Source organism: Caloenas nicobarica, chromosome Z (genome assembly GCF_036013445.1).
Source record: "Caloenas nicobarica isolate bCalNic1 chromosome Z, bCalNic1.hap1, whole genome shotgun sequence".
NCBI classification, from domain to species: domain Eukaryota; kingdom Metazoa; phylum Chordata; class Aves; order Columbiformes; family Columbidae; genus Caloenas; species Caloenas nicobarica.
The window spans coordinates 109,710,483-109,779,919 of record NC_088284.1 but is presented as its reverse complement, the minus strand read 5'-3'; the positions used below and the strand labels follow the sequence as shown (position 1 = coordinate 109,779,919).

Below are 69,437 nucleotides of genomic sequence, written 5' to 3'. Positions count from 1 at the left end.
ATTATTGCCTAGAGGCTCAGTCTTTTCTTAACTACAGCTGATTTTCATGTTATGGAGCAGATCCTTCTCAAACAGTTGGTCATGGGCCTATTTTGTCAGCCGGAGATCAGGCCACAGAAATTTCAGAAAATGTGAATGCAAGTGGAATTGAATCTACATTTTTTAAAAATTTTATTTTGGATTTAGCTTATTATCTACAGGTTTTGTATGTCCGAGCTGTATTTAGCCACCAAAGCGAGAGACTTTCTTCTCAGGGAGTGAAATATATGTTAACAAATCACAATGAAATGCTCCAGCAGAGCCTCTGAAGGGCTGCTTGTTCATTCTTGGTGCCCAAGACTTTTATTTCCTCTTAACAGGCAGATGTTTTTTCTTTGCAATAGGCATACCATCTTGAAATCAATAGAAATTCAACCAAATAAAACTAAGACAGAGATGAAGAATGGAGGGCCGGATCTTCAGCTGCTGTTAATTAGCTCATTTCATTTACTTTGGTGCAGCTTTTGAGCCAATGGAGGTGGACTCTGGTCTATCTATAATCCCCAGTCTCTACATCTGCCAGTGAATTAGACAGCAATCTTAACTGAAAGGAAAGCCGAATTATTTATGGATCTACTTTGGCATAACACCTCCCATCAGTGTTCCAGAGGCATTTCAGATGTGGACTGAACCCCGGAGAATTGGCTTGGTGTTTGAGGTGCCCACATTAGCCGTGTCTCCGTCCCCCAACGGCTGGAGGTGACTCTGCCCTTGCTGCTGAAAACCTGATGAAGAGTCGGCTCCACTGAATAAATGGCAGCAAAGTATTTGGTAACTTCAGACTTTTATTGGTGATGCAAAAGCTGCTTTTACAAGACTGCTTATGAATCGTGGCTGCACCAACGTGGTGTTGCTGCAAAAGTGCTAAAAAGATGCTTGAAGGTCATTGAGAAGGGAGTTTCATCCTTGCTGTTCACCAGTGATTACTTTTTGCTACAAGACCGTTGGCTAAAATACCCTAATAGTTTCCTGAAGTCAGCGTGAGTGTGTCTTGAACTGGTGAACTGCAAAGCTGTGGTATCCAGCAAGTGGGACGGAACTATAGTTATTCCAATATTCCCGAGGGCACCTGAGTAACAAATGAACATGTTCAGGGCTCTGCTTTGCTAATATGGGTGTAATAATAGATGTTCATTATGAAATTTAAGATCAGAACTTGCTGCCCTTGCTCTTACTGTGGTAATCAAAATAATTATATTTTCCCAGTATCATCATACTTATCTTCCAAAAAGTGAAAGCCGTACATGATGCAGCTCGGTGACTCACCCCAAAGAAAACAATGCTCAATTATCTTTAATAAAAGCTGCATTTTTCAGGAAATGTAAGCCCCAGAGCAGCCATGTTGAGGCAATCTGGTATTTATCAGTGAACAAGGCCCCTCGTGGGGTGCACGGGAAGGTCTGATCCTGACACCGCGTCCGTGGGTGGGTCCCGGGGTGCTCAGCCCCGGCTCGATCCCTGCCTGTGCCCGTGTTCGCTGTGCATTCCAGCGGGAGCACAGACACCTCGAGCTGTGGGGAAACCCTGCTCACTATGGAAAGCCGCAGCCACTTGAAGACCTGTTCAATTTAGGCTAATTATTGGTAACTAATTAGGTAGCAGAGGTACCTTTGAGTTAAAAATGCGTGTGCAGGCCCCGCTGCCAGCAGGGCTGTGACCAGCGAGGTGCCGCTGGCTCGGCTGCCGCGCACTGCAGCTGCGTGGGGGTTCTGTTGGACCTTCCCTGCAGCTGGTTCCAAGGCTGCTGGAGCTCAGGAGCCCTTTGCTCCATCACATGGGAGTTGGTTGGTAGCAGCAATACTTGACCTCTTTTTGCTACAGACAAAGATGTTGTCTCCTGGTCACCAGACGCAGCTGGTTGCTCTTGCTCCTGGCACCTCCCTTCGCTTGGTACCATCCCCTTGGCTGGTGATGAGCTCACTGGGTGAAAAATACAGTAAAAGTGTAGTGGTTCTTGCAGGTGAGGTTCACTGGAAAGAATATGGGACCAGTCTTCAAACAGCAGGTAGTTGTCCCCGAGTATTTCTTGTCTTGTATAAGGGTGTGCAAGTCAAAAGGAAGGTTAACATGGCAGCAGCTGAAACGTTCCCCCAGTGCAAAGAGCCGGACAGGAATGCTTTGTCCCCACTTGCTGCTCTGGCTGGTGTCCAGGCGTGCTGGGCCAGGCTCTGCGTCCTGCTGACCACTTCAGCATGGGCAGCTTCACCCCCTGCTCGGTGCTGGGGCAGTGCTTAGGGACATCTCAGTGTCTTTTTTTTTTTTTTTGTCACTTTTGCTCATCACTATTATGTTTCTGTCATCTCCAAGCAGGCCAAATTTAGCCTTCACTCAGGAATTTTTTGTGTAATCGTTCCTACCTCTTAAGTTAATTGTATGCATTTGATCACGGCTTTGTCTCTAGCCAGAGAAATATCCAGTGCGGCTCTATCAGGTTCTCAAGAATGTTCTTGCAAACTGGCAAGTTTGCATTCTTCTAAAACGTAGTTGTCATGGGTATTTCTACCTTTGCCCAGCAACATGTGTAGAATCATAGAACATCCTGAGCTGGAACGGACCCGTGAGGACCATCGAGTCCAACCCCTGACTCTGCACAGGGCAGCCTAAAAGTTCAACCATATATCTGGGAGCGTTGTCCAAAGACTTAAACACTGACAGGCATGGGGCCATGACCCCTTCCCGGGGGAGCTTGTTCCAGTAACAACAATATTTTATTTAGGGTGTTGATTTTAATGGAAGATTGTAATCCAGGAAACTACTTCAGCAAAGCATTATCTAAGCAAAGCTTTACTTAAGGCTTAGATTTCTTTATTTAACTCTTGTCCCTCTGTAATATGATTTACATGCACAAAAAGAATCTTTTATCAGTTTCGTTTGCAGAGAACTTTTAAACAAACAGCCAAGTTTGCTTTAAAGCCTGGGCCCCCGGGACAGCATCACTGACCCGGCCGCGTTCCTCTCCTGGAGATACGACGCCGTCTCCAGAGAGTCTGGAGCGACAGCGTCACCCCTCATCCTCCAAAGAGCATCTGTGAGTTCTACAGGATCCCTCACTCTCAATGGGGAAGGTGGAAGAGATGTTCTGGGTCTTGTAATTGATCTCTGCTGGGTTCAGGTGTGAATAGATCCTTTTAAACGTGCATTTTGTAGTGCTGTGTGTGCACTACTGGAAATAACAACACAACCTCAACTTATTTTCTTCCCTACTGCTGACTCCGATCTTTTCTTTGTAGCAAAGAGAAGCTTTTGGTTTTGTATTGAGAAACAAACACACTATTAAAATATCTCACAGCATTAGTAATGACTAAAGTTGGGTTTTTTTGTTATCATAAGCAGCAAGTATGTGATGTTCTGTGTTGGTATTAGGCAACTATTCTGTAGGTAAGGTTGCAGCACTCAGGGGTATATAACCTTATTCTTGGGTTTTAGAACCGACAGAAATGATTAGTGCTGACTGAGGACGACTCTTTCATTCAGCTGTTAACATTAACTTTTAATACTGAAAAGCAAATGGGGGCCCGGCAGTCAAAAATGCTGAATAAATTGAATTTTACAGGAGATGCCATGATGAACAACACTATTGTGACCTTGCTGTTTATCGGGCTGGGTTTGCAATACCACAGTGTTTTGAAAAAATCATTTCCATATGAGCATTGGTGTGGGATTTTACTTTGTGAACATATCTTCCTCAGTTTGTCATGGTTTTCACTGCCGTGAAGCTGTGGGTAGGAACCTGTTTTCAATGGTTGCCAGAATGCTCACATACTTAGACCGCGCAGTTAGAGTTGATTTATTTTGTGGACACGAAGTTGCAGTTACAAAGTTTTATTGCATAGTCACCATTGGTAAAGCAAAAGCTCGGTCACGGTGCAGAGCTGAAGTGCCTGTGAGCCCAGGGGCTCTGGTCTGGGCGTGAAACGGAGCCGTCTCTGCCAGCCCGGGACAGGGCCCGGGACACTCCGTGTCACCCTGCTGGGACATCTCGGCTCACACTGAGTGCTGAGGTGCAGGTGGTGATGGATGTTTGATGGAATATTGTGAACGAGGCCAAGACCACCCTTTGCTTTCCCTGCCGAGTCCTTCAGCAGGAGCTCTGCTCATCAGCTGTGATACCACCACAGCATCCGAGCTGGACTGCTGGTGGCCACAGCTGGAGGGCGGCTTTAAATGTTTCTGTGCTTCTGCTTTGCTGTTGTTTCTTGCCAGACCGCACATGCCTTTGGGCACAGATTAGGTGTGAAGAACGGGCTCGTGTTTGGCCGACAAGCCAAAGACTCTGCACAGCCAAGTTGGGTCTCCCACTGTAGGCGTGACCTCCCGTGTGCCCTCGGGGAAATCGTTCAGCCACTCGCTGTGCCTCACTTCACGTTCTGCAAAATGGTGCACAACCTTACCTCTTAGGGGTTTTATAAGTAAAAATATGCCAAATCCAGTGAGTTGTGCAGCTTTTATGGCAGTCCAATGTACTAGACTAGACAAGTCCTGGAACCACGATCAGGCCTCCCCTGGGTCCCTTGGGCGTTTGGCTTCTGCTGCTCAGAGCAGCAGTTCAGAGTCGCTCAGCACAGAGGAAAGGTTCACATTAACAACTGTGCATTTCTCATACGCTCACATGCATCTGTCATCTTTGCTCAGTCTCCCAGCATGATTAAGTCATCCAGGAATGGGCTGAAAGGGCTGGGTTTGTAATTAAAGTGGGAACATGTGGCTGAGTTTGCATTTACCTGTTGCAGAACATGGAGCACAGGGCGTGTGAGACATGAACTGGATGTAAACTTCCAGGAGGAGCTGAGTAGCCACTGTAGCAATACTGGCTGCAGCTGGCTCGCCTGCTCTGGGTGCAGCATTGTTCTCATCTCGGTGACTGTTGTGATCCTGGGTTTGATTACATTTCTTTCACTGTATGTTTCTCTTCCATTCATTTGTAAGAGTGCACAATTTTTTAGTGTATTTAAAGGAGTCCTAGTCATGTTTTTTTCCCTCAGATTCTTTCTCAAGGAATCAAAACTGAAAAGAACAGAGCCTTGATAGCATTTCGGCTCCAGTCTTTGGCAGTTAGTGAGTAAAAATACGGTGTGGAAAGTGTAAGCTCACACTATTTACGTCTGCAGTGGATAGCTGGTAACAATGGATTGCGGTGTTAGGTGTGTTATCTTGGGGTATCAGTTGCCTTCTGCAGCTCAAACGCCGCCACTTGCACATGTCCGACTGCGAAGTTTTCTGGGTGGGTTCTGCCCGCGGATGTGCAGGGAGGTACCTGGTGAGCTGTAACTCCAGCTGGGTGAGCAGCACCCTTTGAGAGTAAAGCTCATGTTAAAAGGGCAGCTGCAGTTTGCTGTGTTGAAAGATGGGCAAAATACAGCACCAAAAAATGTGGAATATATTTAAAGTTGCACAGAGAATCTACAGGAAAGCAAAAGACAGAAACCAAATCTCCCAAGTGCTGGGCCTCAGCTATAATCACAAACTTGTTTTACTCTCATTTACTTGTATTGTCATCAGGAGCTGATTTATTAAAATCCCTAAAGGTCACAGTGCTCCCTATAGTAAGAATGAGACAATGCAACATACTATTGTCTGCCGTATGTGCCATAATCTGATATAATTGTGTGTAAGCACTTATGATTATTTATATACCTAGGAAACTCTTTTTACAGTTTAATTTTGCTTGCTCCAGTTCTACCTTCTCAGTCAAATAACTAAACCTTGATATCCCGCTGGAAACTACCACCTACCCTGAATTTATTCAGAGAATGAGCTGAGCCCGAGGAATGTGGTGGTGCAGACCCCAGGCTGTGTGTCCTGCTCTGAGGAGGAAAAGGGGAAGGAATGGGGGGCTTGTCGCTCCAGAAAAATGGCCTTGGAACTTGGCTGTCCGTGATGTTACTTGACTGCGTGTTCCTTTTACAGTGGTTACTGTTCAAAAGGAGAAACTGCAGCTCGTTTCTGGAGGAGAAACACATGCACGTGTAACACTGGAAAGGTAGAAGCCCGCTATACAGTTCTACCAGTCTGATACTGGCTGCAGTTCTGGAGTTTCCTCCCTGGAGTTGGACTACACTGATCCCCAGGGCAGTCTGATGGCAGTCTGATTCACTTTAAATAAAAAGGAAAGTCAGAGTTTTACAAGGTGTTTAATTACCCCCCACCAAGCACTTTTCTGCCATGGTGCAGAGTGCCCCGAGGCTGTGCTTGGGCTGGGACCGTGGCACAGAGTCCCCAGCCCAGGGACAGGGACATCCCAGCCCAGCCCCTGCCTCTCCGTTCTCGGGTTTTATGTGCAATACTTACACTGCCAGAGTTGCAGTGCTGTGCTGATGCCAGCACCGCTGATTTCCTCGATGTCATTTCTACCCAAGGTTAATAGTATCACACTTTTTTGTTTGAAACTACTACCAACATTCTCAGTGCGCGCTGGGACTCCAATGTCTGAATTACAACATCAACAGCCTCAGCTGCTTTACTGCTGTGGAACGAGCTGTAGTTACCAGAACCCAAATTACTCTCTCTGCTTCTGCCGAAAAGGAAACTCATCTCTCTGTGCTGCCTTTCTTGAAAATTGATCTGCAAGTCAAGTCCTTTCCACATCTCCTTAGAGCCCATTCCTGAAGCTACTGTGGACATAACTGTGCGACCTGGGGGTGCTCACACAACTGCTTTGGTTATTAATTAAAATCAAATGAGATAGGCTGCAGATAGTGAAGACAAACAATGATAATCATCAAGCTGTTTATCTTTCTCTTCAACCATTTATTTCTGTCAATGTTGAGAATTTGGGGTTCAGAGCAGAGACACCTTTGCTGTGCGGTGGTAGAACTCACCGGCATGTTCAGGGCACAGCAAGGTGCTTTGCCTTTTTTTAGCTCCATTTTGGAGACAGGTTTTATATCTCCATGTGCTACTTTGATTGATTTGTCTTTATTGTTTACCTATTGATTTTTTTTAAAGTTTCCACCTTACTACTTTCTGACCATGGAAACCACATATGCTAGACATTTTTGAAGACAGAAAGTTCACTCAGTACAAACACTTCTTCTTGGAAAATGGCTGAGGAAATAGGTTTTACTGTGCACCCTGAAGATCAGCAGACCTGGATCCCCACTGGTCAATGACAGAAGATAATTCCAGCGTCACAGGGCTGAAAAACTCCATCTTCTTTCCCAGAATAGTTAAATTCAATGGCTATGAATAATCAGATGGTATGGGAATTGTGGGATTTCTCAGTGCCTGTGCTAAGACCCTAATTACATTAAAACCAGAGTGAAGGATGAGGGAAGGTGTTTAGAGGAACTAGGCTGAAATGAGGCTGCTATTGACATACTTACTTGAAGAATCTCTGCTGTTTAGATTAACCTCAGTGAGTGATAACCTTAGCTGAGAGATTCATAAAGATATATAAGAACATGTCTGGCACTTTAGACTGTCTGAAAATTCTACCCTGAATTTTTTATTGGTTCTAGCTCCAAAGTAGTGCAAGCCATTTATATAACTCTCTGAACACTCTTGATATGGAGTAGCTATACATCCTATTCCTAAACAACTCTGCATGAAAAATGTTTTTTATTTGACTCTGCAAAGAGGCTAGAGAACCCCACAATGATATGTTGCAGACCCTTGAAAATTAGGTAAAGTGGAAAAAGAAAGGTAACACAACAGTAAATCACAGATTCAAGGGGAGTAATCTGGAATAGTAAATTCAAAATTATTGAATGAACGTTCATTACTATGTGCTGTGAGTGCTGTGCGATTAAAGAACTGGGCCAGATTTCCTGTGGTATACTGGTATAATCACAATGATTTTATCACAGCTATGTCAATAAATGCAATGGGAAACATGGCCCTAGAAATGTTTATGATTAGCATTAGCAAGTCAGAGGAAACAATCGAGTCGTGTGGCTCCCAATGACCCAAAGCTCCTGGCGCGATCAGCCATTGAAGCTGTGACGAGGCTCCGCGGGGCGGCGGGTGTGCGGGAGCCGCACGGGCTGCGCGGTGCCTCGTCCTCCCCGGCGCTCACCGGTCCCCGCTCTGGCACAGCTCTGCCCGCCGGTGCCGGGGCTCAGGCCGCCAGCTGCCCGCGAGGAGACAACAGCCGAGGTGACTCATTCAGAATGGCTCTGCAAATACTGCGGCATCTGGGCAGCGTTCGTGGCAGTCACGGCTTTAACAGACGAGTTTTTGGTCGTAATCTGTGCTTTTCTGTAAGGCTGAAAAGTTGCAACAAGCTATCCAGCACTATTGCAAGTTTTTATATTACATTGGATGATGATAAACCAAAATCTTTTAGGAGATCTGTGCATGTCAGCACGTTTTTGTAGCAATATACCTTCTGTTCCACCAATAATGGAATTTCAGCAACTGGCTTTTATTGACACCAGTAATTCCTGTGTCCATAGGAAGCCAAATTAAAAAGAATATGAGAAGCAATTGTAGACACCTGTAATTAATAAAATGATCGATGTTACAAGGTTGGCCAGGGCGCACATGTTCCTCTCCCATGTTAGTTTCTCAGCCCTGCACAGGCAGTGACTGCTCGGGCACTCAGGTAGTGTGTTTATTAGATCACTTTGGTGAGCGCCATGAAGGGCTGCTCACCAGGAAAACCTACAGCCATTACAAGGAATTTTCAGCCTTACTCACCGCACACTCTTTTGGAAGGATGCAGGCAGGCAAACAGTTATTTTTTCAGTCCAATATTAACTGGAAAAGCTGAAACCAAAGGTGAGAGAATGGATCTCTCAGTCTCAAAAGCAAAGATCTGTGTTTGCTTATGTTTTAACTCCCTGTGGATTGGTCAGTTTATTGTGATAAGTGACTCCTGTTCACCTGATAACCCGAACCTTGTTGTTGAATCACTTTTCCCCCCTGATTTAGAGTTGCTAGTTATTTTTTTTAAGCTCAAGTTGACTCCAGCTGGCATTACGTGCCACTACATGTTATGTTAGAAGTTTGTTTAACTCCACACAGAAATCTGTGGTGACAGATTGATCCTCAAAGAGCTTTCGCCTATTCTCCAGCTCGACACTTTGCCAGCTATTTGGAGACCTGTTTTTCAACAGGGATTGTGGATGCTTCCAGAAGAGTTAGGGTATTTGAAGACAAGGTCCACTATGTGTAGTGTCGAAGTGAAAGGAAAATACACTCTAGATTTTTTTCACATGTTATTTATTGACACTAGATATGACCAATACATCCAGTGGTACAAAATATGGGACTAAACTCTCTTCTTGTTTTCTTCTCAAAACACTTTGTGGCCCGTCTCCCTAAGGGAATTTTCTGCTGCTGTGCAGTTCCAGCTGTGTGAGCTCTGCCTTTCTTAATACGTAGAACACAGTCAAAGGAGAAAAAAGTGGAGGACACTAGCTGATCTGGCAGGTCTGACTGCTTGAAGGAATGGTTCTAATGAAGAGCAGCTCAAGAACTGTAGCTGGATCACAGAAAAGACTTCTGAAACGGGTTGAAAACAGCCTAAGGACATCACCGCTGTGCTCCCTTCAACACCATGTCCCTCTGTGCAAAGAGGCACCGGTGTCACTGCCGGGACATAGCGGGGGTGGAACCAGCTCTTGGCACCGACGGGCGCTGGGCAGCGCTGGGCTCCATCCCTGCTCCTGGTGCTGCCCAACGCACGTGTAAAAGTCGTCCTGCAGCCAGACCTGTGAAGCAAAGATGCTTTGGGTTTTGTTTTGGTTCTTTGTTGGTTTTTTCCCTGGGGAAGTGGCCAGAAGTTAGAGTTTGCGGTACCTGGCTTGTTGTTACCTTGGGCCAGATCCAGTAAAACGTATCAGTGATATGTTGTTTATTAAATGAAGGTTTGCCCTCTGCCAGACTGCAAAATTATCTGTGTGATGTGAGTCATTCTGCCAGAAATAGACCCTAAACGACCAAAAGCTTGTTGCACTGAGTGAGGAATAAAGTTTGGACAGGAAACAGGGTTTTTTTGGCTTCAGCAGGCAGATTGAACCCCTTGTGAAAAGAACTTGCAATTTCAAGTGGAAAGTGGGGAAGGAGGGAAGAATGTACAAATAATGCCAAGAAGCAGACTCATTTCTCTGGCACAAAATCTGAAGAAGTTTTTCCAGCTGACGGTGGGGGACCCAAAAACAATGTGGTGGTCAGAAGTGAGTAAACCGAGCTGTCTTGTCACTCTGATTAGTATGAGTCACTTCAAGTGGATTTTAAGGACTCTATAGTATGTTATAAAATCCCTTCTGGGTGACAAGAGCAAGAACAAAAAGCAGATTCTGAGTTTGTCAGACGCACATATTCATGTTTCACTGGTGAAAACAAACAGAGGGGCAGATCTTTTGAACGCGGGTGTAGGTGTATACAATGAGCTCATGTAGATCCAGGTGCAGCTGTTATGGAAACATTTGATATTGCGAAGTTCCTTGAACTTCAAATGCTGGTGCTTCTAGAAAGTGTGTTATTTAATGTAAGCATAAGTACTAGGCAAGAAAGGGAACTGCTCTTTATAGCTTGGGAAGTCATGTGCTTTCTCAAGGATAAACACAATTAACTATTTCATACACTTTGCACACAGGAAGAGGGGTTTAATGGTGACGTTATCCCTCTACATGAAATTGTGACAACATCGCTCACGTACCCAAAGCCACGCTTGAACTGTCCTCTGCTTACAAATCATAACACCCTCCTGCGGCTGTCCCAGCCACTTCTTTGCAGAACTCATCGGGGGTTTTCCTGCCTTCACACCTCTGAACTGTCTCTCAGCACTGACTCAGGAAAGTGTCAGATGGACGTGATGATGTGATGTGATGTGATGTGAGGTGCTGGCAGGGCCTGCGGGCAGGACAGCGGGGGACAGGTGGTCAGGAGGGACCCCCCGCTGTCCCTGGGGATGACCCTTCCCGCCCTGGGCAGGGACTCAGCTTGTCTATCGCTGGGTTTCAGCGTGTGCACCCGCTGCTCTCCCTGCAAGAAAAGCTGGAGTTCGTGTTCATGGGTGTGTGTCTTGGGTGGGGAAACTACTTTGGTTTGAGCTAAGCAAAATATTAGTACAGTATTAATAAGGAAGACAGGCCTTCCCCTGCACTCCATTCATTTGTTTCAACACTGTAAAGCAGTAATTCATTTTTTTTCACTGTTTTGTCTCCTTTTAGAAATGATTTCCAGCTTTTAGCAGGCTCTAAAGTTGATAAAGAATTAAGGCATAAATGGTCTACCTTTGTAGTGGTGCTAAGTGTTGGGGGCATCAGTGTAGTTTAACGTATTTGTAGGGCAATTAAGTGGCAGACAGTTGGCCAACAAAACTTTGGACCAAACTCTACTATCTGTAGGTGTTTGTCTTGTAAAATGCAGACAAAAAATCTCTTCAGATTTTACAGACTGTGTTTTACACTTCAGTTTCCAGTATTAAAGACAACTTCTCACAAATATTGCCTAAAATTCTTATATTCTTGCCTTCATTGATGAATTTAGATCCTGAAATGTATTGATCATATCTCTTAAGATCCTTTGTGCCGGACTAGCAATAAATTACCCTAGGTCAAGTTCTGTTTATGCAGTGGGCCGCTCTTGCTGAATTACCTTCTTGACTTAATAGCTTCCTTTTGGGTGACATTTCTGCCAGAAAGAAGACAAATTGTCTAAGGTCAGCATGCAGCTCAGCTTGGAGTGTAGGAGGAAATTGTGGTGGATGGGTTGAATTGGGTTGAATTGCAGCGGGTCTGGCGGGCGGCACTGGGGGCATGCCCCCCCGGCACGGGTTTGTGCTGTTGTTTGTCCAATTCGGACTGTTCTTGAGCCTGACGAGTTTAACTGGTGCGGTGACAATGAACTAGACCAGCCCAGCACTGTGTTGGTGCGTTCGGTGGTCCCAGGCTCCTGGTGTTGAACCTGGCCATGTCCACAGTGGTCACGTCTCTCTGAGGTGTGACACGGAGGAATTGTCCCTGCGCCTTCCCTCCCACTCCTTCCCGCAGCCTTCTTGGAAATCGTTGTCTTACTAATAGCTGGGAGCCGAAACCTCGCGGCCGAGCCTGCGCTTGTGATCGCACAGCGGCTGCGATCCTGATGTGTGACACTGGGGACAGGACCTGACGCAGAGCCCGTAGTGCTGCTCTTGGGGAACCTGGTGCTGTTCCGTATATATCTGTATGTATGTTATATAGAACATATTATGTTGTGTAGAACACATATATATGTTAAATAGATAAGGTATTATTTGTTTTGTGTATAACAACATATAAATATGAGTTGATGGGGAACAGTTCTGCAGAAGTTAGTGGCTTCATGTTGTAAGAGAACAACCAGGGCTGCTGGCACTGATCAGAGTGGCGCCCAGACCTGTGCGTTTTGCAGATGTGCTTGAAAAGCTGAGCTACGCCTTGGCTCCGTGCGTGTCTGACAGACCCTGCTCGCTGTGCCTCTGCTGCGTCCCTGCTCCTGCACCCGGCTCTGTTGGGAGTGCGTTTCTGCAGCCCACGCATGTGTCGTGTCTCAAATGATGGAGTTACCCTTTCCCTTTGCAAATTCTTCTATTTATTCTATGTTCTACAAGAGAAAAAATACAAAAGTCTCCTTTTAATTAAGCTCTTTATCCTTTGAAGTTATTTTGGATTTTTTTTCGCATTGGTGATGTAATTTATGTAAATAATCATCTATCTATGAAAGGAGTGTGTCTGTCAAAAGCTAAAATAAAAAACATCCGTCATTTTGAAGTGATTAACATTCTCCAGATGTTTAAATCATCAGATTTCAGGAGTTTCCCTTTGTTGTGATAATGATATAGTATCCAGAACAAGAATGTTTACTTTTTTGTATGGGTCAAACACAGATTTTTCACAATCCTATTAAAGCATGCAGTTTATTGTAATTGTATGTGCAGATGAAAGCATATGCACTTATTATTATTTCCCTTAATTGTAAACTGCTGCTGGTAATTTTACTGTAAAGCTGAAACAAAAGGAGCGTACTTGAAAGGACCACCACTGCCACTTATGCAATCAATTTCCAGACGTCAGGTTGTGCAGAGATGGTTATCGGTGCTGCCAGGGGCTGGTGACACGCTGCCACCCTGCACGCTCCCTGCGCAGGACACGTCGCTGGTGATGAAGAGTGACAGCTCTGAGCTGCGGCCGTCAGCTGTGTTCAGCGTGGGGAATAAAACACGGGTTCCTCTGCAGAGCCACGGACCGTGTGGTGACCGGGAGAGCTCTGCGTAGCCAAGGAAAATGGCCACACACGTACGAAATGGATAATTTCCTTGCCCCGCTGCAGTCCTTGCAGGGCAACACCCTTCAGTTCAGACAACCAGCTCGCGTATGAAAAGTTTGGATCTTGTGTGTCACCGCGCTGGCAAATGCTTCTCAGAGCTGACAAAATGCACCTGGATAAAACTCTGGGCTGCTGGGCGATGGCAACTGGCTGACGTGTTAGATCTTAACAAAACCTCTCCTGAAATACAAGTTTCGAAAAAATTAACTCAAAAAATAATAGATACTTCTACCAGATAAATAACTTTTTTGTTTCACAAGCTTTCATTTGAGCTGAGATGTTAACCAAGCGCTTGTACAAAATGTAACATTTTTCATTTACGGGAAGGTCCTTGTCAGACAGGCAGGTTCACGGTGCGGAAGGTGTCTGCGCTGGCAAGGGCAGGGACGGCTGTGAGTGCGACTGCCTGCGCCCTCTGCCCTCCAGCACTTCCCCAGGGCTCATTTTTGTACCTTCCCCAGCAGCTCCATGCAGACTTTGCTCAGATGGAGCCACAAACCCGCCAGAGCCATCTCTCCCTCATCCACCCACACGTCGCACTGCTCCGGAGCTGCTCTTGGCCGGGTCCGCAGGGGAAGCGCAGCCCAGTGCCGATCCCCGGCGCACGCCAGGGAAACAGACCTTGCCCAGCGGGAGCTCATCCCCTCGCTGGCCTTCGCATCATGGGAAGAGCCAGATCAGTGAGAGCTGCGTTTCATGGAAGAGGAGAAACCAGAATTTCTCTCCATTTCTCTCCAGGGGGCCCCTAAGATACTATACATGATTAAGTCTCTAAAATATTTCTCTATTTTTTTTAATCTGGCTCCTTGGATCTGATCTTGCCTCAGGCAAGATGAAAGAGAAAACTCATTGAAGTAGCTTTGTAAAGGTCTAAGCCATCCTGAACTAAGTTTTCTGCGGCATGCGACCTTTTACAGGGTCATCAATGTACTTGCTTAGAATGGTTAAAATAACTTGTTAAGGACTTTAAGATTTATTTGCAAATAAACCAGCTTATTCCATCAGAGACTCACTCTGCAGCCAAAGAGCTGAAATGCTGCGCCAGATCAGCCAAGGAGCTGAGATGTGAAGGGAGAAAAAATGTACGTATGCGGTCAAACCTTGGGGGGCTGATCCCGGAGTGGCTGGGGACAGGAGAAGGGACACATCATTTTGCATCTTTTTTTGTTCTCCAGTTCTGTTGGCCTGATTGTAATGGATGCACTAGTAGAATTTGTGAAGCTTGTAATAAACGGGCAGAGCTCATTGTTGGTTTCCGAGCCCTGGCCTGTAGCTGGGATGGCAGCAGCTCGGTGCTCCGGCTCTGGCTCTCGGTGCCCGCGCTCCCGGGAGCTGCTCTGCCCGCCCAGCGGCACAAACCCACCAGCACCCGTCAAACTCCTCACTGCTCCCAGGGCTCTCGCATCCTCTCTGGAAACCAGCGCACTTCAGAATATCTATAATCAATTATGCAAATGCTCCTGTTACAGCCGAGGTGAGCCGCTCGGATGGGCAACTGCAACTGGGCACGTTCATGCCAGTACAAGAGAAGTGGGTGGGTGGGTTTGGTTCTTAGCACTGGAATTGACTGGGAATAAACCAGTTCTCACCTGGAGAGTTATGTCAGTGATATCTAGTATAAATGAAGGATAAATTAAAGCCAAAGGCTCTCTACTGTCTTTCTCCTACCTTGATATTTTCACATAACAGTCATGTGCAGTTCACTCTGCACTCTTTTTGCTAATTAAAACCATAAATACAATGCAGCACAGTTTTTCTGACTCTGTACTTGGGGTTTAAGTGTGGTTTGTTAATCGCATGTAATGCACTGGTCAGAAGTGCGCCTTTTTTCACCACTGGTCAATGGTGTACCTGGTGGTCCTCCCCTGAGCTGGTGCTGCTGTGTGTCCCAGGGTTGAGGGCATGGTTTTGCCCTGCTCACCCACCCCTGCCGAGGGTAAACCACACTGCCCACTCATGCCGAGGGTAAACCACGCTGCCCACCCCTGCCGAGGGTAAACCACACTGCCCACTCGTGCCGAGGGTAAACCACGCTGCCCACCCCTGCCGAGGGTAAACCACACTGCCCACTCGTGCCGAGGGTAAACCACACTGCCCACCCATGCCGAGGGTAAACCACACTGCCCACTCGTGCCGAGGGTAAACCACGCTGCCCACCCGTGCCGAGGGTAAACCACGCTGCCCACTTGTGCCAAGGGTAAACCACGCTGCCCACCCGTGCCGAGGGTAAACCATGCTGCCCACCCCTGCCGAGGGTAAACCACACTGCCCACTCGTGCCGAGGGTAAACCACGCTGCCCACCCCTGCCGAGGGTAAACCACACTGCCCACTCATGCCGAGGGTAAACCACGCTGCCCACCCCTGCCGAGGGTAAACCACACTGCCCACTCATGCCGAGGGTAAACCACACTGCCCACCCATGCCGAGGGTAAACCACACTGCCCACTCATGCCGAGGGTAAACCACACTGCCCACCCATGCCGAGGGTAAACCACGCTGCCCACCCGTGCCGAGGGTAAACCACGCTGCCCACCCATGCCGAGGGTAAACCACACTGCCCACTCGTGCCGAGGGTAAACCACGCTGCCCACCCATGCCGAGGGTAAACCACACTGCCCACTCGTGCCGAGGGTAAACCACGCTGCCCACCCATGCCGAGGGTAAACCACGCTGCCCACCCCTGCCGAGGGTAAACCACGCTGCCCACCCATGCCGAGGGTAAACCACACTGCCCACTCGTGCCGAGGGTAAACCACGCTGCCCACCCGTGCCGAGGGTAAACCACGCTGCCCACTTGTGCCAAGGGTAAACCACGCTGCCCACCCGTGCCGAGGGTAAACCACGCTGCCCACTTGTGCCAAGGGTAAACCACGCTGCCCACCCCTGCCGAAGGTAAACCACACTGCCCACCCATGCCGAGGTGCTCGCTGGTGTGACACCCGCTCCCTTGGGGAATATTTCACCAGGTTACAGCAACTCTCCCAGCCACTGTCCTGACACGGCATTCAGGGGAAGGTGCCTGTTGGTGATCTACAAGGACGGGCTGTAAATACAGGTTTAAGAAAGCAAATAATTTCTGTCATTGCATTTTGGCATCACTGTGCATTCCTTCTGAGTCTGACTAACGTGGTTTTTTTTTTTTCTGGGTAATGCTGAAACAGATTCTTCCCTCTTCTAAAGTAATTTCTCTTTGTGAGTCTTCCATTACCTCATTCACATCAGCTTGCTAATTGGGCTGAAATATAAGCCGGTTGTGTAGCTCATTTTGCCCTTGATATACTCAACCCTCCAAAATGACGGCTTTGGAAAACAAATGACTGTGAAACAGAAAGTGAGTTACAAACCTATACTAAAATATCTGTTCTGCTGCATTTGCAGTCTCTGGCATTTGGAAATACTGGTTCTGTTGTTTTTACTCCTCCTGTTTTTACACACAGTAGCAGGTACTACCTTTCTAATGCAGCATTACATTACATTATGTAGCACAATTCTGGCTTCTGCGCTCCCAGGGCCTGTCACACCGTTGCAGTCGTGGATTCGGTGGCATTTCAACGCTAAACCACTAGTTTGAGAGATCTGCCAGTGTGCCACGGAAGTACATTTTATTTGGTTAGCTGACATAGAGTTTCTGCCTGCAAACGTACTCTGAAGGAAAATTCAGCTATTTCAGAGCAGTAGCAATTAAATAAATAAATGTATTTGTTTTAAAGGTGTTTGTGGCTTCCCCCAGCTGGGGATGTGTGTTTCTGAGCCCGAAGTGCCCGTATGTTCTGCGTGCCGGTGTCTGCGCGGGGCTGCCCAGGCAGGCTGTGCTGCCGGTTCAGAGCGGGCCCTGCCCTGGGATGATGTGGGACACGCTGCTCTGGGGACCCGCTGCTCTGGGGGGGACCCGCTGCTCTGTGGGGGACCCACTGCTCCAGGGACGTGCTGCTCTGGGAGACCCGCTGCTCCGGGGACACGCTGCTCCAGGGACCTGCTGCTCTAGGGGGGCACGCTGCTCTGGGAGACGCGCTGCTCTGGGGACACCCGCTGCTCTGGGAGACACGCTGCTCTGGGGACACCCGCAGCTCCAGGGACCTGCTGCTCTGGGGACGCACTGCTCTGGGAGACCTGCTGCTCTGGGGACACCCGCTGCTCCAGGGACCTGCTGCTCTGGGGACGTGCTGCTCTGGGGACGCACTGCTCTGGGAGACACGCTGCTCTGGGGACACCCGCTGCTCCAGGGACCTGCTGCTCTGGGGACGTGCTGCTCTGGGGGAGCTTGTCCCTGCCCCAGGCCCCACGCTGTGCTGCACACCTCCAGAGCAGAGGTGGCAGGAGACGTGAAATGGGATGTACCAGCAAAACAAGCAGTTTCTGGAAGGAGAAGGTATAAATTCAAGTTCTTGGCTTGGATCTGGTTCTCAGGCAAACAGAATTCTAAACTGCAGCAGCGAGATACCTGTCAGTCCTTTCGGTTGCCTTCGGTCATTTGAGCAAGTCACTTCATCCCTATTTCTCATGTAACTGCAGGTTTGTTATGTGGCCTGGAGTCCAGATGACACCCTTCTCCCACATCCAAAGGCCACAAAGAAAAAAAAAAAAAAGGAGAGAAAAAATTTTTGAAAAAGGAAAGAAAAAGGGCAAGGAAGGAAAGAAGGGTCAGGAGGAGAAAAGACAAACACAAATGCAGTTCACTTAGAAATATCTCTGCTTTTGATGGAGGCTAAAAGGTGGCAGCTGTGCCAAAGTAGTGGACCCTAAATCGCTGAGCAAAAAAGCCCAGGGAAAGCTCTGATTGCTCCTGGTACAGCAGTGAATGTGCGCCCTCAGCCACAAATCAAGCAAGCTTAAAAAAAAAAAAAAAGACTCAATCAAGGCAATAATGGCCTCCACTTCACAATCAGACAAGTGCTTCTACTTCAGAAATCCTGCCATTTATGGCTGATTGCTAACCCTGGCCTCATTTCTAATCTAAAGGGCGAGTAATAATTTGGAAAAGGAATTATAACAACTTCCCAACCATTTGGTAAATCGTTATTATTTTAAAGGGGTGTTGGGAGGCTGTTGCTGTTTGTCAGGTGTTTTTTTCCCGCTGCTGCTCTGCCACTTCCACCACCCTGGCTCTCACTGCTGTCATGCCAGAAGGACAGTCATGTACAGTGAACATATAAAAGAAAGAAAATCCCAAAGCGGTGCTCAGGTGGTGGGGCTGCGGTGGGTTAAACTCCTGCGCAGGCACACAGGAGATGTGGGGGCTCTTCCCTGGGTGAGCGGCGGTTCCCCATGGAGGGGTTCCCCATGGAGAGGGGCTCCCCATGGAGAGGGGCTCCCCATAGAGGGGCCACTGCACACCCTCTGAGTCCAGGGGCTGTCCAGCCTGCTGGAGCTGACGCTTTTCTGGTGTCACCCCACCTGTACTGCCTTCTTGCAGGCAGCGTGGTGAGAGACAATATCCATCACTTAACTGATCAGTTATCTTGATGGGAAATGCAAGTTATATCAGTCTAGAACCCTGAGACCTTAATTGCATTTATTGCACTTGTTTTCCTGTTTCAAGCTTGCCGAACTGCATATGTAAATATGTCGATATTTATGTAAATATTTCTTTAACCGTCTTCTGCAAGTCTGCTGTGATTTTCACATATGCATTTTCTAGGGAGAAAACACTGAATCAGAGCATTCAGTCGGTGAACCCAGGGAGTGGCACCATGCGCAGGGTTTGTCTGGTGCCTCTGTTCTAAATGACAAAGCGTTTAAAAACAGATGCAATGTGACGCAGAGAAAAAAAAAACAAGAGGGGGACCAGTGCACAGCTTCACCTGGGTTAGCTAATCCTGTTGAAACGGTGATTGTGTTTTGATAAGAGCAGGTATTTGTGATCAAAATACTCCTAATTTAGTGAACTGAGGACAAAACGGGATGCCATCATTTCCCTCAGGAGTGTGATATGTTTTATGAACGAGACAATCGGTATGTTTTGGAGGATGGCAATATTTCATTCACTAACTTGAGAGATAAACGCAGCAACAGCTTTCATGCAGCATGATGTGCCTTATCTCTGGTTTGTGTTGTGAAGATATCTGTTGGCACAGTTATTTAAGTCTGTATTTTAAATATGATTTGGAGAGAGAGTGACTCAAAAATTTTCTGTGATCCAGTGAAATCTGAACTACTTATTGCAAGACAGAAAGTATAATGTTTCAATCAAAATAACAGCTTGGAATGTGTTTTATTAAATGGAGTTCATTTAATATTGCCCCAGAGTACTGTGGATTTGCAAGCACATTCTTGAATTTTAAATTTCATATCTAGGTAATAGGAGTGAGGGGAAAGCCGTCATTTGTAACATTGCACACTTCGGGCAGGTTCTGATCCCACGCCGTCCCCGTGTGTATCTTCCAGGAGGGGCAGGTCCCTGGGTCTGGTCTGTCATTCCGAGCTGAAGATGGTGCAGGGAAAACACATATTAATAGATCCTGCACAGAACGCTACGTAAAATTCTGCTGTATTTTACTTTCTCATCATTGCTCTATTTCTGCAATATTTCTGACGTGTGTTTTCAGTGGGAGAAAACAAAACCGGGTTCAGTCTCAGTGCAATCGAAGAAAATTCTATCTAAATGATGCTGCTGGGGGATGCAAAATAATGGAAAAAAGTAGATTACATGCATTAACTCTGGGCGCATTTCACTTGTAAATATTCCTTGATTTTTGTTAGCAATGTTATGCAAAAAAAAAAAAAAAAAAGGCAGATTATAAAAGAGCAATATTGTCAGCTTAATATTGATACGGAATTGATCACAGAAGGCGAAAACTTCTTAGAAAGCAATGGCATCCATTTACATCTCTATTAGTGGAAAATCGCAGTAATTCCAAGGAAAACAGGTTTTTCCAGTCCAGTTCTTCAGTATTTCAGAAGTTTCAATGGCTCCTACCGCCAGAACGCAGCAAATCACAAGAACCCATTTTTCTCTTCCGAGGGTGAGTGAGCGAGTCGGGCTGCGAGAATCGCGCTATCTGCGATAGCTGCTGTGCCGGCGATAGTCTCTGTGTCTGCGATAGCTGCTGTGCCGGCGATAGGCTCTGTGTCTGCGATAGCTGCTGTGCCGGCGATCGTCCCCGTCCCTGCCGGGAGCGTTTGCAGCCCCGCGGACGGGCCGGTGTCCCCGGCGGGTCGGTGGCTCCGCGGGCCGGGCTGGAAAGGCGGGACATGACGACATCAAACCCCCTCCGTGGGGAATGACCCCAGCGGATTTCAGTGGGATATACTGAATGCAGAACGTGCGGGTTTATGCAGATGTCAGTGAGTTACAGATGCCGGCAGCCTCAGCTGGAAGTTCCAGGATCACTAATGAAACTCTTTATTGCAGAACCGGGTTACGGACATTTCTAGTATCAAAATCACAAGCACCGTCAGCCCGATACTTCGCATTTTCTGAGGCTGCCGGCGCATTTCACGTACTGCGGACAAATGTGTTATTGCTGAAATTCCTAATTCACCAACACCGCAGCCCTGCCCGCTGGTGTCGCTGCGTTCTCTGCGGGGGGCTCAGCCGGGGGGCTCGGCCGGGGCGCTCAGCCCAGGGGAGCGACGGGGCCGGGGTCAAGGCGGGGGACGGGGAAGGGACGGGGAGGGAAGGGGCCCTCCGCGGGCACAGGCGGGGGGGGTCCCGCAGGGTCTCTCTGGGGGGGATCCCGCAGGGTGTCTCCGGGGGTCCCGCAGGGTCTCTCTGGGGGGGATCCCGCAGGGTGTCTCCGGGGGGTCCCGCAGGGTGTCTCCGGGGGGTCCCGCAGGTCCCTGCTCGGGGGGCTCTGCAGCCAGCCGCGCTCGCACGTTCCGCCCCCCCGGGCCGTGTTCCCGCCGCCGGCGCGGTCCGTGCCCCTGTACTGCAACAAAAACCCCAAAATAAACCGCCAGAAAGTGTTGAAAACTTAGGAGTGACTGAAGGAACAGAACAAACACCTGTGAACCTGCACTGTACACATTATTGCATTTCCTATATAATGTTAAAATACTGTAAAATTGTACTTAAAAGGTGCTTATTTAGAGAAATGAAAAATCCCGTTCTTTTACACTTATAAACTGTCACACGCTGTCAGCTCAGGTTGTTTCTGACCCCTTTCGCCACCTGAAAACCCTGCAGGAGAGGCTGGTTTCAGTTCCGCCGCCCCGGCCGCACCGCACCCGTCCCTGCAGTGCGGGGATGCGGAGCAGAAATGACCAACAGGTTCGGTCCTGGGGGGCTGCCGGCCTGGCTGCCAGCGGGCAGGGGGACCGCCCAGGAAAACAGAGCAGAACCAACGCACGGGTTCGGTCCTGGGGGGCTGCCGGCCTGGCTGCCAGCGGGCAGGGGACCGCACAGGTAAACAGAGCAGAACCAACGCACGGGTTCGGTCCTGGGGGTCTGCCGGCCTGGCTGCCAGCGGGCAGGGGGACCGCCCAGGAAAACAGAGCAGAACCAACGCACGGATTCGGTCCTGGGGGGCTGCCGGCCTGGCTGCCAGCGGGCAGGGGACCGCACAGGTAAACAGAGCAGAACCAACGCACGGATTCGGTCCTGGGGGGCTGCCGGCCTGGCTGCCAGCGGGCAGGGGGACCGCACAGGAAAACAGGCAGATTGTCGGCTTTTAGGAGCCTTCTTCAAAAAAATCTAGTTACAGTAACTGTAAAACTTGATTACAGGGTTATTTGAGGAAAGGAATTATGTCCTTTTTGATAAAAATTCTGTTGGTTTTGAGAAAAACATTTCTCTTTTCAGAAAGAGAAAATGAAAACAGAATAAGGTTTGTTTGTGGGTTTTTGTTTGTTTTTGTTTTGGGGGTTTTTTCCCTGGTTTTTGTTTGTGTGGGGTTTTTTTCCCCCATACAAAATTGACCAAAGTATTGTATCTGTTCAGTTACCACAGACAAACTGCACCAGAGAGCAGAATAAAAGCTTATGTAAATTTCTCCACGGAATTCAGATATTGTTCTCTGTTTTTTAAAAAGAGCCGAAAATACTCTGATCTTGATGTCCGGGTATAATAGTTACCTGCTGTTCTCACGCCAGAGCTGGCAGGTTTAATACAGTAATTCTTACAGGCTTTACTTTCTCTTGGTGTAAAGAAATTAAGCAGGCAGCAAGGAAAACTTAGGCATGTGATTATCTATTTTTTAAAAATACTCAAATTGCCTTTCAAAGCTTCATTTAAGAAATGCACAGTGTGCTGCACTGGTGTTATTTTCAACTGTTGGTAGATCAGAAGTTAAGCATTCTCCTTAATATCACATGATGTAAAATCAAATTGCCAAGATATCGTAAAGTAATTGTGTATTTTCGGTAAACAAATTACCAAAGACCTTCTAAAACTCCAGTGCATGATATATTTAATAGTATAAAGTTATTTTTTAAAATCGAGACTAAATTTTATACAATTGCATGCTGTTAAACGCACACTCAGGCAAATTCAAGTAAAGCATTAAAAGGAGTGGTGGCTGGGAACCAGTACCCAACCTGTCCTGAGAGTTTCACCCGGTGTGAAAACAGCGATTCCCGCTGCAGGCTGATGCTGTGACTGTGCGGTTCTTGTCAACCAAGTCAAGTACCTACATCTCAGAGGAAGAAGCCTTTTCGAGCAAATACTTGTGCTTGTGACACTTGTGATTTCCACGTAAAGAATTGTCTTGGTGCACCAGCCCGGTGACTCCCAGGCTGAAGCGCCTCTGGGTGCCAGTTTGAGCACAACTGGCTGAGGTTTGGCTCTGATCCGGGGATTGCAAAGTGATTTTCTGGTATGGATGCTGAATGTTATGGGTGAAAAAGATGATCAGTTACCAGAGTGAATGAATACATCTGTCTCTGCAGAAACAGCTGACCGCAAAGTGAATGAACCTGCGATTTTAAATGTTCCAATATTCTAATATAGCAAAAGCAAATATGAAAATTGGGCTGAAAATATGCTTTCATCAATTAAGTGGCTAAGCACACATACTAATGGTAAAGATTTGCCAATTTTAGGACTCTAGTTGCTTATCAGTAATTTCTTCTTGCGCAAGGAACCCCAGAACCACCTTTCCAAAGGCTGCTGCCTCCTGTTGCCCGCAGCTGAACAGTGCAGTTGAAGTGTAACGGGATTCGTTATAGGAGCTGGAAATAAAACACGGCTGGACACAGTTCATCTCAAAGGAACTTGTGAAACTTGGGTGAGGCTGGGAGAAGCACGGTGAGGAAGACAAGCACATCCCGGTGAGGCTGCGGGAACAAGAAACAACCTCAGCATCACCCTCTGAAACCTTGTGGGGGGTAAAAAATCAGGAAAACCTTGTAAAAACTGTTCAGTATTTTAAGCATTGAAGTAACATGTTTCCCTAATCTTTCACTGTGAATCATGCCACTGTTTATTTTTCTTGTTGTAGGGTCTTGGGTGGGGTTTTTTTGTTGTTTTGTGGTTTTTTGTTTGCTTTTTAACTGTACGATGCCCCTAATAGTCTTCAATAATTGGAGTTGACAGATATAAAGTAACAAGTTGGCAATAGTTAGGATAACCTCTCTAGGTCAAGACTGTCAAAAAGTCTTCCTGAATTTGGCATCATTTTTAGGAGGAACATGGGATCGTATCACACATCAGTTCCTGACAAACTGTATTACTAAGAATGTAAATCCTGTACATGCTGTTACATATTGTAAAGGTTTGAGCCATTATTGTAGGTTTTGGATTGAATTAAAAAAAAAAAAAAAAAGAAAAAGAAAAAAGAAGCTTCCCAAAAAATGCCATAGTTGCACTGAGCACCAGGAAAGGGCCTCCCCGTCCACAGCCCCCAGCTCTGCCTGTGAACGCACACCGGGGGCTTGGTTTATCCCCAAACCGGCACCACCTCACGCAGGCACACTCGCAGCTGTGGGAGCTCAGGAGTTACTGACCTTCTCCGAACGCTGGGACAGGCCGCCTCCGTCTGAGAACACGGACCGTGGGCCGTGGCTGCAGCCTGATCCGGTTCTTTGCATCTCTGCATTTCCAGCGCTGAATTTTATCTTCCTACCTGTGGTACAAGATCACAGCACCACGAGGTGTGTGGAACCTGCTGATGGTCGTTAACCACCGCTGCTAATGGACCAGAGCCAGGCCTTGTTAGGACTGCCCTAAATGCAGAAGACAGTTCAGATTGTTCGCCTTTTAAAAGCAGCAACTGAGCCTCCGCAGGCAGGAGCCACCTGCGGGCAGTGAGGGGGGACCCGCGGGACGCGGGACGGTGGCAGGGATGGGGACAGCCACCGAAGGCTTCGCCGGCGTGTCTGGCCTGCGAGATCCCCTGCCCCTGCACGCTGAAGCAGAAGTTGCTGTTGTCGATAGATTTGGGGCTTCGCCTCAGTTCACAGAAATGTGGCTGTGCCTTGGGGTGGAGACCAGGGTCTGAGGAATCCTGTGGTTGTGAAGGGCTGAGGCCACCCCACAGCGTGACTCACGGCGTGTGGCAGAGGCCTCAGCCCTGTCCCCAAGGAGCTGCTGTCACCACAGCTGCCAGGGGGACCCTGGGCGCTCCCGCCACCACGCCTGCAGCTGCCCGGGCCACGGGACCCCGTCCTGGCCCCGCTGCGGCCCCGCGCCATAGGAGGGACAGGGCAGAGCTGCCGGCCCTGCCACGCTGGGTTGTGCGGGCAGCCCAGGGCAGCAGCTTCCCCCGGCACTGCCGCCACCTCCTCGCGAGCGCAGACCCGCGCCGGCCTCTCGCCCGTGCCACAACCAGGTGCTGAGACCCTTCAAGCCACCAGAAACAGGATGACAGCAACACCCCAGACTGTTCAGGCTGTAAGTCAGTAACACAAACAAACAACACAAAAGGCTCAGTTTATTTTTTTTGGCATGCCTGCTACTGAAAACACAGCTTAACATGTCTTTCAGAATCTATTTAAAGCCCCCAATTACTTTTCCCTTTGGCTGCCACCTAGTACGTCAAATTTTTACAGTGGAATTAAAACGTCCCCAAGATATAGGCTTATGTAATGGAAACAATGACCCGTGTGAACTGGAGTTACTGTTCCAAATAAACCATTTCCTTCAGTCAGGGTCTTGTGTGGTGTGAGCCATCACTCAGCCCTACAGGGAAGGGCTCAGAATTCATTGTTGCTAAGGTTTACAAATCCACCATTTTTCTAAAAAATACACGAGTACGGAGTGACTTTTCCCATGGTACAACACAGGAATGCACAAACCATTGCAGTTCTACATTCTTTATTGCGTGCCAGTGGTCCTTGGCCTGGTAGAACAAACGCTGCTGCAGAGCTGGGCTGAGCTGCCCGGCACGGGGACCAGCACGGGTGCTGCCCACACTGAACCGAGCAAGAGCCAGCGGAAAGGTGCAAATAATGCACAGAACATGGGGACACAGCGGGGCCGGAGGTGACACAGCAAAGCGCAGCAAAGCGGCACCAGCTGCGTGCCTGGGGGATCGCGGCCGCTCCAGGCTGGAGATGCACAGAGCAGGACGAGCTGCTGCTTCTCTGTCCAGCCTCACACCAGACACTGCTCCGCAGCTGACTCTGTGGCTTTGTGTTGTTTGAAAAGGCCATCAATACTGCTGCACACTGCTTTGTGGAGTTCCTACAGGGATTAAAAACCTCCAAGGATAACAACCCAGCTTTTAGTTTCTCTGCTCTGCAAAATATCAGAGGGCCTAAACCCAGCATTTGGAAGTGAAATGCTGCCATGGAGAACATGGCCGAAGGCTGCAGCAAACCAGTTATTTCTGTGGTAACTGACAGAGTAAAAGATTGTCAATTCAACAGTGCTGTTAAAAAAAAATCCAAAAACATTCTAAGGTTTTGTTCTCTGTGCTTCTGTGCCATTAAACATGTTCACAGTTCTGTTCAATTACCTTTTTTTCTGGTAAGGGTCCATGAGAGTGTTACTACTTAGAGCAGTATTTATATCTCTTACGAAGAGCATTACAATTATTATTCAGTTTGCAATTTGCTTTCAAATGCCTTAGTCTGCTATCATGATTTCAGCAAAAATATCCAGACTGCTTTCTGTACCATCCTGGGGCTCCGGTTCTGGATTGTGATCCTCTGGAGAGGTGCGCACACCTTGCTCTTGGATGGTCTTTCTCTTTCTTCTGTGAACGTACACAGAGCGATTCTTCCCCGTCTCCTGGGAGGACGAGCTGTTTGCACTGACAGCAGCGTCCAAAGCTGACTCTAAGCGTTCATAGAACCTACAAAGAAACAATTGTGTAGTTATTATTTTTGTAGGTGTGCTCAGGATCTGAAAAACTACTCTGAGAAACTACTGCTTTTGTAATACAATCAAAAGGTGTTAAGAGAAGAAAATTGTTGCTAATATTGAAACGTTTTAGCCACTTCAGGAAGAAAAATGAGAAATACCGGCACGCGTCCTTGTGGATGCCATGCCACTTCTCTCTGTAATGCTCATGTTAGAAAGCAATTAGGGGATGTACTCACATGCCATTAAGACTCTGTTAATCTTACAGAAACCATAAAATGGTATCAGGTTAAATGTCTGCTGAAATATGGCATTAATGATCAGATGAACTGCTACTATTAGCAGTTACTGTTAACAACGAGAAAGACTTTGGAAAGAAATGGGTCTCAGTACATGTCGGTGTCTCTGATCCTCTTGGGCTCCTCAGTGCAGTCTGTTCCTCAGCTGGAGACGCACGTAAACACCCACCACCTCCAGAAACCATCAGGTTTGGACACTACACAGAGCATTTAGTGAGGTAAAGTCTGTGCTGCAACCTGAATACTTCTGAAATGGTTACTGTGTTAGAATAACAAATGCTGCTATAACATCATTAGAAAAAGAAACCCTACTCAGTAACAAAGACAGTTTGCAAACTCATGTTGTTTACAGGCTTTTGCTTAAATAGTTCATAGTCCGCAGACCTCAAAAAGTAATTGAAATTGTGTTTGTACTTCAGACTTTGGAGGGGTTGTCTGTTTCTTTTTTTTTTTTTTTTTTTCATTTTAACCTAACCTCTTTGGATTTAGATGTCATGAACAGGATTGGTGTAATCTAACAAACCTGTTAATCCTCTTGATGTTTTCTTCCATCTTCTGATTAGCTACGTGTATCAGAAATTCAATATATTCTTCAGAGACCATCAACTTCCCCTTGTGGCACAACGGAACTTCTAAGCAATGACTGCTCCGGACAGCCTGCAAACACACACAGAATGATTTATCTACAGTAAAGATTTTTGGTTTATGAAGGTTATTTAAATAATATGGGAATTCACTACAGGAAAAAACAAACACTTATCCACACAATCGGTTAGTTTGCTGTCAGGTAAAGCAGAAAGATATTTCTTTGCTACAGCATGCCCTGTGATAGCTATCGATCATAGTACAATTCAGATCTTGGCTTTAAAAAAAAACGAGGTTAAGAGTAACGATATGATCTTGTTACGTTCCTTACAGGTAAGCAGAAAAGTTCTTACCATCATGATTTTTCCTCCTCTGCCAACTGTAATACCAGAGTTCCTGAACCCAGAATCGATGGCCACCGAATGCTGCAGAACAAATAAATGCCTTAAACGGGTCTTACACACTTTTACAGCAAGAAATAATTATGGATAGATTGCAATACAGCTTATCATCTCAGTCTTGCAAAAAACGTATTCGAAGCCATCTCCCCAAATTAATGCAATAACAGTTACAGTGTTAAAATGACCAAACCCACGCAGTATCACAAACGGTGGCTGGTTTTCAAAGCACCACAGTCACTCTCTGTTGTCGGATCCCAGCCCGTGGGGTCAGACGGGACATTAAGATCCCTCTGGGCACGGTGTGTTTTATCTGCAGAGCTGGCAGACAGGCAGCACTTCGATAGCCAGCAGTGCTATAAAAGCAGCTCATCAAGTCTCCCGCGTTAACCAAGGAACAACGACACCAGGCGTCACTCTCTGAGTTGCTCTGGAAGCAGGAGGTGAAGGAGGGGAAGGTGCTTTCACCGCTTACTCAGGAGCCAATACTTTTACTGTTCCAGCAAGGAACAGAACAGCAACGTGACGTGGTTACTGATGTACATTTACCAGAAGCTGAGCATCTTGCAGCTCTTGACATAGCACATGAAGAACAAACGGTTCAAACTTGAGCACAACGTCACCAGTGGCTTTCTCAAGTGCTGTCATCTGGAAAATACATCAAAACGTTTACATTAAGACTGCTAGTGTGCACTGTTACCACAAAAAAAAAAAAGAGAAAAATAAAATAATAGCTAGTCAGTGTGTGAAACAAGCATCAAAAGTGCAGCAAATGAGTTCCAAGCAATCAGGTTTGTTCTGCTGCTTTTGATTTTTTTCATTGCTCATAATACTTAGAAATTCTGTTGATTTCCATGATTCTTTTTGCTAAACTGATTTGGTTTGATAGAAATTCCTTGCAAGATGGACTTTGAAAACCTGAAAAAGTGCACTCCCCTGTTTACTTCTTTGTGCATTCAAACGAATCGATACAGTCAATGCGGCACGGAACAGGACTGCTGTGCTGCCAGCACAACAAACCTCAGAATTTTTTTTCCCCCTAAACTGTTCTTTAAAATCAAAGACATCTGGTTTATGAAGTACATTCCTCAACTCCAGAAAACTTCCTGAGGTTCCGCAGATTAAATTCATGGCCTAACATACTCGATCACATTTTAATCCCAGTTTAAGTAGTAACGCATAGCCTACTGTATGAGAGTTATAAAGATAAGAAATTCAGAGGTTGAAATTAGAGGCATAAACCCACAAGACAAGAAAAAATAAAGTAACTTCATAATTATAAAATTCAAGAAATGACCTTCAGAGCCCTTAGTTCTGCCAGCAGACTGAGATGACAGCGGCAAGCCTTCCTGCGCTTGCAGAGTGCAGGCAGCCAATGTTCTGCATGGCTGTTACCATTTATCTGCTTTTCTAGGCTATTTTTACACAGGAAATCTTAAGGGCCGATATTACTCTCTTCCATGCAGAACGGTCCCTTCGAAGCAGTTATATTACTTACTTCATTGCATGATTATTTAATCATAAGCACTATTTGCCCCCCCTTGTTTGCCTTCACTTGCTTAATTCACAGCACTAAAACATTTGCTATGTTAACTTGAGAAATTTCAGCTGTTTTCCCAGACTTTGTTGTTTTGTCTAGCCCTTCTCATCTTCCCTGTAAAATGAAAATATTCAAGCAAATCTTCAGGAAATAATCAAATTCATATGCTTTTTATAGATACGATGGCATAAAAGGAAACTGCTGAAGCAACGGTCTCTACTTTAAACACTGAAAAGTATTTAGATGTATTTATGCAGCATCTCCTCCGTAAATGTTCTTATTTAAGTTGAAAGCGGGTCTTTCTGAATGGCTTCGCTTGTAATTTGTGCGCCAGATTTTAAAACATGCCCAAGTAACCACAGCTGTGCCAGGGCTGATGAGGAACAGGAACGACGGACGTTGCAGAACGCAGCGCTGTGCAGCCGGACCTCAGCTCACGGGTCTGGCGTTTGCATGGGAGAATTGTAAATAAATCACAAAACAAATACCCTACGTTCGTATTGCTGAGGTTGATGTGCACACTGAAGTCAAATGATCTGACAGCTGAAAAGCACAACACACAGCATATAATGTCCTGACTTCCCTTCTCCTTTCCTAAATACCGCACTAGCAAAGCTTTATCATAGAGTATAACAGTCTAAAAAGTAATCAAAGACATTTTTCTTACATTTGCAATTCATGCATTAAAAAAATGCAGTCTACCTATAAAGGGAACAGGAAAAATCAAACAATTTCCTCTCATAAGTCAGGAACAACCTACTGTGTCCTGCTCAGCCTGAAACTTGCTGATGGAAATTTCCACAAGCTCTGCTTTGCTAGAACACATACTAATGAAGGCGAATAGTTTGGAGATTTTTTTTGGTGCATGTCTGTGAATGTCTGCATAGGGTAAAATGAAATATGGACTGAATGAGAGAATTTTGACCTTGTAACTGCTGCTGGGGACAAAGCAGAGAGATGCGCACACAGAGCAGACTGTTTTGAAAGCATACACCCCCCATTATTGTTTTATTTAATTTCAGGGGACTTTCAGATACTAAATTAAAAAATGCAGTAGAAGAGACTCACTGTTACAGTAGTTCCAGGTGTAAATGAAAGGCTGTTAGCACGGCAAGCTGGGCTCAAGGCACTTTTAAACTCAAAACAGTGTTTTTAACTCAAGACAGTTGTAAGCAAAGGGCTTTGAGAAAAATAAGAATCACTGTATCTTAGATTTTCAGAAATTGTTCTCTGAAAGACAGTCTTCTGCTGCAGAAGCAATAGAAATTCCTGATTTCTTGCTACAAAATTTCTTGCTAATCCAGACAGTAAGAAATTACCCAAGTTTCACATTAGCTGCGTTTGCAACTATACAGGGAACTTGCTATTAAGCTTAAAAGCGTTCTCTTCAAAGGAGGTCTTAAGAATTTACTAAGTAGAACATGTAGAGAAATTTTGAAATTAGAGTGTCAATGCATCTCAGTAGCAGAATAAAAACCCCCACAGGTCTTTCTGTGTTCCACGAGGTGCTTCCCACGGCACGGGGCACGCGGCACCGAACGAGCGCGCGCCTCACCACGTCGCCCTTGTCACAGGTCCCGTGTGTCACCAGGAGCCACGCGCAGCTCCGCTTCTGGATCCCGGGGCCCTGGGAACGGGAGAAGCGGTTAGAGCGGCACCGCGGCCGCGGGCCCGGCCCTGCACCAGAGCACGTTTTGGAACGTCCGCAGACACGTTTCCAGCACGGCGGCTCGGGCCCGGCTGACCCCCGTCACAGCGCACGCACGGCCGGGCCCGCCGTCCCGGGCCGCACTCACCGCCGCGCCGCCCTGCGCCAGCACGACGCGGCCCGCGCAGGAGCTGGTGGTGCAGAACCGGGCCCGCCCGTTCAGCAGCCGCACCACGGGGGCGGCTCGCTCGTCCAGGCCGCCCCTCCGGCTGCCGTCCGGCCGCGCCAGCCGCTGCGCCTTGTGCCGCCCGAACGCCGCCATCGCCGGCCGCGGGAACCCGACGGGAGCCGCCGCGGACAAACCTCCGCACGCCAAGGCCGAGGGCGGAGCGCACGGCGCCCGCCGCCGCGCCCGCCCCCGCCGGCCCCGCCCCGCCGCTCGGCCGGGGCCGCCGTCCGGGGCGGGAGCCGCGCAGGTGCGCGGGGCTTCCCCGCGGGCGCCGGGACCCGGTCCCGGCCCGGGCAGCGGGACGGGCCGCTGCGGAGCGGCGAGGCGGGGCTGGCGGCGGGGCCGCGCTGGCCGTGCCGGCCGCCCCCGGGGTGCGGGGCTGCGCTCCGCGGGCCGAGCGCTTCGGGCCCGCCGGGCCAGCGGGGGCGCGGGGCCTGCAGCGGCGGCTGCGGGCCTGGCGGGGCGGGGCCGGAGCGGGCCGGAGGGGCGGGGCCGGACCGGAGGGGCGGGGCCGGACCGGAGGGGCGGGGCCGGGGCCGTTCCCGCCGGCGCTGCGGGCGCTGTTTCCGGGCGGTGTTTCCGGCCGGCCCGCCGTGTCTCCCGCCACCGGGCCCAGCTGAGCCGCGACCGCGTGTCCCTGCGGAGCAGGCGGTGAGTGCCCCGGGAGGCGGCCGGGCCCGGCCCGTCTCGCCCGGCCGTGCCTGCTGGCGGCGGGCTCCGCTCACCGGCCGCTGCTCTGAGGCGGGAGGCCCGGAGCAGTCGGGGCCGCTGTGCCGGGGCTGCCCCGCCCGCCCTGCCCGCCCTCCCCGGGCTGCCGGGGCTCGCAGCCCCCGGCCGTGCCCTTCCGACCCCTCCCCGCCTGCCCTGCGCCCGGCCCGGCCGCTGTCCCGGGGCTCGCCCCGGAGCAGGGCACCTCGCATCGCCTCCGCCTCCCCATGTCACCAGAATGTTACAGCAAATTGTCGATGTTTATCCCCAAAGTACCGTACGTTGAGGCGTGGAAATGACCTTACAACCTTTGAGATTGTAAAGAAGGTGCGTATTTACAGCGCTGGACGCACGGGGGAATAATTTCCACCTAAGACGTGTGCAAATTGCCAGTGGCTGTGAGCTTGGTTAAATGCTGTAAAGTGTTACGTATTCACGAAAGTTCTAGGAATGCCTATAAATATTGATAACCTGTCCCCGAGAAGGCGGTTCTTATTACAGTGAGTTCTGGGAAGTTATTTCCCTGGTCTCCACCTCTGGCCCCTCCTGGTTGTGCCAGCGCAGTGACCGTGAACCGGGGTCTTCTCGCTGTACACGTTCACCTCTGGCCTGCTGTGCCCAGCTGGGTAGAACTGGCGTATCTCCTGCCCTGTGCCCAAGGTTCTGTTATCTAGTTCACCCAGGGATGCACCCAAGATTTTGTCTCTCTGCAAGACCTGTGAAGTCGTCAGTGAACTTTTGTTTCTCTTACAAGAAGTTACACAAGGCTAAGCAAAGCTAGGCAATTGTAATGTGGGTTAAGGGTTTGCTCTCTAAGTGTTAGCTCCTTAAGTGTTAGTTCTTAATACTTAGTTCTGTAAGTATTAATTAGTTAAGTGTTAATTAGTTAATTCCCTGTATCAACATTTCCACATATGTGATAGCAGTGCAGTGCTCACAGGAGCTGCTGTAGAAATACTGCTGCGGAGAAATTATTTGCATGTGATTCTCTCAATACGCATAAAGGCCTGCAGATGGTGGGGCTAATTTTCTGCCTTTTGCAAGATCTGGGCAAAACCAAACAGACACCCCCCCACCCCCCCAAACAAACAAACCAATAAAACAAACAATCTCAAAATTTCAGTCAGGAATGAGGTTCTATTTAGTCAGTTGCTTGACAGGTTGTTGTTTGATTTCTTTAGTTTGGATAGGCAAAATAAATTTTGAAGGCAATACAATATTATCGTTTTTGGTTTTTCCCCCAGATATTCGGATCGCTATGGCAGCCACAAGAAATGTGATGAGAGCCATCAGAGTTTTTGAATTTGGTGGCCCTGAAGTGCTTAAACTCCAGTCGGATGTTGTAATTCCCAATCCAAAGGAAAATCAGGTATATATGGGTTCTGTGAACTGAAATACTAATATTCAATGATAATAGGTACACTCGGAGCAGAATTAAGAATACAAACCAAAACTTTTCATCTTGAATATGTAGTTTATGATCAGTGCGTTCATACTGCCTGAGACATCACATTTAACAAATATGGGGTTTTTGCTTTATCTGGGCTATATATTCCATTTAAAGGATTTTCTGAAAATAGCTTCAGTTCAACGCTGAATTTTTGCTGACTCTGTTTTAAGAATTTAGTTACAATGCCGTGATAGTGTGCTGTGAGTTCAGGTTCTAAATATTTGAAGTTGTTACTTAAGAAGCATCTTTTGTTGTAGGTGTTAATTAAGGTCCACGCCTGCGGGGTGAATCCTGTGGAGACATACATTCGCTCTGGGAGCTACGCTAGAAAACCGGCCTTGCCCTACACCCCGGGCTCAGACGTGGCTGGTGTCGTGGAGGGCGTCGGGGAGCACGTCGCTGCCTTCAGGGTATTTATACATCGGGTTTGATTCACTGGTGTTTGTTGGCTCCTCGTTGTGTGATTGCCGCGCTCCTGTTCCTGGTGTTATTGCTCAGAATTACGTTATCTGTTTGGGGGGACGCGCAGCGAGATCAGGTTTCCAGGCTGAACGGCAGCAAAGTCTTTGCCGCTGTTGGCCCCCGAGAGTTACGGGTCTCAGAAGAGGCGCTTCAGCTCGTCTGTGTTAAAGCAGTGGTGCCAGGTGCACAGAAGTTGTGGTTTGGAACTGGTTTTATGGCATTGCAGAAATACTGGCAGTGGATGCTCCCTGCTTGAGGTGATGGTTTCACTCAGAACTGAAAAATTGGCTGTAAAGTTTTTTTGGGAAATGGAAATAGCTTTTATACTACTGACTTATAAAATCCCATAAATTACAAATTTGTTGGTAAAACTGTTCAAATACTGTATTACTCCAGTGTAGTAATTTTACTTAGATTTTCTCAGGGGGAAGGTCTTGGGACAGGAGAAGGCAATTGTCAGTTTGCTGAAGGATATCTGTGAAATTAATTTAGTTTTTAAATCTGTTCTTCCTTTCAAGTCATTATACTGTTGTTTTTAGACAAACATAGAAATGGTAGTTACAATTGTGTTGGAAATGCCTGACTTGGAATTTTTGTAACTGTTGTGGGACAAATGAGCACCCAGTGAATGGAATTCGTTAGTGCTCAGGTTCATTAAGGTTAATATTAATGAGACAGTAGGTTTGTGTGTTACACCAGAGAGCAGGGGTTATAATTATGAGACTTAAATCTAAATATATGAAATTGTGTGGTTTGTGTTGCATTGATTGCATGTATTAGCATTTATAAAAATCTTCTCTGTGACAAATATAACTGGTTATTTTTAATAGGAGAGCTGTTAGAAATAGCCTAAACTCCCTTGGACTGGTCCTTAATGTATATTAATGAAAAACTAAGGGAGATGATGAATTTCTGTACTGTCTTTCCCTTGTTTCTAGAAAGGTGACAGGGTTTTTACCACGGGCACGGTCTCTGGAGGATATGCAGAGTACGCCCTTGCTGCCGCTGACACAGTCTTTCCTTTGTCGGATAAACTGGACTTCAGGCAGGGAGCGGCGATTGGAATACCTTACTGCACTGCGTACCGCGCCCTGTTCCAAAAGTAAGGTGCCCAATCTAAGTTTGTGCATTTTGCTTTTGAATATTCAAAATATTGAGGCCCGTATTTTCATTGTCCTGTAAAATGGGGGGAGCTCAATGAGTGGGAAATGTTGAAAACACTTCAGTTAAATTTGTTATGCTGGTGGAATTGTCGGGTAATTGTTACCTAGAAGTCAGTGGCTGTGTTTTCCTGTTAAGTGTTTCTTCTGGAAGGAAAGCCTGGAATGGCTGCTTTGATAAAAATCTTGTGATAAAATGTGTAGCTCTCAGTACTCACTGGTGTTTTAGTGAGCGAAGGCGCACAGGCACAGCTGTAACTCGTGATGCGTTCGGTTTGGAGCCGCCTGTTCCCTGTGCCCGCGGGACGGTGAACCCGCAGCCTGGGCGGGAGAGACGGGGCCGCAACGGCCAGAGCCGCCGTGGTGTGTTTCGGGATCTGTAACGGGTGCAGATCTTGAGCTGAGGTTCATACCGGACTGTGACTTGCTGCTGGCTGCGTGCTGACATAATCGCATATTACTTAAATTCATAAATGATATGGTTTGTTTTGCCGCCTCGTTTTCCCAAAGAGGCTGATTATACCTGTTTAGCCATAACATAAATTGGAAACAATAGTGTGTGAAAGACGAAATTTGATGTCAGTATCTGCAGTCTGATGCTAGATGATGAGGTTCTGCAATCATGACGCCAATATTTTGTGTTTTTCCGTGCAGAGGACGTGCCAAGGCAGGGGAGCGTGTGCTGGTGCACGGTGCGAGTGGGGGAGTAAGTATTGGAGAAGACAAGTGATAGAAATGCTGCTTTCTCTCCCTGCATCTGCTTTTGTCCATGATGTGATTTATAGTCACATTTATATCAATTAGTGGATTAACAAAATCAGGTTTTTATTTCTGACGCCTTAGGATAGTTTTTTCTTAGAGCAAACCCTGTTATTCCAAATAACTATGAAACTGCACGAGTGATTGCGTAAGGCCGCTAACACAGCGTCACATAATAAACGCATTTCTGCCGTCGATATTGGCCCAGCAGCTGTATAACTGGCCTTCCTGAGAGAAGACTAATAGCAGAAAGCTGGAATTTACAAATATGCACAAGTTGTTCTCAGCTCTCTATCTTTAAGATCCAAATTACTTATTATGACCTAAAAAAAAAAAAAAATTCCATGCCAACTTTTAAAATGGATAAAGTTCCAAGTTGCTGGTAGAATATATAACATTTCAAATACTACTAAGGAAAGAGTAAAAAGACTCTATTTTTTTCCCTCAGGTGGGAATAGCAGTATGTCAGATTGCCAGAGCCTGTGGTTTGAAGGTTCTGGGCACAGCAGGAACTGAGGAGGGGATGAACATGATCCTGAGAAATGGCGCTCACCAAGCATTTAATCACAGAGAAGCCAATTACATTGATAAAATTAAGGTAAGCATGTATCAGGGCTAAGTGACGCAGTGTGTATTTTTCTTGCTAACAAAATGTGAATAGTTTTTTGCAGAAGTTTTTAAAGCAGGTTTCTGTAGGAGCAGTAGTGTCCTGCCTGTTCATCCCCACCCAGCGTTTCCAGGCTGGCAGAGCTGAGATTTCCTCACAGGCAGCGGCGTTTACAAACTCTCGTGTTCCAGCAAATTGCGATATGGCAGCATATCACAATTCAGCACATCAGAATATGCTAGAATTAAGTTTCTTAGCTGTCAGCCTTAGTACAAAGGCTGCATTTTAAGATCTAACCAGTAAGCTGTAAAAGGTATGTTATCTGTAGCATACGAACCAGGTCGTACCCAGGTGGTGATGTGAATCACGTGTTGTGTCCTGTTAGGAATGCACCGGGATGGAAGGAGTGGATATAATCATAGAAATGCTCTCCAACGTCAACCTTGCTGCCGACCTGCAGCTGCTGGCCCGTGCAGGAAGGGTCATGGTGAGGATTTTTGTCACTGGCTTTAATCTGTGCATTTAGAACGCAGTTCTACAGTTCTGACTGGAACTGTCTTTGTGACAGGTTGTGGGCAGTCGAGGTCCTGTTGAGATAAACCCAAGAGACACCATGAGCAAAGAGTTGAGCATCATTGGGGTTAGTCTGTTTCTTGCAACTGAGGTGAGAAGCATTTTTATTTTACAGAATGTTTTGTCGGCTTATTCCAACACCTCTCTACTTCCAGTTACAAGTGTTTGTAGGGATGAAAGCGTAATTTAATTGTAAACAACTTGTTTATTCATTCCTTTATGTTTTGATTTAATCTCAGGACATCATAAAATGTATTTGGGTTGTGAAATTCGGTTTAACACTTGCTTAAATAGTCAATAGTTTTCTAAAATGCAAAGGCCTTGTGGTAAATGCTGTCTTTATTACGTGCAGGAGGAGAGGCAGGAATGTGCAGCAGCGCTCCTCGATGGCATAGCAGCGGGCTGGCTGAAACCCAGCGTGGGCTCCGAGTATCCGCTGGAGAGGGTCGCTGAGGCTCACGAAGACATTATTAACAGCAGCGGTGCCCGAGGAAAGATGGTGCTCCTTCCATAGAGTCTTTTTCCGTTGATTTTGTAGCTGCTCTAACTGCACCTTCGCTTATGTGATTCATTGAATGTATGTCATAAAACATACTTTTGATCAGGTTTGACAGTAACAGCAAATTCTAGCGTACATTAATTACATTAAGTGATTAACAACATTTTCTTTTTGTAATAAGCAGAGTTGTGTATAATTTTTGTAGCTTTTTTGGCTGATGTGGAAATAATAAATTTCCTCTGGCGTGGCCTTGGGAGCAGGAGGAGCTGATATCTAAGATCAAATTTGGTATTGTGCTCTACGTGGAGCTGTGTTGAGGCCACTGTATGTCGTGCAAAATGAAGTTCGCTTGGTAAGCAAATACACAAATGTAAAAAACTAACCATGTGCATTAACTAGGGATCTGTAAAGTCTTTAGTTGCAAAATTTGTCCTATTCATCTTTTGTCGCTTTATTTACTTGGAATAAAAGCTTTTACTGCCAAAGTAGTTGACTTTCCAGCTCAAAAGATGGCCAGAGAATCTCAGATGAAGCTGCTGGGCAGCAGAGACAGTTTCGTCTCGCTGTGCCTGGCCCGGTGTCTGAGCTGGCGTGTCCCGGTTAAGCCAGAGGGCCCGTAACTCTGAGTGCTGGTGTTTGCTGCTTCGCAGCCCCTCATGTTGGCAGAAGCAGCTGCTGCTGTGATGCTAAATGGCCGGGTAGTGAGGATTTCAGTTCTTCCTGGGACCTTCATTACGTGTAAAGTCACCCGGATCCCTGGCTGGAATGAGAAGAGGCTGCGCTGCTGCCGTGGGTGCAGAGAATTCGTTAGTTCGTTCATTAATGTGTGTGCATCGTTGACTTGTTCCAGATACAATCCAAATAAGACAATTTCTTTGATGCATTGACTTTTTACACCCAAAATACTGTTTGCTATTACAGGCACTTCTGTTTAATGATATAATTCTCTAATGAGCAGAGAAGTCATCACTTGCAGAAAAGTTTTCTCAACTTCAAGGACGAGGTTTTCTATTCCTTTGCAGAAAAGTGAGTCCTTACTAAACAAACTTTTTAGAAGTATTTTTGGCTGTGTAGGTTACTTGCTTTTTAACATTTGGTCTGGATTCATGTGGAGCCCAACTATCGTAAACCAGCATGTGTTCTCTGAGTCCGTGTGCAGTTTCCTCAGGTGGTAACTTCATCTCCCATTTTCGAAGTTGTGATGTTTTTCTGAACAGGCATTCATTTCTACTGATGTTTTGCTTAATCTAAACTAAGAAAATAATCGGTAAAATCTTTTGAGATGTCTGGATTTCTCCTCTGTGTTTGTGACCCCTTGTTAAAATACTAAGGTAAGAGAGGGTCCCGCAGTCTGTCTCTTTATAAACCTCTTGATCAGATCTTAACATTTTGTTTTAGTGTTTAATTGACCATGATTGTTCTGCGTGTGGTTGGGAGAAATCAAATCCTGACACTCTTGTCAAATCCTGACAAGAGGATGAGGATCAGAAAGTTGTTTGTTTGTGAGGAACTTGTCCTGATTTAATCGGGGGTTTCCGAGGCTGCGGTTCCCACTGGTGTCCGCGTGGTGCTGCCGTGGGCGGCAGGAGGGGCGCGGTCGGGCAGGTTTGGGGGTCAGCGCGTGCAGCTGTGCACACACCGCGCTCTGGGAGCTGCTGCTATACGTGATGCTGAAACGGGAAAGCAGCTGCTATTTGTTAATCTCATTGTGCCCCAAATAAACACTGCCTACGCCTTCTAGTAATTAAAAGCACTCCCTGTCTGTTGTAATTGTCTGGTCCCCTGTGTGTTCCTGGCTTCTTCGTGTGCTACGATGTGATACAATAAATTCATGAGGCTTTGATTACAGGGTTGGGAAGGTAAAAAATCAAGAGGATATTGATGTTCTTGATAATTGTTTCCTTTACAAAAGACAATTCAATATCAAGTGCAGGTAGATCATGCCCAGCAGAGCTGGGGCAGTGGAAGTCCTTCAGCGTTTCGGCACAAGTGCCTCGGAACGGGCAGGCCGCCCCCGCCGCCCCCGCCACCCCCGCCACCCCTGCCGCCTGCGGGTCTGTGCTGTGCGCCCCTGTGCTGCGGCCCTGGCAGCTCTACCTGGGTGTTCGTGCTGCGGCTGGAACTCGGGTGGAGGAAAAAATGGGAGCATGGAGGGGTAATTATGTCTCCTTTATCTGAGTAAATCTGCAGACCACTGAAACGCAAACTGTGGAGCTTCCCTGGGCTGGTACTGAAAGAAATGAGGGTGGATATTTGAAAGGGTTGCGTGTCCTCTCACCTGCTGCTGTATTTTTAAGTTCATAAGTCTATGTGGTATCAAAGTGCCTTCTCCATACATTTTTCCTCCCCCCCCCCTTTTTTCCTTCCCCCCTTTTTTTCCTTCCCCCCCCCTCTTTTTTCCTTCCCCCCCGTTTGTTTTCATTTTTCCCCCCTTTTATCCCCTTTCTCGCTTTAATTTTCCCTTTACTTCTCCCGTGTTCCCGTTCCGCGTCCCGCCTCCAGGGGGCGGTGCCGAGCGTGCCCCCGCGCGACCCCGGCGCCGCCGCCCATTGGCGGGGGCCCGGCCGCCCCGCCCCCCGTCTCCTAGCAACGCCGGACGCGCGGGCCGCGGCAGGTCCAGCCGCTCGCCGCCGCCATGAGCGGCCCGCCGGGGTGAGTGCGGCGCGGCCGCCGGGCTGCTCCCGGGTCACCGCAGCCCCGCGGCGGCCGCGCTGCGCGGCTCGTAGCGGCTCTCGGCACTCTCGGTACTCTCGGTACTCTCGGTTCTGTGAGGGCGGCGGCAGGGAGCGGAGTGCCGCGGGCAGCCGGGGGCTGCCGTTGGCGGTTCGGGTGTCCGGCCGCGGGGAGCGGTTCCCGGCCGGGCCGAACCGGGCGCGGGGGTCACCGGCCGCGGCCGCCGGTTGCGGGCACCGCCCGTTGCTGTTGTCCGACCTCAGAGCTGCGGGTCTGAGCGTCAGAGCAGCCGAAGCTGCCGCAGGTGACGAGAGCTGCGGATCCCCGGACAAACCGCGCGGCGCGGCTGCGGGCGCGGCTCCGGGCGCGGCTGCGGGAGCTGCTTTGGGCGCGGCTGCGGGCGCGGCTGCGGGCGCGGCTGCGGGAGCTGCTTTGGGCGCGGCTGCGGGCGCGGCTGCGGGCGCGGCTGCGGGAGCTGCTTTGGGCGCGGCTCCGGGCGCGGCTCCGGGCGCTCGCGGCCAGCAGGGCACAGCTGCGGCTCTGGGCTCCGTTGCCCTGCCCGGGTGTGTGCCAGGCTGCAACCGGTAGCATGATTTGATTACGGAAAAACCTCTGAGAAAGGACTGGAGATGAAAATCTCTTTTATGAAGCGATGTATAGAACTCCAGACAAAATACTTAGAACCGTATTATTGGGAGATTGTTTCACTCTGGTTACCATGTAAGGCAGTTTTGGGCTCTGGATGGTTTTGGGAAGCAATTGTGCCATGACTGATGGCATTCACTTCACAGATATTTCAAGGTATTTCTCCAATCCGCATCTGCCGCAGAAAACACTGACAGTTACAGAGCTGTGACTTGCACAGAATTTGCCGAAAGGATGGGGACAGGCCAGAAAAATGGACTTTTGAACATACCATGACATGATCATAGCGAACATTTTGTGTAGTACTGTTTCAGACCGATGCTTTTCCCTTGCTGAGTGCTTTTCTAACATGCGTTTTTGTCAGTTCCACACTTGTATCTGTTGTAGAGGATTTAGAGGTGACATTTGGATATAGCTCTCAAGTACTTAAATCTCTGGAAGAAAACTTCTCAGACATGAACTTCCACTGTTTTGTTGTAAAGTGTGCAGGAGCAGCGGAATAAACGAGAGCAGCGCTCTGCTTTGCTGGAGCTTGTTTCTGGCAGTCCTCAATCAGGGAATTCATGGCATTTCCCCAACAACTTGCTGTTAGGGAAACCCCCCAGAACTTGGAGTTTATATGGTCTGTGAAATATTAGATGGAAGGAAGCAAATGAGAAGGACTTGGATTGAGTTTCTCCTCTGGCTCCGAGTGCGATTGCCAGGTGATACCATAAGTCAATACTCAGCACAATTGATGTAATCTGGTGGTTTCAAATGAACACGCAGACAGTGGATTGAAGAAGTAATGTTCAACAGTTGCTATGGTACCAGTGTTTACAGGGGGAGCTAAATTGTTTGTTTAAAGTTTAATTTATTGTTGGTAGGCTACCTGTGAGATTATTGTGAAAGCCCAGATAAAATTCCTGTAAATCTATGATCCCTTTGGTTTTTTGAATTTTTTTAAATTGTTTGTTGTTTCCTTGCGGATGCTTTAGTGCATGGTAGCTCAGCCTACCCATAGACATTTATCTTGAACTGTCCTGTTGAAAGATACGTAATAGAGGTACAATGACATTTAAACTGAAAGCCAAAGGAAACAAAAGACATCAATCTCTGGTTGTGTAATTAAAACATATCCTGCTGAGAGAGCCTGAAGCTAAGGCTGAACACATTATGCAACATGAACCCGAGTGTATACATTTTACAACTGTGGAGGGATTTAGAGCATTAAAAACTTAAACCTGTTGTCACTTTATTTGTCCTGTTTTCCAGGGGATGAATTAAGATACGGTTGTGCTAAGGACTATTCAAAAATACATCTGCTGATTATGGATGTTTCAGTGTTTGTGTTCAGCTCTCCTATCCTGGGCACGGGGGCAGGACCGGGGCTGCTCGCGGGGGCTGCGGCTCCGGGGGTTGGTCTCATGGTTTTTCATCAGGAGATAGAAGAGACATGCGTTCTGTTCGCTTTGGGTTGTTCAATGTGCATGTTACAGAGAATTGACCTGGGAATGGGAGAAGACTTCAGACACTGTGTGTCCCCCCGGTCCCTCCCGTGCTGGGTCTGGGGGCTCGTCCCTGTCCCACACAGAGGGCGCGGGATGTGCTGCACAAACCCTTTGCTGTCCTGCAGACTACACTGGGGGTTACTGAGCTTGAGCAGATCCCGTGCATGGAGTAGATCTGATGATTTTTGGTAAAATGTCATGTATCGAGAGGAGGTGAAAAAAGAATTATTCTCATCAATGCAAGCTGCATGTCAGACAAACTGCTGCCATATGGTGACAGCCAGCAAAACTGTACTACAGTGACATATGCTTTCTAGCCTAGAAATACCACAGAAGTAATGAATCTTGCCCTGTACAAGTTTTGTGCAATTGAATTTATGAATATGTTTGTGGGACAAGCACTCTTGGCTGCTTATTTAAAGAAATATTCTAGAATCACTGTTGCGTTCAAATAATTGGTCCCCGAAACAGACAGGACAGTTCCTAATCTTGCTGTCATGGGTTAGTTTTCCTGAGTGGTTTGTGCATCCTGTTGATGTAAAGGCCAAGCGGAGAACCGTTTTTTGAGACAGGCTTTTTTGTATTGTCGAAAAATACACTTAAGTCTTCCCTCCTGTTTTGAACCATTTTCTCCATTGGGATTCAGCCACCTGTCTGTTAAAACATTGCCGTTCATGCTGAGCTGCTGTGTCCTACGTAGTCACCTGGTTCTGGTACAGATCTTTGGAGGCAATAAGATGTTACCTTTACGTAATCTAATGGGCGTTTATCTGACAAAACGCTGGGCATGATTCATCAAGACAGCGTTTTGTGCAGCAAACTGTTGTGTAGGTCTTTATAACTTAAGCTGTAATAATTTTCATCTGTATTGATTTTCTTTCAGACTTCTTGCAGCCTACAATAGCCTTACAGACAAGCACCTGACTGGATATTTCAGCAATGCCCGGATAAGACGACACCTTCAGAGATCAGGACTGGTGAGATTCACAAGTTTCCTTTTCTGAAAAAAAAAAGAAAATAATTCTTTGTCTCTTTTGATATTGCAAAAGTCCAGCCACTGATGGTTTTGTTGTTTATTTATTAGAGGTACATGTTGTCATTGGTAAGAATCCCACCAGCTGGCCCAACAGAAACGTGTTGAATCTCTTAGGTTTTTTAAACTGTGAAATCTAAGCATCTTTCACTTTACTAGCTGTTTAAATAGCTTCAGTGTTACTTTTCAAATGCGTTTAATGGAAAACGGAAGGATTCGGTAAAGGTGAACGTGCTGCATGTTTTTAAAATACTGACACACTCGTAGGTGTGACTGTTCAGCAGAGGCAGATGCAGGTGTTACAGGTAGGACGGCAAGTATTTAAGTCTCTCCACTGACCTGGGCAATGGCCCATGGAGAGCAAGGCTGAGCCCTCGGCTGCAGCGAACGGGAGCTGCCCCCCTGCCCCCCTGCCCGCCTGCCCCCCTGCCCGCCTGCCCGCCTGCCCGCCTGCCCGCCTGCCCGCCTGCCCCCCTGCTCTCCTGCCCCCCTGCCCCTCGCTGGGCTGCTGAGGTCAAAGAAACCACGATTCTGTGCTGGGAAGGCGAGTCGCAGCACCGCGGCAGGAGCAGGGGCAGGAGCTAACTGGAAGAGAGAGTAGGCATGCTGGGAAATTGCACTCTGTGTAAAAACATACTTTATTCTGTCTTTTAATGTACATTATATCTATTTATGGCAGATCTCAAGGACTGGAAGAATAGTATCTGAGAAGGAATACCGTCTAAATGCTTTGAGGAGGGATCACCAAAGATATGTACAGGAGTGCCTGGCTCGGGCCATATTCCATAAGGTCCTTGACATGGAGGTAGGTGCTTACTGGTGATGCGTGAGCCTCATTAGAATGTAATTAAACCGCACCGTTGTTAGAATGTACATTAAACCACACTGTCGTTAGGACATACATTAAACCACATGGTTGTTACAACATTGTCCCGGCTCACTCGCTGCACTTTGGCAGTCATCAGATATGGGATCATGTTCACAGGGCTGGTTTGCTTAAAAAAATTCTAATCAAAACATAATAGTTTGAACACGGTTATGCATCTTATCTGGGTACAAAATTTGTGTGCATTCCTGTTACATATCAAGAACGGAGCTGGTCCCTCCAGCTTTACAGATGCTCAGTTGTTCCTTCACCAGGGTTAATGCACACAGGTGTGATGTAAATGGGTTGAATCAATGGTAGTTTCATAATATGCTCAATGAGGGGAGTGACCAGGGAGCAGGCACGTGATAAGCAGAACAGAAGCAAGTATTCTAACATTCACTGACATCTCATAATGTCCATTAATGAGATTTTTCTTTCTCTTCCATTGATAGTGTCATCATCAGCTGGAAATAAAAAGGAAACTTGAAAATGCTGCGAGGAAGGAGAGGGTACAGAGACTGAAGGTGAGGCCTGAGTACTGCTGGGTACTGATGGGACACGGCAGTTTTGCCCCGTGTTAAATAACAGGTGTGAGTCAGGCCAGAGATTCACTGAGCCAAGTGTCCTGTCTCCGATGTCTATGGAAAAAGTACAAGAAACAGGCAAATAGAGCATGATCCTGCCCCACATTACATCTTCTTTCTCCATCCAGCATTTCAGGAACTTCCATTAATGTATCTGCTGTCTGATCATTCTGTTTGATGCTCCTTTGTTCTCGCTATGAAAAAAGTTAATAACTGTTCTCCTTTTCCAAGGCGTTTGGTTTTACATACCTTTTTCATGTTCCTTCTAAGTTTTCCAAGACGAAGACCCTCAGTATACTGAATCTTTCATACATGAGCCATTCCAGGCTTCTCATTACTGTTGCCATTTTTTTACCTTTTCCACTTCCACTATCCTGTTTTGAAATGAGGAACCAGAACTGGATGAATAATTCAAGATACATGTTGCAGTTCTGGTAATTCTAGACATTCTCTGCTTGGACTGCTGCTGAGCACTGAGCTCACACGTTCAGTCGCTTGCCTCTCCATGTGATATTTAGCAGAACCAGCATGTCAGTAATGAAAAGAGCTTTCAGACAGCTGTAGTTGTTCGAGTCATGGCAATCCCACAGAAGTCAGTGGTTCTTCTCGCCGTGAAGTCACTTGGACCAAAACTGCTTCCTTCAGCGAGAAGCATAAGGGAGATGCTAGCAGATATGTGAGCTGTGTCTTTGCCGTGATGCCACACTGGGACACGGGACCTGGCTGGAACCAGTGGTGTAATTTAATTCTCACCTCAGACATTCAGTGAATTCAGCTGAGTATCTAATCTAAAGGGAAAGGAGAGAGAGCTGGACAAGGGAGGGTGAGAAACAGCTGGGTGGCAGCCCACGGTGGGGCTTTTGGGAAGAAAAGGTGGGAAGGGGCAGCAGTCGGAGCAAGGGAGTGGCAGATGCTCTCAAATTTGAAAAAGAAAGATCTTCAATCAAAGCGAGAACTGGGAGATACACGGAAACAGGCAGATGGAGAGGGCTGCAGGGAGATGAATCAGCAATGGGAGCAAGTCTTTTCCCTCGTTCCTCTCTCATTCCTCCCTTGGTTTCCTTCCCTTCCCCAGCCAGGTGTTCCATCGGGTCTAAGCGATTTGGTCGTCCAATGAAGGACAGATGGAAAGCAAGCTCAAACATTGCTGTGAAGAGTATTTAGAACCTCACAGACATACATTTCTATTCCTTTAGGCGGAACAATCCAGAAGAGGGGTGGAAGGTTTGAGCCCTATGTACTCCCCACATCCACCACTTGGTCCAAGAAATCATTCTGGGCTCCATCCTCTAGTGGCTGGAGAAGCAGCTGGTTGCTCGCAACTGGTGAGTTCCAGCAGCGTGTCCCTGCGCTGTGCAGTGAGCACAGGGCTGAGCCTGCAGCTGTGCCATCAGTGCTGTGCAGCTGTGCCGTGGGGTGACCCTGCAGCTGTGCCATCAGTGCTGTGCAGCTGTGCCATCAGTGCTGTGCGCTGTGCCGTGGGGTGACCCTGCAGCTGTGCGATCAGTGCTGTGCAGCTGTGCCGCAGGATGAGCCTGCAGCTGTGCCATCAGTGCTGTGCAGCTGTGCCATCAGTGCTGTGCAGCTGTGCCGTGGGTTGACCCTGCAGCTGTGCCATCAGTGCTGTGCAGCTGTGCCATCAGTGCTGTGCAGCTGTGCCGTGGGTTGACCCTGCAGCTGTGCCATCAGTGCTGTGCAGCTGTGCCATCAGTGCTGTGCAGCTGTGCCATCAGTGCTGTGCGCTGTGCCGTGGGGTGACCCTGCAGCTGTGCCATCAGTGCTGTGCAGCTGTGCCATCAGTGCTGTGCAGCTGTGCCGTGGGTTGACCCTGCAGCTGTGCCATCAGTGCTGTGCAGCTGTGCCATCAGTGCTGTGCAGCTGTGCCATCAGTGCTGTGCAGCTGTGCCGCAGGGTGAGCCTGCAGCTGTGCCATCAGTGCTGTGCAGCTGTGCCATCAGTGCTGTGCAGCTGTGCCGTGGGGTGACCCTGCAGCTGTGCCATCAGTGCTGTGCAGCTGTGCCGCAGGGTGAGCCTGCAGCTGTGCCATCAGTGCTGTGCAGCTGTGCCATCAGTGCTGTGCAGCTGTGCCATCAGTGCTGTGCAGCTGTGCCGCAGGGTGAGCCTGCAGCTGTGCCATCAGTGCTGTGCAGCTGTGCCATCAGTGCTGTGCAGCTGTGCCATCAGTGCTGTGCAGCTGTGCCGTGGGGTGACCCTGCAGCTGTGCCATCAGTGCTGTGCAGCTGTGCCATCAGTGCTGTGCGCTGTGCCGCAGGGTGAGCCTGCAGCTGTGCGATCAGTGCTGTGCAGCTGTGCCATCAGTGCTGTGCAGCTGTGCCGTGGGTTGACCCTGCAGCTGTGCCATCAGTGCTGTGCAGCTGTGCCATCAGTGCTGTGCAGCTGTGCCGTGGGTTGACCCTGCAGCTGTGCCATCAGTGCTGTGCAGCTGTGCCATCAGTGCTGTGCAGCTGTGCCATCAGTGCTGTGCGCTGTGCCGTGGGGTGACCCTGCAGCTGTGCCATCAGTGCTGTGCAGCTGTGCCATCAGTGCTGTGCAGCTGTGCCGTGGGTTGACCCTGCAGCTGTGCCATCAGTGCTGTGCAGCTGTGCCATCAGTGCTGTGCAGCTGTGCCATCAGTGCTGTGCAGCTGTGCCGCAGGGTGAGCCTGCAGCTGTGCCATCAGTGCTGTGCAGCTGTGCCATCAGTGCTGTGCAGCTGTGCCGTGGGGTGACCCTGCAGCTGTGCCATCAGTGCTGTGCAGCTGTGCCGCAGGGTGAGCCTGCAGCTGTGCCATCAGTGCTGTGCAGCTGTGCCATCAGTGCTGTGCAGCTGTGCCATCAGTGCTGTGCAGCTGTGCCGCAGGGTGAGCCTGCAGCTGTGCCATCAGTGCTGTGCAGCTGTGCCATCAGTGCTGTGCAGCTGTGCCATCAGTGCTGTGCAGCTGTGCCGTGGGGTGACCCTGCAGCTGTGCCATCAGTGCTGTGCAGCTGTGCCGCAGGGTGAGCCTGCAGCTGTGCCATCAGTGCTGTGCAGCTGTGCCATCAGTGCTGTGCAGCTGTGCCGTGGGGTGACCCTGCAGCTGTGCCATCAGTGCTGTGCAGCTGTGCCGCAGGGTGAGCCTGCAGCTGTGCCATCAGTGCTGTGCAGCTGTGCCATCAGTGCTGTGCAGCTGTGCCGTGGGGTGACCCTGCAGCTGTGCCATCAGTGCTGTGCAGCTGTGCCATCAGTGCTGTGCACTGTGCCGCAGGATGAGCCTGCAGCTGTGCCATCAGTGCTGTGCAGCTGTGCCATCAGTGCCGTGCAGCTGTGCCATCAGTGCTGTGCAGCTGTGCCGCAGGGTGAGCCTGCAGCTGTGCCATCAGTGCTGTGCAGCTGTGCCATCAGTGCTGTGCGCTGTGCCGCAGGATGAGCCTGCAGCTGTGCCATCAGTGCTGTGCAGCTGTGCCATCAGTGCCGTGCAGCTGTGCCATCAGTGCTGTGCAGCTGTGCCGCAGGGTGAGCCTGCAGCTCTGCCATCAGTGCTGTGCAGCTGTGCCATCAGTGCTGTGCGCTGTGCCGCAGGATGAGCCTGCAGCTGTGCCATCAGTGCTGTGCAGCTGTGCCATCAGTGCCGTGCAGCTGTGCCATCAGTGCTGTGCAGCTGTGCCGCAGGGTGAGCCTGCAGCTCTGCCATCAGTGCTGTGCAGCTGTGCCATCAGTGCTGTGCGCTGTGCCGCAGGGTGAGCCTGCAGCTCTGCCATCTGCTTCGATCGGCCCTTTTTCATTGGCCTGATGACCCAAGGTTAGGCCAGGATCAGTACACTAAGTATTGTCAGTGAACACTGTGGCTGTAGGCAGTTTGCAGGTGATGTAAAATCCTGCGAGCAATGCAGATCTCTTAGAAAACCCAGCAGAAGGGGTGCAGGAGGACTGAAGCTCGTTCCAGACAGCCGTGCTTTGGAGCTCTGGCTCAGAAGCCTCTTACTCTCTGTTAACAGGCAGAGGGGGAATGTTAACATACTCCTGAAATATAATGATACTAAAGTGTAAGGTCAAAAGTCAAATATGTAGTCCAGTTTTTACTGGTTCTGCATTCCAGTGATCACAGCTGGTGCAGACTGAAGAGAGGCTTTCAGTGCTGAACGACTTTTCCTCTCCACCCCGTACAGAGGCCGCCGGGGCGCGCAGCCGGTTGCTGCGCTGGACACCCCCCTCCCCAGCACCGAGCCAGGGAGCCGGCCTGTTCTAAGGTGGTGAGTTCACCCGGTTAAACAGCTTTTAACATCTTAATGTGGTGTTCTGAAGAGTATACAAGGAAAAGATGAAATGAAAATGTCAGAAAAATGCCGAGTATTGAATAAAAATAGGCATGCCTTTGTCGTGCTTCCTCTCAGTGTCCGTGTGCTGGAGTCACCAAAGCACAGGCACTGCCACAGTTTCTGTGAGTTCATGATGTTTATAGAATATCCTGAGTTGGAAGGGACCCACAAGGATCATCATTTACTTCAAGGCTGCCCTGAAGAGACAGTAGCAAAACCTAGATTTATGCCCAGGAGTTATTTTGGATGCTCAGTCAAAGATGCCGAAAGGGTTCTGCCTTTCCAGAGGCAGAGCAGAAAATTTCGTTTCCTGAAGGTACCTGAGAATCACTCATCACTTCCAAATACCTTGATCAGTGCTATTTTTTTTTCTCTGTGATGCTGCTCTGCACTGGAAACTATACCCTGAGGTTTTGTATCTGTTTGCTTTTCCGTTTCTAGGTTTCCTGGCGCCCCAACACGGCTCCGGCGAACACGCAGCGCCCGGCTCGCCTGCAGCCCCTGCGCTGCGCCGCGCCAAAGCCGCCCGGCTCCAAACAGAGGGGCCACACGCTCCACCACCACCAGCTGTTTGCCACTGGGGTGAGCCCATGCTTCAGGGGCAGCTTTATGATATTACTTTAGTACTGTAGTTCCCAGAACTGTATACTGCAGGCAACCAAATGGTTATCAGCTTTTATTTAAACTCTCCTTTTTAACTTTCCCTTAATTACTAAGGCATTTGCTTGCTGGTCTAATGCCCGGTTCTTGATCACAGCCAGGAGAAAATGTTGTGACATCTCTTTTGTAGTATAAAATTTTTCTCCATGCAAAATTTTCTGCCTCTATGTAGATTTTCTGTTATGTAGAAAGGGAGGCAGCCACTCGATTAACACCAATTACTTGGGAATACTTTCACACAGTCTTACGAGTTTTCATCTTCGTCTACAGCTACAAAGTAGCAAAAACCTAATTTTTTACCATTCTTCCTACTAAGTCACGCTAATGGGTTCAGAGAACAAGAGCTTATTGGAGTAGCCAAAATGATCTTGATACGTATGCAGTTATGTTCAGGTGAGATTCGGACTTGTCTTCTGTTGTAGAAAGACATCGTGTGGTTGGTTTTGTGTTAGGAGTTGATGGGGCTGGAGGGTTTTGGGAGGGGACTGTGACCTGCCCGCCGTGACTGGCACACGCTGCGTGCAAAGCTGCCTTCGGCTCTGCTTCTGCTCTGTGCTGGGATGGTCACCACCTCCAAGAATCTGCTGGCACTATCCACGGCTATTCAAAATACCAGTGATTTAAATGGTTTCTTTAATGTTCACTACTGACAAAACAGCTAAATCAGTCAGAGGTTCTGAAGACACGATGCAGAGCTCAGATGCAGAGCATGCAATGCGTGCAGAATTTATTCTCTAGAGACGTCTTGCTTCTCAGGGCCCTGGTCCTCTGTTTGCATTTCGTCCTGGAGGACTAACCCTCCACTGCAAATGGGGAAGCAGCATTTTGAACCACATCTTGGACACATGGCGCCAAATGGCGTTAGTGTTGGAGGGTCCGGCTGCTTTGGGGTTTGCTGGCAGCGGAGGGCGCGCACTGCGCCGCGGGGACGTGCCGTGTTCCGTCTGCTTGTCATCAGCACTCTGCATGGGTCACAATGTTGTGCGTGTCTACGAGAGGGACATTTTCGAACCATCTGCCTGTTGCTTTGCAGATCAAGAAAGGGTTTTAGCACAGAAATGTTCCCATCAACAAAATTGCAAGCACGAAGCTAAGGGACTTGTAGAAGTGTGTGTGTTACTAAATGTAAAGAGCAGTCAAACCATAGTTCAATGTGCTCAGTAGCTATTTTTACATAACCTATTTAACCTGATTAAAATGCTTTTGCAGGGGGAGAGGAGTGGGTTAAGGCTTATGAATTCGGTGGAATACGTGACTGGTGTTTCTCCATATCAACTCCCCGTTGTTAACAATTACATGATCCCAGTGCCACCTCCCCCCCCGCAAAAAGGAGACAAGAGTGGAAATGCGGGGAGAACTGGGGTGCTCAGAGCGAGACAGGTGCGCCCCATCACGGCACCAAACTTGGAGCAACTGTTAGCGAAGGTAAGTTATCTCTGCCTGCCTCTGTTTGTGTAGAGCTGTGTTACCTTCCTCAGCGCTGTATTTGCCTAATGCTAAAAGATGTGTGTACCTACTTTGCATAAAAATTCACTGAATTTTGGAAAGAAAATTTATAACTAATAAAATATATAACTCCCACCCCCCTCTCTATATACTAAAACATTTTTGGGGAAAAAAGGTGTTTGAACAGAAAACCCCATAGGAACTCTCACTGACGGCTTTCAGTCGTAGTCAATCCGATGCTGCGTCTGACCGTATCTAGTCCCAGAACTTCAGAGGGGTATGTGAAATGAGTGGATCTGGTACACTGGATCTGCAGCCAGTTGTAACTCCTGTAAAGCAAATTGTAGGAACCCAGGATTGGGAGGGACGATGTGGGTCATTAAACATGGTGCCTGCAATTTGGGGCAATTCAATGCATTGGATTTTTAGTTCAAAATACTTTCCTGCCCTTCTGCATGTTACAAAACACTTTCCAATTTAAGCAGTTCAAGGCCTGTCTCGAAAGGCTGGAAGCCTCAAGTGTATGTCACACATATATGATCTTTGTGTTCACATTCTGTTGGAGTTTGAAGCTGAATACATTTTTTTGTGTATTTCCTGCCGCAGAATTCTGGAGGATTCCCTAAGTCCTCGTTACGCAGCAATGCGTTAGTTACCATGGGTTTTTTAGGAAAAAGTGTGCGTTTGTCTTACGATGATGCTGATTACAGAGATGAAATCAAAGTCTACCAGCAGCATTGTGGAGGAGAAAACCTTTGTGTCTACAAAGGCAAGCTCTTGGAAGGAGGTAAGGATAAAGAGTCAGAGTTCATATCAATTCTGGAAACAGCTTTTTTTTCTTCGCTAAAATGTTGATGTGATATCAAAATGATTTCAGCTGAGCTCAGTCAAGGTATGTACATCCAGGGATTTTTATACCATCTGCCTCCACACTAAATCTGGATCTACTGATTCATGATTGAAAAGGAGGTTACAATTACTTTTGCAAGTTATAGTAGAAAGCATTTAGGGAACTGATTTAACAAAATGCTGTAGCTTAGGTTAGTTTTGTACAGAGATGTATGGTTAATAAAGTAGTTGTAGCACTAAACTGTCCTTAAATAGGGATTATCTGTTTCTGACTTGCTGGAGTACATCAGCGTGTGTTGCTTATTATTCCAGGAGGGAAAGTACATAGTGGGAGCCCAATTCGCATCTCTTTTACGTGAGTGTGATTCAGTCACACTGGTAAAAGGTGAATTGTGCTCTGGGAGATCGGGAAGAGGAAATGGCTGGGAGATTTTCACTTATGAGGAAGAGCGATCCCACAGATTACGCCCTCATTCCAGCTCCCAGGACCCGCTGCGTTTGCTGGATGTGGGAGGTGGTGCAGAGATGCGGGCGCTGCTGCCCGTCCCTGAGGCTGAGGGTGCCCACGGATCTGCTCAGGGCGTTTGCCGCAGCCGCGTCCCGGTGCCGCAGGACGTGTCCTTGTCCTTTGTGTGCTCCTGTTCTCCCGAACCCCGTTGTCACCTCCTGGGAGCTGCTGGGGCACAGCGTGGCTTCCTCCGTGCTGGTGTGTGCCCGGTGTCTGCTGGAAGGGCGCTGTGGGTTGTAACGGGAGCACACGCCAGCCCCCGGCACGGAGCTGGTAGCAGCCTCGGTGCACTGGCTGCCGAGCAGCGCCCTTGCAGAGCGGCCTGAAACGGCTCCAGAAACAGCATCTTTCAGCCGCCCAGAGCCACTGGAGCTGCAGCTGTGCTGCTCGGGGCCGGCTGAGCCCCGCAGGCTGCGCGGGTGTCACCGCGGGAGCAGGGGCGCGCTGCTGCACCACCCTGTGCAGACGCAGCGGGAGCGCCGGCCGGCCCAGGCGTGATGCTCTGAGCGGCGAGCGGCACAGATAGCTGTTTTGGCACAGGAGCTCTGGTAGCAGTGAGCAGCCAAGCCGACGGTGTATTCACTTGTCACAGGTGTGTCCAGCTTGGAACTCCAGGGTCAGAAAGGGACAGGGCTGTTGTGTGGGGAAGGTAGAGTTTTACCAACTAATTAATACACCTGAGAACCAAAGTGCCTGAGCTCGGAGGGCTGGGTGCTTTGGTGGTGGTGCGGATAGATGCCACAATTGCAACAGGCTGGCAGGAAAGCCTGACCCTCTCTTTTGAACCCTTTCTGTGGTTGCAGAGACCTTTCAGTTCGTCTCCAGGAGGCACCACGGTTTCCCGTTCAGCCTCACCTTCTTTCTCAATGGGATGCAAGTGGACAGGCTGAGCTGCTGCTGTGAGTACAAACACCAGAAGCGCTCCAGGACGAGAGGCAGACGTGGCTACTTCAGGTTCCTCAGTGTGGAGGGAGCGTCTCCTTGCTACAGGTATGAGACAAATACACTTTGCTCACAAGGACCCAGCAGCCCAGTTTTTAGAGTTTATAACTCGTTTCCTCTTTTTCAATCTCTCTGGCACCACACAGCTCTGTAGAACCCTCTCTGTTTCTCAGCACCCCTGGAAATGCGCAGAATCGAGCTTGTCCCTCAGGGTCCCAGTGGAGGACGCCACGGGTGCCACTGCTCGCCGCTGGTGGGAGTGACGGTGACATCAATACCGAGTGCGGATGAGTTACCCAGAGTTCTCAGGGTTTTCTTTGTGAGAACAAGATAATTTATTTTTAAGCAGCTCTGCCTCTGAGGTGGGATTGTGCTGAAACAGCCCTGGCTGCAGTCAGCGTGCAATGTTAGCCGTGCCTCAGGCAACAAATTGTGCAGAAGAGTCCTGCGTTCCGGCAAAATTTGATGCTGTGAGCAACAGCTGTTGTTTTCCCAAGCAGCTTTAATTTTGATAAAATCTTCCATTTGTGTGATTGTTAAATCATGCCAGACAAGTAAACTTCTGCACATACAAATAATTTAAAAACTTTTTTGTTCTTTTTGTAAGTTTTTAAAAGACCAGCAAGCAGTTGGAAGATGAGAACCTCCATACACTCTATTTTTTAGATAAAGACCAAATTCTATGGAAAAAACATTATTGTACCATATTTTTTCTACTCCGATCTAACATTGAACATGATTTATGTAAATGTATTACTTGGTATGTTCAAAGTAGTGAAAAGCATCGGAATTCAGAATGGTTATATTGGTGGTAGAACTTAGAAAATGCCCAAATCTCAGCTTTTGTGTGATTTCTAGAAAGATATGAAGTGAATTTTCTGATTTAATATAGCCTCCAGAAATGGAGGTGACTAAAGCCCGTCTCCATGAACCAGATTCTCCCTGGAAATTACGACTATTTTCAGGTCTCCTTCAGGTCAAGTGCCATTGTCTTTGTTTCCTGGTCTGAGTGTGACACCACATCCACACGTTAAATACCCGCTCTGATTCCCAGTGAAGGTCCCAGCTGATTTTCTGGCGGATTGAGGCTTTGTTTCACACAGAGGTGATGCTGCAGGGGTTTCTGCACTGGTGCTGTTGTCCTTGCACAGAGAGATTTCTGCTGGCCTAGGTCCTGCATTTCTGCACAGCAGGAGTGCTTCAATGTCTCAAAGGTCCCTGAAAAAAATACCACAAACAAATAATTAAAAGATAGGACTCTTCAGAAATTGCCACATTTACATATTTTGCCTGCAAAACTGCAGGATTTCTAGACTGAATGTCAGTAGGATGTTCCACAGCTGGGTTGTGAGGGGAATTGCAATCAAGCCTTATGTTAAAAAAAGCAGTTTTGGTGGAGGAAAAGTTTTTAAGACATAGTTGTCTGTGAAGAAAATATGGTTTCCTGGAGAAATGGGTTTTTAGTGATTAGCTAAAGGGAAAGTTTCAGTTTCATCCTCTGCTTGCAGATTTGAATCGAAGTACAACACGCAGCACAAAGTCCTGGCCCTCCCGCGGGGTGCAGGGTGGCTCTTTGGGTCTGCAGCTCATGTCAACCCGGAGCAGGACTCGTGCTCTCCCACCCGAGCATCCTAACCCTAATGTAGAGGCTGTCACTCTATTTTGTATGAGACGAGCAGTCCCAACAAGTCATTCCAAATGCTTTGCTTTCCAACTGTTTGGGTTTCTGTTAGGTGGGAAAAGCAGACCAGAAACTGAAAATAATTCTATTTCAATCTCCCTCTTCCCCCGCAGTTATTTAGACCCAGCAGACAAATTAAAAAAAAAAAAAGTCTGCCCACAAACCCTGAGTTATCGCTTCGCTGGGTGTTACAGCAGGATCTGGATCAAGCACATCTCTGACCTGGAGCTCGTCTGCCTTTCTCCATTGTTGTATCTTCGCAGATCATGCTTGGTGTAGCTTGAAATTAGTGGACACTTACGATAATTTTGATTTTAATCTGTTTATACCTTTAAGCGCAGACAGTGTTACTCTCCTCCAAGGAGGAGCTGCACCTGTGCTTGTGCAGCACTGGAGGCTTTAGGGCACTTCTCCAGGGGAGTCACTATCAGTGAGCTCGTGGTGTGGGTGGCAATGCAGAGGCAGACAGGTACCTGGTGTTACTGCTGATAACGAGCTGCGTAGCTCGCCGTGTCTGCTGCCCTTCCGCTGTTTGCAGAAAGAAAAATGTGATACTTTCCAGTTCTCCTTGGTTTTTTATAGGTGCATTATTGCAACGAGTCTGGACAAAAAACCATCCCCTCCCAAGGGAGAGATGCAGGACCATGAGGAAATGCACGCGAGTTCCTGGGGAGATGGAGCCTGCAGTGAGCCAAGTAAAACCAGTGCTGAGCAGAATCCAGGCAAAGTTCAAGTGCTAGTCATCTTACCAGGTCATGAAGCAAGTGTGGAAACTATTGAGGATGAAATGGAGACTGGACAGGAGTACAGAAAAGAAGAAAAGAAAAAACTATCTGATTGTGAGAGTGAAGATATTCAGGAACACACTGGTAAAAATGGTACAGTATTCCAAAACACAAGCAAGGCATGAAAATTGGGAGAGGGTGATTCTGGAGAAGATTTGGGATTGTGTGCCTCCAGCTTCCCCTGGAGCATCCTCTCGTGGGACACCTTGTGTGAGAAATGTGGTGATGCCTGTGTCGGGCAGTAACATTAGCGGGGCTCCTTTCAGCCAGGCAACAGGATGAGAGGGTTTTGCAAGAGCCAAGAAAGCGAGTAAGGAAGGTCTGAGGGGCAGAAACAGGAGCCTGAGGTGGGTGGGAAAGCTGGAGGGAAGTGGGGCATGGAGGGACAATGGCGATGAAGGAGAATGGCAGCAGGTGGAGGACAAGCAGAGCAGGAGGAAATGGGGCTGGGTGTGGGGGGACAGCGGGTCCGGGGTGAGCTGCTGAGGGACACAGGACGTGGGCACGAGGTGAGCGGAGGGACCGGGTGGCCGTAGGGGCAGGAGCGGGAAGAGCCTCCTGCTGCAAGGAGCGTGGCACAGGGACAGCCTGCCAAGGGTCAGTGGGGGTGCAGAGGGGACGGAACGTGCAAGCGCACAGGACAGCAAAATGTCAGCAAGATTTGGCACGAGGTGAGTGATTTTGGTATTTCGTGCTGTCGCTGGTGGGAGTGCGATGCTTTGTTCACCCAGGGCTCTTCCCGGTCCCTTCTGCACCCGCTGCCCCGGGCACCGCTCACCTGACACCTGCCCGGACTCCAGCACCGCGCTGGCTGGGCGCTCCAGCTCCACCAGCTCGCCTCTTATCGTCTCTGCCCGACTCCACTGGGGTCTCGTCCCTTCCCTGTCCCCAACGCTCCTGTTGCGGCTGCCTGACCTTCCCCTGTGCTGGGGTCCCATCTCCCGTCTGTTGGCAGAGATTTAAAAAGAACGACCGGAGAGAGGCTGCCCTTGCTGAAAGTGTGCCCAAGGGTGTTCCTTGTGGCAGGCAAAGATAGTATTTGTGGTATAAAATGAGGTGTGGCAGCTCCACCTGCATGCTCAGAACGTGCCACCCGGCCGGTCCCCGTTGCCGTCGGGCCACAGTGGGGCAGGGACAGCAGCGCAGCCTGTGCTCTCACTCCTCCTTATAAAGCCTTTCTCAGAGTTAGTCAAATTTAGAGAGAGATTTTAATTCCTACTTTCTATTCCTATCTTTACTTTCATAATTCTGCAGTGCTAGTGCTCAGCTTCCTTGTTAGTCCCTGAGGATGTGTTTGTTATTAATTAAGCCTCTTTCCTTCCAGAGGGAGGGCACCTTTCTGACAGGTACCTGAGGAGCCTCACTTCCAACAATGCAGTTGGAATCTCAATTGAGTTTTAATACAGAAAACTAATCTCCTGCTTCCCTTAATTTTCATTGTCTGGGTAATTGTTTATTTGCCTAATTGGTTCTGCATCAGATACTTTTCATTTCTGTCCTTGGCATTCTGTCACTCGAGTCCTTCAGCAGCAGTGATGGAAAGAGAAAGAGGTGAGCAATGCGGTGAGGACGGTGGAGCCGGTGGGCAGGATGCCCGGCGTGTCGGCAGAGACAGCTCTGCTTCGGGCTTGGGTTCGGTGCCTCTGCTGTGCAGTGAGCTGGGGGCTGCTCGGAATCACTGCGTTTTAAACGGGAGTCACTCACATCACCGTGCGTGCTGGCGCCTGGGTTTCAAATACTGCAGCCGTGGCTGGAACAGGAAGGAGTCTTTGATGCATATGCATGAGACACACTTTACCTGTAGAGCTGAGCAAAGTTACCTATCAAATGTTACCACTCGTCAGGCTCGTGGCCTGGGCTGGAATCCAGACCCTGTTGATGTAAACATGGTAATTCTGTGTAAGCTTCGTTTGTGCCAGGATTGCACCTGGGACCCCGACGGGCATATCAAACAGTGTGGTAACAGAATGCTCCTCTGCAGCGCCCTTTGGCTGGAGTTAATTAATTCATTTAGTTTGTAAGCCACTTCTTTGCTAATTAGTCATGTCAATCCACATTTATCTTACTTTATGCTACAATATATTACCTTTCTCCAGCTTTCTCTATTGCTTGTATTTCTTTTTCATTGCAATGTTTTTCTCCTGTAATGGGACTGTCTTGCATTTTATTTCTGAATTTGCCCAGCTCTTCATTTTTCTAGTCCTTTCAGTGGCTAATGATTTTGTTTGCTTTGTTTTCGATGTATTAATCATACTTGATGTATCATTCAATAGCTTTATGGCATGTTTGCTACTCTGTCTATGGAGAACATGATGCTTTTTCATGATAATGTGCTCTTATGATTCCTATCTGCAGTCTTAGATTCTCTCATGGCTTTAAAAAGACTCAGCAAATGAAAAGACAAAAGGAGATTAATGAAGTTAAACTCTGTCTGCTTAAAAAGAACTTTATTAGTTGTGAATTCCATTTCCTGTCTCACACTATGATTCTTTTATTTTAGAGTATGATGAAGATTTTGAAGCAGATGAAGAAGTTAATGAAGAGGGACAGACTGGTGATCAAATTAATAGAATGTCAAAGTCATCCTCAGATGATAAAAACCATAATTTAGACTATGAAAAGGAGAGTACAAACTCATCACAGAAGGCACGACAGGCCTATGACAGTGAGAGAGATGAAAGTGATGGATATTCTGACAGTGACTCAGAGGATGACAAACCAGGTGAGTTTTCTCATAATGAGGCTTAGAGAAATTGACCTGATGCATGTTTTGCATTTTGTGCGTGTCCAGTATGTATGTCGAGTCTGCATAGGAAAAAATGTACAATTTCTACTGAATTGGTAAAAGATAGAACAGCTATTTTATCTGTTCTTGTTAATTCTGCCACTGCAATACAGCCAAACCACTGGCAGTGTAAGCGTGTGCCAGCTCACAGCAGACACTGCTGGACTGGTCAGTTGTCATTGGAGACGGAGCCGGTTGGGAAATGAGCTGTAAATCCCGGGGCAGATCCGCAGCTCGTGTCCCTGGTCACCACGTCCCGGGAGCTGCGAGCTGGCAGGACGGGCGCCTTCGTCTGACACTCGCCAGTGAACCAGCACTGGACAAGTGCTGTGTTTAACAAGTGCTCTGACCCTGAGCTGGGTCCCCTCGCCTGTCCCTGCCCGTCCCGGCCCCGTGTGCTCTGCCCGCTGCTCGGGGGTCCCGGTTCCGCTCTGCCGGGAGCCGGGAACAGGCTCAGTGAGACAGTCTGCAGGTCTTGATCCAAATGTAGGTGCAAAGTGTGCAGTGAAGTGTCCAAGACCATTGCTGTTATTACTTCAGACAGATTAAACTGTTCTGGAATAAATTTTTGTAGAATAAATAGCGGTTTCCGTCATTCGGATTTTTGGATCATCACTTTTGATGTCTAGTGTTTGAACTATTGGCCTTCGTGCAGTCCAAGCTGTGCATCTTCATCAATAATCCCACAGAAAACTTGCAGGCAATTTCTCATTTCTTAGACAAACAAGAGAATTCCATCCATGTGGTAAATAAGCCAAGAGTCAACTGCCTCTTCCTTCTGGCACAGGGTTTTATTTCTCTCTAACATTTCTCCTTTACAGCTTTGTTAGGTCCTGAGCTGACTTATGTGTCTCTTGCTTGTCATAATGTACCAGGATTTCTCCATTTATTGCTGTTTTAAAATGAATTACTTTATCTTCCTTACATTTGACAGTCCTATTGCGAAAACTTTCTCAAGTTAAATGGAAACATTGTTTTCACGTTTGTATTTCTAGGTGAATTAAACAAAGGTAATACAGCTGTTTGTGAAAAGGTTGCAGCTGCAAGAAAGATCCAGTCTTTTTATAGGAAGTATAAAATCCAACAGAAATTCAAATCAGGTTTGAAACATCCTTGCTCATAAAATCATTGCAATGATCAAAAATAATCTTAATTTTTGTTTTCTTGTGATAATCAGAAATAGCTCATGATTCATGAATAATCCATAGACTTAATCATTCTTTTCTGCTTGCTAGTGTATGGCATTATGAATTTTTTGTGCCTTTGGTCAGCTGCTTTCAGGCTGTGTCAGGGTGCACTGGTGTGTGGGGACAGAGCGGTGACCCGGGCCAGAGGGTGACCCGGGCCAGAGCGGTGACCCGGAACAGAGGGTGACCCGGGCCAGAGCGGTGACCCGGGCCAGAGCAGTGACCCGGGCCAGACGGTGACCCGAGACAGATGGTGGACCCGGACCAGAGGGTGACCCGGGAAGAAGGGTGACCCGGGACAGAGGGTGACCTGGGCCAGAGCAGTGACCCAGGACAGAGCGAGACCTGGGCCAGCAGGTGACCTGGGACGAAGGGTGACCCGGGACAGAGTAGTGACCCGGGCTAGAGGGTGACCCGGGACAGAACGGCGACCCGGGACAGAGGGCGACCCGGGCCAGAGGGTGACCTGGGACAGAGGGTGACCCGGGACAGAGGGTGACCCGGGACAGAGGGTGACCCGGGCCAGAGCGGTGACCCGGGACAGAGGGTGACCCGGGCCAGAGCGGTGACCCGGACCAGAGGGTGACCCGGGCCAGAGCGGTGACCCGGGCCAGAGCGGTGACCCGGGCCAGACAGTGACCCGGGCCAGAGCGGTGACCCAGGCCAGAGCAGTGACCCGGGCCAGAGGGCGACCTGGGCCAGAGGGTGACCCGGGCCAGAGGGTGACCCGGGCCAGAGCGGTGACCCGGGCCAGAGGGTGACCCGGGCCAGAGGGTGACCCGGGCCAGAGCGGTGACCCGGGCCAGAGGGTGACCCGGGCCAGAGGGCGACCCGGGCCAGAGGGCGACCTGGGCCTCTGGTGCTGCCTGGGCCGGGGCCTGCGCTGAGGGCCGCCCGTACTCGCTTTGTGCTGGGCCGTAGTACTGCTGCATGCACCAAACTCACTGATTCAACATACATTTGTCTGTGATGTTTTTACTTTGTGCATTTTTGTAGTGTATGAAGTTCCTTTCGGGACAGCTTGTCCCCAGCTCGCGGTGGCGTGTTGGTCCCTGGCAGCACAGGTTTCCTTTCTGTCAGGCTCCCACCCCCAAACCGAACCTGTGACCACCTGGAGATGACCCACAACACACCTTTCTGAGCAATTTAACTTTAGCTGTTGCTAGCTTCAACTTTCAGCTCCTTGGGACCTGAAATTCCATGTGCTCAGTACATTTACTGTGCTTTGAACTCATCTGCTAAGCCTTGGAGCTGTAATTTTTTTTAAGAACTCATTTTCAGTAAGCATGTGTGTTAGTGTTGGTAGATCAAGATTTTGGATAGCAAGCTTTTGGGTGTAGACACTATGTTTTTGTGTTTCAGTGATCAGTACGCTAATCCACTTGTAACCTATGAGTGCTGCTGTACTAGAAATAACATGCTAATAGTAGTGGGACCTGGATTTTTCTGAGCACATGCTGTGGGCAGGTTTTGTCTCGTCTTAGTTCAGTGTATCATTGCACTTGTTCGGGAGTGTCTGGATTCATTAGGCCCCTCCGATCAGTTCAGCCAGCAGACGGAGTTTTCAAATAACATCCAGGTAACTGCGGTGCCAGAGGTGTTACTTTTGCATACAATATTGTGAATCAGACATAAATAAAGAGCATAATAATAAGCATAAATAAGAGAGACCTTGGCATTCAAATCCTTGTGGACCACAAGCCTTGAATAAATTGGAAATAATCACTGGCAATTCCCATAGTACAATATGCAAACTGCATATTCGAGTTGTTCTATCTCTGAACTTGCTTGTTCATGTATTTTATTATTTGAGGGTTTTTTTTTAAAGCAGTCCTGAAAAGTTTCTGTAATACATTGCATACGAAAAGGATAAATAAAAAATTGCAACAAGGCTTCCTCAGATCCACGGGGGAGGAAGAGGCGTAGAGGCTGCTGGAAGATTGTGTCTGCAGGAGGAAATAACGTGGCCCAGTTTGGCTCCTGCGGCTCTGAGAATAACTGTGGGCCCAAATTATACCTCTGGCCTTTCGCCAGCGGTGGATGCACAGGAAGAATATATGAAAAGGGCAAGAATTCTGTGCCGCTTCCCCACTGTGTCTTCCCACCCTTGTAATTACCTGGTGTCAAGTGTGATCCCTTTTACTTGTTAGTCTTTACTGGATTTTTCTTACTTGGGTTTGACTAATCTCTTCTGAACACACGTGAACCTTGGACACCAGCAATGCTGTGTAGCAGTGACCTCTCCTGTTCAGCTAAAGGTGTTCAGCTAAATGTTATATGATTATTTTTTTTCTCAAGTTTTCCATTTATGAGTTTCATATGATGGTTCCTGTATGTTTTTTAGAGGAGAAAGTGAACTTCATCTCCAGTTCAACTTGAATTGTTTCCACATGATCTTGGAGATTTTTATCGTATTCACTGAGATAACAGGAATGCACTAGGGGACTGTTGCTGTAGTTGAAATCTTTTATCAAGTGGAGCTCAAGAAACTATTCTAAAACCCGTCCGAGTCATATTTAGAGGTGCTTTTGAAGGTGTATTTCTGTGTGATTGATGGACCTAATCTCCTTCATTTGCATTATCAGAAAAAAATGTTAAATGGCTTTGATTTTAGCACTTTGATACTGTTGCGTGATGTTCTATTGAACTTATTGGAATTTTGTCACAATATCCTCAGATGGTGTAATTCAGAGACTGATATCAGATGAGCATATCTGCCTTTGTGCATAGCAAAGGAACTAGTGGCCAATGAATGCAGATGTTTTAGTGGCGGGTACTAAAACAAAATTCTGTTTACTCTTTCTAGGTAGGAGGCTTGCACACTCTCTCTCATCCGTCAGTACTCAGTATAGCAGTGACAATGACTCTCATGCCGAAACGATGAAAGACGATGTTAAGGACTCCGAGGAGTATGACATCAAAAGGGCATCTGATAACATAGCACATGTACAACATGGAAATGAGAGCGGGGAGAATAAACTGCTCAGAATGGAAGAAAATCAGGAAACTTTTGCACTGGAAAAGGAGGGAATAGATGAAGAAGAAAAGGCAAACCCAGAAGATCTAACAGCAAGAGAAGATACTGGAATTTTTCATGATGATATAATGGCAATACAGCATCAGAGTCCTGAAGCGAATGAGGAACTCGGACCAGCTGGGTCAGTGGAAAGTCACACAGAGGAAGATGGGGCAAAGAATGGCAATACCAGGAGGGACGATGGGGAGGAACGTCTCGTAGTGCCTTTGGAAAGCAGTGTGCTGGAAGCAGAGGACAGCAGGGAGGAGTCTGCTGGGGGTGCCGGAGCGATCGGTGAGTCCAGACCTCTGCGCAGCTGCGGGTGACCGGGGACGTCAGGCTGCGGCGTTTGCCTGTGTACTGAGTCCTGGCGCAGCTGGGGAATGCAGCTGTGGGGCTGTTGGCAGGCTGCTGGAGTGCTCTGTGCTGCTGGGACCTAAACCACCACCCAGATGGAGCCTTGGTTGCTGTTTCTTTTCTAGTGTCTCCAGTGTAAGGCGTTGGGTTTCACATATCATGCAATGATTGTAAAGTCCAAACATGATTTGTTACCTACAGGAGAATCTGTATGCCAGGTTGGGGGTCTCTGTTTATAATGTTGAGATACTAGATTCAAAAAGAACACAAAAAGTTACTGTGCAAATCAAGGTGCAGCAGATGAAGATCAAAACTGTGCCAGTTGATCCATAGCTGTGTTGCTTCACTCTGTCATGGATTCGTTGTCAAGGAGCAAATCAGTTGGGTGTGTGACACCTTATTTTTACTGTTGATAAAAGGGGCATTTCACAGTTTCAAACTTACCTTTGTGGAGAGTAGTAAGATGTTGGGCACAGGAGCTGCTCCCACTACTCCAGTGCTCTGAAAGGTTGAGGCTAAAAGCCTCCAGAGACACCCGGACGACTGAAAGTCCTTTACTGCGACTGCAGAATTTATGAAAATACAGTTCTCAGCCCGTTCTGGGGCCTCCCTCATTCTTCCCCATGTACTTCTCTCCATTCTCATCATTACCCAGCCTGCGTTTAGGTGAGACTGACCTGGCCCTGCTTGGGTTTTGCCCCAGTGAGACCCACCATGCTCCTAACCGGGGCTGTCATTAAGAGTGCAGACAGATCAGAGAAAACTGTCTGTGCTGGAGAAAGCAGAAGGTGCAAAATGCTCTGCTGTGTTGTTCAGGCTGAGTCTGGGCAGGTCGCAGCCGGCGGTGTGACAGGGTCTGTCACACGTGTGGGGACACCTGGGCTGGGCTCCTGCTGCGTGTTCCCTGGTCCTGCGGTGCTGTGTGACAAGGAGATGTTGCTGATCCCATCGTGAGCAGTATTTGTCATCCTGTCCGATGTCACACAGGCAGTAAAGTGCAGAGAGCGGGACCTGCCAGCTGGGCAGGCCAGGCCCTGAGTCAGGTCCAGGTAAAACAGACCCACCACACCTGGCACAGACTCGGTGTTTCAGTGCGTCCAGGTGCTGCCTGCACCTCCGCATAAGGCAGCCACGGGGTGTCCTGGAGCAGAAAGTGTCGTGTCTGCAGAGCTGAGACATCAGAGTGATTCCAGCAGTTGTGCACTGTTGCGCACAGACCTTTGCCAGGGTCTCGGGTCCCAGCAGGAACCTGATAAATCCTCTCCTGGGACCTTCCCTGCTGGTGAAGATTTACATGGCTGCAGTCAGGTCTGCCCTAACATTTCAAATTTTAAACCAGGTTGAGGTAGCTGAATGACTTCTACTCCCCTTTTGCTTCTTAATGGTTTCTCTTTTTTGCTTCCTTTTTTGTAACCTCTTGATAGTTTTTGAAGATTGCAAACCAGTCCAGGAGGAAAGAGAAAAGGCAATTGGAAATGATCATCATGTGAATTCCAACCCTGAACTCTGTGATTCTGGTGCAGATGAGGAAGAAGAGAATGTGACAAGTACAGAGCATGATGCCAGTGAAGGTGAGGTTGGCTGTCTGTCAGGGACACAGATTAAATCTTATTCATCTGAAGTCTTTTTACAGAAGTGTTTGCCCTTTCGCTTTCCCTTATGGGCTATCAAACCCTCCTTGTGCTCTTCTCCTTCCTAACTTGTGTAAAATTGGGTGATGAGTAGATGGCTTCTGTAGCCATGTATAATTAATGCTTTTTTGGCAGTTATAATGGTCCCAGGTAAAGAATCCAGGCCATGAAAAACTGACTGAGAGTCAAGAAAATAGCTGTGGGCAGCAGGAATGCAGCGAATGTCCCTTTGCTCCCAGGCAGCGTGGGGGCTCCTTGGAAATGCGTTTCCAGGACAAGCAGGACAGAATGAGAGATGGAGCCGAGCTGCAGACTGACCTCAGGGTGCACCCTGTTTGTCTCCCAAACTCAGCTCTCTCTTAGCAGTTGCCATAAATGGCAGTGAGGAAATTTCAGCTTCATCTTGGTTTCCTCAAAGAATGTTTCATTTTGTTTCATTCCTGTTAGAAATTTTTTAAATGATTATGTTTACTGATTTTGATAGTGGGCCTGAGCTCCCCCAGATTCAGGAGGTAGGATTTTCGGTGTGAGTGCTGTAAAAATGTGATAGTGATTGATAACTGATTAATGTATATATGTATAAAAGAAGAAAAATTTTAAAATATAAGAGACAGAAAGCTAGTAGTAAACATCAGCAGCAAACCTGGTGCGAGATGCATGTTGGATGAAGGCATGATTTCTTGTATCGCAAAACATAGAGCTTTTAAAGTGTGGTATAAGGCGATGTGTGATCTGATGGGACAAAACAACCTGCTGTGCCCTCTCCTCTGTTCCCCACCCCTGGCTGTCCCTCTGGACACCCTGCTCAGCCTGTCCTTTCCTCTGTACTTTGCTGCCTCCCGGTTCAGCAGAGCCGCCCTGCGCACGGGCCAGCTCTGACGGGCAGAGCGGCCGCAGGAGCAGCGGGAGGTGCTGGCACACCAGCACAGGGGACAGGCTGGACAGAGTGTCCTCCAGGCCTGTGGTCACCTGGAGCCTTCTCTGGCTGCACAGGCGGTTGCCCCAGCAGGCAGCAAAGAGCAGCAACTGTGGGCTGCAGGAAGGTGAAGTGAGTCACAAACAGTGGGAGATGTTTGGGGCAAGACAGCCTTTGGCCAGTTTGAGAAAGGGCAGCTTGGGAGAGGCGTTGCTCCTTTCAGTGGCACAAAATGACTCATTTTCTAGAGGGCAGGAACCTGCCATGTTTGTACCAAACACAGGTGCAGCAGCACAAACTACCAGGGGTGTCTGCCCAGGGCAGGTCCTGAGCACCAAATTCAATGAAGCCATTACCGTCACATTCCCAGGGGACAGGAATCGACCTGGTATTATTCCCCAGGAGTAATTTCAGAGTCCATGGGAAGCAATTACTCATTTTACGTGAACAGCTGAGTATTCTTCTTCCTGTGTGTGCATATTTGACATGAGCAATTTACCACCTGTTTCTGAGTTTTTGGATGTTACTGTCAAGCTTATAGCTGTTTCATACACACACCTGAGCTCCCTGCTAGGCAGGTGAGGGAAGGAAGGAGAGCATGCAGAACTGTCAGACTGGAAACCTGGTCATGCATCAACATTTTTGCTTAAATGAGTTGTGCCAGATGCCAGAATGGCACAGGTGCATGATGAGAAGCAGCACAGCACATCTTCTTCTCGTCACCATGCTGATGTTCCTTCATTGCTTGGGAGAGATAGTGTCTTTAATAACAACCCTGTAAAACAGCCTTAACACTAACACTCTTCTCAATAAAACTAATGTTTTGATTATTTCTTAATAGCACCAGATGGAGCTTTCTTGGCAGAAGGAACAAGAACACTTGGCGAGCAGAAGGAAGCAGAACAAGTGGTACAAGAAGGGCAGGTGGCAGGGGACAGACAAGCACTTGAGAAGGACGATGTCGTTGCTGAGGGAGGAGATGCTGGTGCTGAAGAGGCAGAAGAACTGGCCCAGGCGGGAGATGTGCTGCCCAAGGGAGACACAGCGGCTGTGCTGCAGGCAGAGGGTCAGCTCGCGGTGCAGGAACCTGCACCCCAGGAGAGCCCCGTGGCAGATCCCCCGGGACAGGGCACAGGGAAGGGAATGGACTCTGGCACAGAGGCAGCAGCTGGGGAGCAGGACGTTCTGATGGAGGGGACGGAGAGCGAGGTGGCACTGGGGGAGCAGGCGCCTGGGGGACAGGAGCCGGCAGCGGCGGGCAGGGAGGCGGACAGAGCAGCATCCGAGGGCGAGGAGGAGGATGGAGAGGTCTCTGGGGGAGAGGAGGCTGCGGAGGAGGATGAGGCAGAGGCAGGAGCTGAGACAGAGGAGGCTGTGGGACTGACAAGGTCTCCTGTGAAGGAGGAGCTGGGTGAGATGGTGTCCGAGGAAGAGGAGGCCATGGAGGAAGGAGGTTTCGCAGAGAAGGGTATTGTGGCAGGTGCTGTGTCTGAGGGAGAGGAGGTGGTGGAGGATGCTGACATGGTGGAGGATGCTGACATGGCAGAGGAAAGGATTGCCAGGGTAGTTGGCCCTGAAGAGGAACAGGCTGTAGAGGAAGCCATTTCGGAAGAGGAGGAGGCTGTAAAGGAAGCCGTTTTGGAAGGAGAAGAGGCTGTAGAAGGTGTTTCAGAAGGAGAGGAGGATGTGGAGAAGCCTGTGGCTCTCCAGGAAACATTAGAGGATACGAACATTTGCAGAGGAGAAGCAACGCCTGGAGAAGACTTCATAAAGCCACATGAGTTTTCCCAGCTGGAAGCAGCAGGGGAAGAGTGGTTGGAGATGGGAGAAGCTGCCGCAGGAGCACCTGAGACCGGCCGGGAGTCGGGGGCAGACGCGAGCTCTGTCCTGAGAGCGGGGGACGCGGAGGGGGTGGCTGTGCAGCCTGGCAAGGGTCCCCTCTTGCAAATAGCACCTGGGTTAGAGGCACCGGTGGATGCTGGAGGGGATCCCAGAAGTGAAGGGTCATCTCAGCTGGAGGAGAACGCAACAGTGGAGGAGGAGGAGAAGGGCTCAGCAGAAGCACTGTCGAGTGGAAACCCAATTCCAGGCAGCACAGCACGGAGTGCAGCGGAAGATAAACCTGACGGAGGGGCCATGGGAGAATCTGCGGAGACAGCCGGAGCAGAGGTGGGAGCTGCCAGGGAGGTACCGGGGCGAGCAGCAGGGCCAGGAGAGCTGGCAGGGCAGGAGGTGGCGGCGGCTGGGGACAGCAGGGTGGGTGACGGGGTGGTGGCACAGGAGGGAGTGACAGGGGCAGCGTGGGGGGGACAGAGTGGGACAGGGGCAGCAGCAGCAGAGGGGGTGTCAGCTGAGGGCCGGGGGGCAGCTGGGGACTTGGGCAGGGACAGGGAACGGGTGAGTGATGGAGCTGCGGCTGTCGAGCAAGGGGTGAACCAGGAGGGAAGGGAGCTGGCACCAGCGGGGGCAGAGGGTCAGGCTGAGACAGACACAGCACATCTCATGTCGCCACAGCATGGAGAGATGTTCCCTGGGGAGCAGCCGATGGCAGAAACCTCCCCGAGCAGCCCAGCACAAGGGGCCGGGGGAGCGGAGCTGGGGGGCACAGGGTCTGCAGGAGGCCAGGGGCCGTGCCCGGGCACCCGCCTGCGGCCGGCAGCTCCCAGGACAGGGGCGAACAAGGACAGGGCGCAGGAGGGGACAGAGCCAGCAGGGGTGAAAGCAGAGGGGGAGCAGCCAGGCCTCCGTGGAAACATGCAGGAGACAGCGGCAGCGAGTGTGTGGGACGGCGCCCGGGACACGAGTGGGGACAGCGAGCAGAGCCAGGACGGGCCCGTCGCAGGGAGCCCGGGTGCCCCGGCAGCCGCAGACAAGAGGAGCCGCGGTCCCGGTGAGGTGAGTCCTGCCGGGGTCAGCTCCTGCTGCCAGTGCTGGCACTGGTGGCGCTGGGTGACACTGGGCAGCGCCCGCGGGCTCTGACGCTGCAGGTCAGCGGCAGCACTCGGCTGTTCTGGGTACCCCAGCATCTGTCTGTGGGAAATCTGGTATAGAAGTAGCTCAAAGTTTAGCACATTTTCTGTAAAGCTAATGTTTTTCTCGTTGTTTTGTAGGATGTTATAAACCCAGAGGCAGCTGTCGAGCCCTCGGTACAGCCCCAGGATGGGGAAGACTCTCTGCTCTAAGCTTTTTCTGCAGCTCCTTCAGTGTTGTGCCCTGCAACATTTACATGAATCTCTGTCGATTTGTGCCGGTTGGGATGTCACTCTTGTTTTTTCACTCCACAAGTACCATCTGTCACTTTTTACTAGAGCAGCTTCTCAGTGTGCAGCAGACAACCGAAATAAACCTGTATCTGCCAGCCCCGGAAACAGCACTCCTTCGTAATTATGAAGACAATAATCACAAGGATTGTTCCACAGCGGTTGTGTTTGTTTTTTCCAAAACACAGAGAAATATTGGACTGGCTGAACCTCCCCTCCAGGGTTCTGGGGGCTGGTGGGTGGGAGGGCTGGGGGCAGGCGTGCTGTGCGCGATTCTGTCGGACAAGCAGTGTCTGCACAGCGCAGTGTTTGCCTGTCCGTGTCTGCACCGGCTGTGTTCTGCGTGCTTTGCCTTTGGAGCCGCAGGCTCCCGGCGGTGGGTCGGGCTGTGTCTGTGTCGCTGCGTGGGGCTGGGAGTCTGAGCAGAGCCCCTGGGGTGCTCGGCGGGGACGGGGC

The 69,437-nt window shown here is 48.8% G+C and overlaps 3 protein-coding genes across 4 annotated transcripts; 2 read left to right on the top strand and 1 right to left on the bottom strand.

Moving 5' to 3' along the window:
* Positions 1–25,064: 25,064 nt before the first annotated feature.
* On the bottom strand, positions 25,065–31,573 carry TYW3 (tRNA-yW synthesizing protein 3 homolog). Its single transcript, XM_065656343.1, has 6 exons — positions 31,072–31,573; positions 30,831–30,902; positions 28,285–28,383; positions 27,691–27,762; positions 27,276–27,409; positions 25,065–26,445 (listed from the first exon to the last, which is right to left on the bottom strand). The coding sequence occupies exons 1-6, from the start codon at positions 31,243–31,245 to the stop codon at positions 26,217–26,219; spliced, it is 780 nt and encodes a 259-aa protein (XP_065512415.1). The 5' UTR covers positions 31,246–31,573; the 3' UTR covers positions 25,065–26,216.
* A 101-nt stretch (positions 31,574–31,674) lies between these two features.
* Positions 31,675–37,855, top strand: CRYZ (crystallin zeta). 2 transcript variants are annotated; one of them, XM_065656237.1, is made up of 9 exons: positions 31,675–31,803; positions 33,105–33,229; positions 33,568–33,720; positions 34,711–34,874; positions 35,587–35,638; positions 36,140–36,289; positions 36,684–36,785; positions 36,867–36,962; positions 37,224–37,855. In XM_065656237.1, exons 2-9 carry the CDS (start codon positions 33,119–33,121, stop codon positions 37,383–37,385), a joined length of 990 nt encoding a protein of 329 aa, XP_065512309.1. In that variant the 5' UTR covers positions 31,675–31,803; positions 33,105–33,118; the 3' UTR covers positions 37,386–37,855. The 2 variants fall into 2 exon arrangements, with proteins under 2 accessions (XP_065512309.1, XP_065512308.1); XM_065656236.1 differs by having other exon boundaries at positions 31,675–32,187.
* Positions 37,856–40,005: 2,150 nt separating this feature from the next.
* Positions 40,006–69,061, top strand: ERICH3 (glutamate rich 3). Its single transcript, XM_065657148.1, has 17 exons — positions 40,006–40,022; positions 43,062–43,155; positions 43,891–44,016; positions 44,532–44,603; positions 45,860–45,988; positions 48,809–48,892; positions 49,400–49,540; positions 50,828–51,043; positions 51,671–51,851; positions 53,225–53,411; positions 55,627–55,922; positions 58,330–58,551; positions 59,610–59,714; positions 62,608–63,111; positions 64,599–64,745; positions 66,563–68,616; positions 68,832–69,061. The coding sequence occupies exons 1-17, from the start codon at positions 40,006–40,008 to the stop codon at positions 68,901–68,903; spliced, it is 4,647 nt and encodes a 1,548-aa protein (XP_065513220.1). The 3' UTR covers positions 68,904–69,061.
* The last annotated feature ends 376 nt before the right edge of the window (positions 69,062–69,437 follow it).

What these genes read in the sequence shown, in the direction of transcription:
- TYW3 (XM_065656343.1), bottom strand. Translation starts at nt 31,245, where the DNA reads ATGGCGGCGTTCGGGCGGCACAAGGCGCAGCGGCTGGCGCGGCCGGAC. An exon ending in TGGCGCAGGGCGGCGCGGCG is followed by an intron (nt 30,903 to 31,071) that starts GTGAGTGCGGCC and finishes TCCCGTTCCCAG; the next exon opens with GGCCCCGGGATCCAGAAGCG. An exon ending in AACATCAAGAGGATTAACAG is followed by an intron (nt 26,446 to 27,275) that starts GTTTGTTAGATT and finishes GTTTCTTTGTAG; the next exon opens with GTTCTATGAACGCTTAGAGT.
- CRYZ (XM_065656237.1), top strand. Translation starts at nt 33,119, where the DNA reads ATGGCAGCCACAAGAAATGTGATGAGAGCCATCAGAGTTTTTGAATTT. An exon ending in TGCACGGTGCGAGTGGGGGA is followed by an intron (nt 35,639 to 36,139) that starts GTAAGTATTGGA and finishes TTTTTCCCTCAG; the next exon opens with GTGGGAATAGCAGTATGTCA. An exon ending in GTCTGTTTCTTGCAACTGAG is followed by an intron (nt 36,963 to 37,223) that starts GTGAGAAGCATT and finishes TATTACGTGCAG; the next exon opens with GAGGAGAGGCAGGAATGTGC.
- ERICH3 (XM_065657148.1), top strand. An exon ending in TGGAGCAACTGTTAGCGAAG is followed by an intron (nt 51,044 to 51,670) that starts GTAAGTTATCTC and finishes TTCCTGCCGCAG; the next exon opens with AATTCTGGAGGATTCCCTAA. An exon ending in CTCAGAGGATGACAAACCAG is followed by an intron (nt 58,552 to 59,609) that starts GTGAGTTTTCTC and finishes TTGTATTTCTAG; the next exon opens with GTGAATTAAACAAAGGTAAT.